The sequence below is a fragment of the Amblyomma maculatum genome, unplaced genomic scaffold, assembly GCF_055883805.1.
Source record: "Amblyomma maculatum isolate TAMU_Amacu unplaced genomic scaffold, ASM5588380v1 scaffold_18, whole genome shotgun sequence".
Taxonomy (NCBI): domain Eukaryota; kingdom Metazoa; phylum Arthropoda; class Arachnida; order Ixodida; family Ixodidae; genus Amblyomma; species Amblyomma maculatum.
Window position 1 is genome coordinate 1276692 of NW_028146743.1, and position 72089 is coordinate 1348780.

At 45.6% G+C, this 72089-nt stretch overlaps 1 protein-coding gene across 1 annotated transcript; it reads right to left on the minus strand.

Annotated features, from left to right (window-relative positions):
- Nucleotides 1-23964: 23964 nt before the first annotated feature.
- LOC146171698 (anaphase-promoting complex subunit 10-like) lies at nucleotides 23965-49150 on the minus strand. The gene is made up of 4 exons (XM_084586366.1): nucleotides 48736-49150; nucleotides 35464-35558; nucleotides 35256-35376; nucleotides 23965-25499 (listed from the first exon to the last, which is right to left on the minus strand). The coding sequence occupies exons 2-4, from the start codon at nucleotides 35552-35554 to the stop codon at nucleotides 25487-25489; spliced, it is 225 nt and encodes a 74-aa protein (XP_084442492.1). The 5' UTR covers nucleotides 35555-35558; nucleotides 48736-49150; the 3' UTR covers nucleotides 23965-25486.
- Between the last annotated feature and the right edge of the window lie 22939 nt (nucleotides 49151-72089).

The window sequence follows — 72089 nt, forward strand, 5'->3', positions numbered from 1 at the left end:
TGCTGCTGCTGCTGCTGCTGCTGCTGCTGCTGCTGCTGCTGCTGCTGCTGCTGCTGCTGCTGCTGCTGCTGCTGCTGCTGCTGCTGCTGCTGCTGCTGCTGCTGCTGCTGCTGCTGCTGCTGCTGCTGCTGCTGCTGCTGCTGCTGCTGCTGCTGCTGCTGCTGCTGCTGCTGCTGCTGCTGCTGCTGCTGCTGCTGCTGCTGCTGCTGCTGCTGCTGCTGCTGCTGCTGCTGCTGCTGCTGCTGCTGCTGCTGCTGCTGCTGCTGCTGCTGCTGCTGCTGCTGCTGCTGCTGCTGCTGCTGCTGCTGCTGCTGCTGCTGCTGCTGCTGCTGCTGCTGCTGCTGCTGCTGCTGCTGCTGCTGCTGCTGCTGCTGCTGCTGCTGCTGCTGCTGCTGCTGCTGCTGCTGCTGCTGCTGCTGCTGCTGCTGCTGCTGCTGCGGCTGTTGCTTTGGTCGAGAGCCCTCCATTATTGTCTTGGACGACGGCGGCTGCAGTCGCGGGAACGAAGAGGAACGGGTTCTTGTACGGCTCTGGGACCGGTTGTGGGACTCACTACGCCCATCGCGACGACTAAAGCGGACCTGTTGCAGCTTCTTGGCCTCCTCCTCGGCGGCTAGCTTCTGTTTGGCTGCCTCCTCGGCGGCTAATTTTGCTTCCCACTTTCTCTTCTTGATAACGTAGGGTGTACGGAAGAGTTCTTTGCAGCGTCTGTCTCCCGTTAGGTGGCCCTTTCCACATAGGCGACATTGGGGAGTGCACTGGTGATCTTCGGGCGGCGATACCACCCCACAACCACGGCACTTAGGTTTTTCACTATCGCACACATCTGAGCGATGACCAAGTTCCCCACATCTGAAGCAAACTTCATATCTTTTTTTGAACAATCGACATGGCATAAGCATGCCTTCAATCCTGACAAATCTTGGGACTTCAGGTTCCAAAAAGGTGATAATAATAGTGGAAGTCTTCCCCATCCGCCGCACCCCAGCGACCGCTGGGTTCTGTGGATCCTTCCTCAATGCTCTGAACAACTGTTCTTCCGTGAATGTATCACAGATCCCATGGACGACTCCTCGGCCGCAATCCTCCGGTGCGATCAGATTGGCCACCACTTCATGCTCCTTGTCATCGAGTTTAAAGCAACGGATTGCGGCTACCTTCACGCCTCGACTAAAGTCCAAGGAATGAAAGAGCACCGTACCTTGCTTTCCGTTGACACACCATGATTCCAGCTCCGACCAGCTGATTCCGGCAGCCATGGCGAGGGCCTGACTAAGCAGCGGGCCCGACGTGCGTTTAATGACGGCTAGACCTTCACGAGGCCTAATAATCACCTTGATACCTTCTTCCGGGAACCTCGGAAGATTCATAGCTATTGACCGTTCAGCCAATTTTCTGCTAGTTGCTTTAGCAGCGCCATGAGCGACTTCCCCGTTTGGAACGCGGTGTTGCACCACCTTGTCCTCCTTGGAATCATTCAGAAGCGTCCGCTTGGTTTTCGATTCAATCTTTTTCCTGAGCGTTTGTACCCATGTGCTGTCGTAGTCTTCTGGATCGAGGTCAGTACCTTCTACGGTCACGTGCATCGTCATTTTTGGTCCACAAACGCGGCGGTAGACCAGCGGTGAAGGGGCCTCCGGGCCGGTCTCCTCGGCCGAAGCTGCGCTAGGCCAAACGGGCGCTAGCGTTTCGCAGGTGGTCCGCACAAGACCGACAATAAAAACCAAACTGCTGCACTCTCAGTCACAAATTCGGTGTCCACAAGCTCACGACGCCTTCCGACGCACAATGGCACCACTGAAACCAAATTCCGGTGAAAATTTCTGGCACATCGAGACAAAAAGTGTGGAGCCGACGCAAAACGCGTCCGCACTCCTCAGCCCCTGGAAAATCTTCTTTGTACCGAGCTGCCTGCATAGTGGCATGTGGGGCTCTCCAGCAGCTCACTCTGAATAATGTGACATCACTAACTCAGCACCACCATTTTCTTTTTCAATCATTTCACTCTGTATAGGGAGTGTGCTCAGTCATGGAGCATTCCATGATGGTTGCATAAGCATGTACAATGAAATTTCACTGCACCTTATCGTGGTGGCTCAGTGTTCAGGGCGCTCGGCTGCTGAACCCAAGGACACTGGATCAAATTCCGGCCATGTGGCTGCTTTTCAATGGAGGCCAGAAGTAATGAGTCCATGCGATGTTCGATGTCAATGCACGTTAATAAACCCCAGGTATTCAAAATTTCCAGCGCCCTCCCACTATGGTCTCTCTCATAGCCTGAATCGCTTTGGAACATTAAGCCCCATAAATGAAACCAAACCAATCAAGTCTCACTGCCCAACTGGGTAGACTGAGGTGTGCCATATATAGCAACGTTTTCACCCAAAGCCTCTAAATATGAAGGGTGAATCTGATAAAATGGAAAATATGGCTAGTCCAAAGGTTGCACAACCGATTAGTGGTCCATGTTCCAGAACAGAGGGCAGGCATACAACTTGTCATTTACAATAAAGGCAACACATTTGTTGCTCACAGCACCAACATTCACCAGTTTGTAATGCTGCTGAGTTTCAAGAAGGTACATGCGAGCAAAGTTACTGGTGAACTTTGACAGCTTTGCTCTTACGTCCTGCAGCAAAAAATACACGTCCTTTTCACACCTGCAGAGCACAGTGCACTTCGCACAAATTGCAAGCACACATTGGTGTCCTTATTAAGTACTTTCTTGCACTTCATGACACATGAAGTAGAAAATCCCATTCTTTTATGGAGTCAGCTTCAGTCATCGTCAGAGTTTTGGAGCAAGCACCAATTGTCATGGCATTTCTTTCCTTGTGAACATTAAAGATTTTCCTGTATCCCCTCGTTAGGTTTTCAAACTGGTGAAAAATTTCAGGTTTTCCATCAAAAGACATATGTGTGCTTGCAAATGTGGGCAAAAATTGAGACAGAAGTAGTTGTCTGCAAATCTGCTGGGGGATATACTCAGTTCCGTGAAAACTTTTTTTGACAATCCCGTTCATGTTTTCAAATGAAAATGCAGAAAAACCCCAAAGTGGGCCCCACTGACGCATACTGTCACACAAGTGTGACAGCAGGTGAATGTTGAACGTCATATGTTGAAACCCATACAGATGCTGATATTCAGACATGAATACAACAATTTCTGCCTCAATTGCTGCCAGGTTGTCGAGGGCAACTGTGTCTGCAAGAAGGACGTGCATGATGTTCGGAAGCCTGCACCAGTTTTTGAAATACTGGAGAGACAACAGGCCATTAAGAACAAATGGTGAATATTATAGCAGCCATGCCCTCCACTCTGTTGCCTTCCAGAATTTGCGCTGGCATAGAGAGCGAGGGAGGCGTGCAAACTCATATGGTGGTGTGAGGCCCTTCAGCCGGTCATTTAGGGCTGAAAGCTTTCTGCCCAAGTAGAAGCCCTTGCCAGAGTGCCCACCTGTCAGCCACAGGTTTGTGGTGGTTCTTACTACACCTAAACACACAGCATGCATGTAGTCTACCACAGTGTTGTTGGTGATGCTAAAGAACCGCATCAGCGACAGCACTGTGGTTCCAAGCACACCGTGCGAGAGTGACCTTGCATCTCTGATGAAGTCATTATCTGTTATGTTTTTTACTTTCATTGCCTCATACACACGTGCATGCCCTCTGCCCTGCTTGACAACACGGCCAGGATGGAAACACCAGGAGCACTCATATTCCCCATTAAATTGCTTCTGATTATGCAGCATGCATCAAGCTACTGTATCCACAGTGCATGGCCCCGAGCACACCTTCGTCAAATGGCTGACATTATTATCAGACCACGACAAATCAGTGCTGCTAAGTTCATTCATTTCCTGAACAAATGGAATCAGGAAGCACTGCATGTCTGGCTTCTTTGGCCCAAACCATAGGCCTGCCAGAAGCACATTGTTCATGCGCTCTTTCAATGGAAGCTCATTCCCCATGAGCTCCAATGGCCATACACTATAGGAATGCCATCTGTATTCCACGTTAGTGTGACATCGTCAGGGCAAAGGGGAAGTTGGCAGTATGCTTGGCTTTCTGTTATATTCCCAACATCGAACTTTAGGCCCGGCTTTTCTACCAGAGGGCAATCTCCGACCTCCAATCCAAAGAAAGAAAGTATGACCCTTCCTTCAGCAATACTTTTGCTGAATGCTTTAAACCGCATGCACAAAGGAGTTCACCACCTTCTGCCACACCAATATACTTATGGAAAGTTGGGCAGTAACAGTGGCTGCTAACTTCCTGTTCTTGGTCTTTGAAATACTTGTCAAACATATACTTGGTTGCAGGTAGATGGCTGCCTTTAGGAAGGTGGCTGTGAAGTAAAGCCAAAAGGCTTTCTGTGGCTTCCTTTGAATTATGGTGCCGCAGACAATGAGCCATAATCAATACAAGGCTCTCATGGTGGTTCAATTGGGCACCAGGAAATAAGGGTTGAGCCTGTAAAGAAAAGTGTATGTTTTTTTTTATAAAAACATGACATGGTGTGACAAACTTGCGGAAATATGTGAATTCCTAGAGCTACAGAGATTAATATAACACAGGATGTTTTTTTTAAAATGCATGGGTTGCATTATTCATTCACATTTGTCATCTCTAACCATTTTCAGCTACCCTGTACTCAAAAATGAGGCATAAAAGTAACTATCTTGTGTAAGTCAAACATATCCAATTTTGTACTGTCGGTTCACAGGTAAATGCACTTTTTGTGTGACAAAATAAATATAAATGTGCACACACCATTGGGTCTTGTTCAATGGATTCCATTTCTGGTGGGTCTAGAACCCCAGCCTGTTGAGGTGGTGTGGCTGAAGGGTTTTCCACGCTTGAAATAGTAGCAGCACCCTTCCCAGCGAAAACTGCCGTATGTTGAATTTCTCCTCTTCGCACTTCTTGAAATTCGTATGAGGGGGAACATACTGCTGATATAAAGTTTCCAGCAGGCATTCCATCAGCCAAACTGCAAAAAGCATCAAGATTTGTGCATATGTCGCTGAAACTGCCACGAGAAGTCAAACTGCAGCATGATTAAAGCTATATTCAATTGCTACATTTTTCTTTTCCAGTACTACATGACCCCTTTTCCATTACAAAATAGAAAACCACAGCAAAAAGTCACACAAGTAGGTATTTCATCCGTATGTGGCAAATGACAAGCTTGTCACACATGTGAAGGTCAACAATAATTCGATATATAAACCTTTAAATCAGCAAATATGGTACAAGTTACCGCAACCTTGCACTACACCATTCATGAACCATGTATTTTACTTACATGGCACTTTAAATTACAAAAACTAAAAGCCATGCTTTCTACATTAACCTTAATATGCATGCCTGTGTCAATTAGAATGCCAATAACTATTTCAGTCAGCTGTCACAGTGTAGTAGCGGAGTCTTCCAATAGCCCTTTATGGTCATGAAACTGCTCTGCAATTATATGGGAAATCTTGGTATGTGCACTGTCAAAAGCAGACATATGATGGTGCTATTGTCAATCATGGAGCATGTTACAGTGAGCAGCATAACCTGACCGAATAAAAAACAAAGTTTGCAGTAACAGTGTTTTGTTCTGGTATCCTATTAAGCACAGTGCCGAAGTTGCAAATGCTTACGTATTTATGAACAAGCAAGCGATGTCATCTTATGTGACAGGCTGCTGCTATAGCTAAAACTGCAACAAAAAGGTGACACATTTTCTCTGCTTAACTGAATACCAAGAAAAGTAGAGTCTGCCGCCTTCTAAAAAGAAATTGGTGGCTTCTTTTCTAGTGTGCCAAATGTGTGTGTGTAAGAAGAATTTATTCCCCAAAACAACATTCTACGTGGTTTTGTTGTGAACATAATTTTTGTGTCACTGTAATCTGTGCTGTACAAGATGAAGCCTTAAAAGGTTGGAAGCTGATCTTGGGAAAAAAAATATAGTGAAGCTACAGCTCCGAAGCCTTCAACAAACACGCATTTTTAAATTCTAGCTTCAAATAAGCCACTTAATTTCATGTAAAGAAGTTCATCTGCACTTATGTAATACACTATGCAAGGTTTTTGTTGAAAGCTTCCAGAAAGTTTTGCTACAAAGAACTAGCGTCTATGAATGCAATAAGGGTAAAACTACCATTGTAAATTATTAAATCACACAGATAGTCAACTCTGACTATTTTAAACTTCAAGAAGACTGAAAATTTATTCAAATTATGCTTAGGTAAAATTAATAGAACCCTTTTAGCATATATTTAGCTGTGCAGAGGTTTCTTCGACGCAGCGAATCCTTGCAAACCTACTGCGACATTTTTTCCACTCGGACTTCAGCCAAATGTTTGTCCCCCCCCCCCTTCCACGCCATGCAGAAGTTTTCTTGACCTTGACCTCAGCAAATTATAACCCACAAGGTAATTAAGGCACATGTTTGTTTTTTCGATTAGTTGGAATTACAATTTCAGCACTGCCAAAGCTGCCTAAGACAGTTTATCACTAGTGCATACCGCGGCCTGCAGCAGCAGAACCTTTTAGTCCATTCAGTGGAACTTTCCTTATCAGGCATCAATGACTTCACTTTGAAAAATTCAAACCTCGTGGCTTTTGGGTGATGCTACTTTGTTCTCGGAATGTATTGTTCTATGTAGAAGTCAGCACATTTTCCATCCTGCTAGCTATCGGTCTTCTTTAGCTCCACAAATGAAAACTGCGAGAATGTAAATGCATTCCGCACCTTTGGCCATTATTCCCCAAACCGTTTAGTACCAACTCCATAAACGAAACTTACTGACTAAACTTTCACACATTATTTTCTGGACATAAATTGAAGCTTACGTCAGGTTCTGTCATGTACATGCGGCAATAAGGTACTGTCTTTGTCAAAAGTGTAGAGCCCAGGGGATCTGCTTTTGAGCCACCTCGTGCGGCTTGTAGTACATTTAGAGTGTTCCGAATCACTTGATGGTAAGATGATTTTTTGTCCTACACTTTCTGATGGGAATGCCCTCCACTAATGCTAAATCAGCGCCACTACACTGCTCAGAAGCAGACCCCCTGGGCTCTACACTTTTGACAAAGGCTGTACATGGCACTAATGAACCATGACAACAGCTTAAATGAACTGCAGCAAACCTAGCAATGAAGCAAGATCAAAGTGTACAATGCTGGCACTCACTGACAACTGGAAAATGATTGAAAAGAATATATAATGTTTAGCTTTTAAAATGCAACAATTCCACTGCAGTAAGAGGGGTCCCACTTGCTCCTCTGGATCTAAACTGATGCTGTTTGCTACAGAGGTAGAGCACAATATAATATCATTTAGAATGTTCAGAAAAGGCAAATGAGTGCAAAGATTTGACCAAGCTTTAAATCTCAACAATATGATAGCGGCTGTCTGTGTTTACTGACATGATGTAGCTACAAACATGACCACAGCAAATAAGTTACCTGGCAGCATGCTGCTTCTTGTAGCGATGTGCTGAGCGTCTGGGAATGCCTGCCGCATCACAGTGGTGATACCGCTTGTATACACCTCCTGGCTTCATCTGAAAAATAAACATTTTTTCATATACTACATGCTATATAGTAGTGACTTCCATGATCTGCTTGCTAAGAGCAAGATTTATGTTGCAGGCAGTGCCAGAGTGCATGTAACAGCAATCAAACATAACTTCAGCCATTTGGCAGCAATCAAAATTCTATCTTGCAATTAAGTGCACTGTTGCTATCACAATATTGCAGGATGTGGGAGTGTGGCAAAGCTGTATTCCATGCCATGCAACGGTGCATGGCCACTTTCTCGTCTACCGCAGGCAGCTCTGCATCTTCACCCCTATTTTACAAATACAGTCTACCGCACTTATAACAATCTTGATGACCACATGGATTCCATTCCTTGTATCCAAAGTTTATAGTAAGAGAACTGGTCCTGTTTCAGCCAAAAATGCAAAGTTCGAAGAAAGTGGCATTCACTTCTTTAAAGATTTGCTTGCAGACATCTGTTTCTTCAAAACTGGCACTATCAAGCTGCTTTCCAAGCTATCCAGCATGATTACTGTATTTTCGTGAATCTAAACACCCTTGTCTAATCCCTCCCCTACTCCCGCAAAAAGCTTTTTGATAAAATGTTTGCATGCAAATCTATGCACGCCCTTTTGTGCGAGAAGGTACTCATATCCAAGCCTACCAAGCGTGCTTGCGAAACCTGTCATCGAGCAGGAACTGTCAGAGTTCCAAGGTGGCGTGATCTCCGGCTTTTTGTGTTGCTGTGTTCAAACAGTAAATGACATATGGAGGCACCAAATGTCAAAAACTGGCAGAAAGCCACCTTGCTATGTCTATCAGCACAGGGATCACAGACTCGCACTGTTTGGTGTGTCAGCTGTTTGAGAGCCATAACGGAAATTGGAACAAGTTTGTAGAGGGCTGCCTGCAGCTTAAGCGAAATGTAATCGCATTTGCCAACTTGTTTGCCAACTTTGTTTGCCAAATAAATTCTATTTCCTGCGCTCGTCTCACTAAGACAGAGCGGGGGGGGGGGGGGGTGGGAAGGGGGGCTTCCTTTTAGATTTTCAAACCTAAGCACCCTCCCTTACTTCGGTCATTGTATTCATGGAAAAAAAGGCAGCTTAGAATCGAGCGATTACGTATACAGTCGTGCCTCGTTAATATGGACACTTTGGTTTCCGACCAAAACTGTCCATAAAGAGAGTCATCCATAATAACGAGTCATGAATAAAACCGAAAAGGATTTTATTGAGAAAAAAGAATTGTAATTAATGACTGCTTTTGTAGATAACGGTGTGCACTGGACTCAAAATTTGACAGAACACCGGCAATTTTGTGTGCATTATCCTATCATTGTTGTCTTCGAAAAATTGTCGTGCAGTCTGAAGCGACTCGCCTACCATGACACCCGTGATGTTGGGCTTTGTGTTGGTCGAACTTTCGAGCACGAACTCCTCACTGGTCGATGAATCAGCGTCCGATTCTCTACTCACCGCCACTTCCAAAATGGCGTCGTCACTGAGTAAATTAGCCTCTAAGTGGCTGCTTGAGATTCTACTGAGGCGAGGAAACAGCCGAGCTGTCGATACTAGTCCCTCACGGCTAAGATTGACTGAGATGGCTTTTGCCGCTTGTATTCAGAGATTGCTTGCTTCGCGTCTACGTTCAGCTCTGTTCTTTTGCGTTTACTCCCGCCATGACAAAATCCAGACTGAAGTTGAGGGCATACAGGCTCCTGATGCTTAGCACTTTCTTGCCTAGTTAACCTTTCTGCCTTTCCATTCTTCTTATTCTCTCTTTTTTGCCTTGTACTGTTTCCGCGGGGAGTCAAGTTGGCAAGCTGCTACACAGAAGGCTATCGAGCATCCCATCTTCTTGGCGCCGTTTCTATGTGCTCCTATAAAACAAACACTGCAAGCTTAATTACAGTTTAGAACAACGGCTAGCTGACTACGAAGAGCTCAGACCTTGTCAAGGTCGCATCGTTGACTTAAAGAGAAGCCGACATGCGGACCGGACCGCCTGAGGTGCAAAATGTGGCAGTTCGGCAGCGCAACAGGGACGAAAACCAGGAGCATGAGAGGGAAGCGCGTCCAGGACGGGACAGCCGGTCTCGGTTGCGTGCTCGTACATCGCCTTTCTTTTGTCGCCCTACTTTGTGAGTGTGTCGTAACTCTCACCGAAAAGCGTTAACGGCTTCATGGAACACATGCTAAAGAAAAGTTCAGTTCCTGCTGCCACTGTAGGCGTTTGTCGTTCTTCCTGTCATTTCTTTCTTACGCTTTTACCGGCCTCTCTGTTCACGTTCAGCAGAATGCGACTGACAAACCTTTTGTCAAGCATTATTTTTGCTGTTCCGTTCACAAAAAAATATAATTTGCACATTCTATTTGTTTCATGTCGCTTAGTACTCCAGCTGTCTTTACGATCTGAGCTGTTTATTGAAATTTGAAGCACCCTTTTCCTTCTGCGAAAATCGCGGCCCCATGAAAGGTGATAAGTGGTCTCCTTCAGAGATTACAACAGCTGACACAGATGATCAATGCTAGCAGTCTTGGTGCACAAGTTATCAAAGTGGCATCTGATGCCGGTTCCTATCTATAAACGGCTGGTGTAAGATACAAGTGAGGATCCAGAGCTGCCTGCAAGTGGCGAGAGAATGGGCATGTGCCATTAGATGACGTGGAATGCAGCTCTGCCAAGCACTCTCCATGTTCCACAATACTGTCATCCCAATAATACACTGTGACAGCTGTACTGCTGCCAAGAGCAGAAGAGGCAACAAACATACTTCTACACTGTACTGAAGTGCTGTCCAATTTATATCAACACTGATGCAAGGGCAATCGTCAATGGTATTCTATAAGTAAGCATGCAATCTCGCAATTCCCATGTCCAGATTCACCTATCTCTATCTGATTCACTGAACACTCGATGTGATACTTAGTGCACCATCACGTACTACTTTCCTTTTTCATTCTATTCCAGGGTTGTGACGAGCACGGGCCGCCCGCTCGATCCTTAGCGAGAGTAGCATCTGCACTTCACAAGTCGGTGCGCAATCAACATAATTGCCGTCCGCACAAATTCTGGTGAAAACGTGCTTAAATTATGCGCAAAATGAGGTGACAGGTTGGACGAGGGCAGAGAGCGAACACGCCTGCCGGCGTACGTCGCGTCGCTAATTAATTCCCACTTGCGTGTAAGACCTGGTACGAGTGACGGTGGTCCCGTCGCGCACAGTCTGCGTGGACTTTTGGAATCTCTCATTATATATGAACGTAATCGCATGCATTTATGATCGCGGGTCTATCGCGCTCGTGGTTATCGTCGCGATGAGCGTACGTCGTCGCTACATCGATTGAACAGCAGCCGGAGATAAAAGAATGGGCGAACTTATATATGCAGCACCTCAAAAGAAGGCGAATGCAAGTGCAAACGCGTCGCACAGAAGATCGCGTAGCACCGGCGCGCCGGCAGCATGACGCGCAAACGTTGAACGCGACTTTAGCCATAACCTAGAGCGACGTCTGCCATACCTTTATGAGCATGAACTGGGTCTGCCTGATGCATCTTCAGACATTTCGTAAATGTTTACGCAGATTACACGTGCATTATCAAACTCGCTCGTAAAACCAAAAATCACTCACCTGTTGGCAGGCGCGATGTCGACAACTGCAGTGAAGCGAACCTTTCCAAACACTGGTAGAGCATACGGAGTGTTTAAGATGCTAAAAGCAGCGGTCGAACCGACGACTCCAATTATATGCGAAAGGTAGATTGAACTGGATTCCAAAAGGATCTCTGGAAAATTACGATAGTCGCAATAGCAGCAATAGCGTGGTCGCAATCGAGCGATCAGCTGGATCCGGATTTGGATTCGTACGTTGTATATGTACAGGGGTGGTCAAAAGTTCCAACACAGAAACAATAAATAGACTGAAGTCAACAATTAACATGACAACCAGGTGAATAATGAGAATAGCCAATAAAAGGCGGGGGGTCAAAGAGAAAGATTTGTGCCGAATTGTTCAAGCTTTTGTGATTAGCAAAATAGTGTACACCATCCCCTATTTCAAACGAAAGGTGGTAGAAAAAAAAATAATAAAAAGAAGACATCATATAAGGCAGGCATAATTCAGCACTGGAGCAAGTCCACAGCACCCCTACAGAAAGACTTCTTAAACTGGGCGTCTACAATAACAGCACGGAACCACCACATCCACCTAGGACTGCCGACCGAAGTGAGGAACGCACTCACTAAAGCCGCTACCAAAAAACATGAACCCTGCCTTTCATGAAGGCAATTAAGAGAACAGCAAAAGGCCCTTGAGGCCAATTTAGAAGGCTATGAATACAATGTTTATAATAAAGAGGCAACTCTTTTGCGGTCGTGAGCGTGAACGACTCGGGTACAACATTACTGGCAGGTTCTATAAAAAGAAGGCTAACTCAGGGACGGCGGAGGATGGTCAGCACCATGTCTGTTGAAGGGCATGCATCTCCAAGGAGACAGAGCGAATTTTAAGACATCTAGACTGGAACCAAAAAGAGTTGGAAACAATATGGGTGCCGGCACACTCGGGAAACAGAGGAAGTTATATGTCAGCGGAACAGCTAGTGAGCCTATGTTGATTCCCCCAATGTCTCGAGATATGAAAGCGGCCAGCTCAGACCCGTTGACGCAGGTTCGGGCTACTTAAGGTCACCGAGAGCAAAGGAGCAGTGTAGTGCCCACATATCGTTGTTTCCCAATGTTTCCCAATCCGAAAAATCCCAGCCCAGTGTTGAATTAAGGCAGCTATGACAGCTCTGAATCTCAAAATATCTGTTTATTGCAAGAACCAGCGACTGAATTCTGGAGGTACATGCATCAGATGAGTAACGTAATTGTTACCAGAAAATTCGATCATGCAACTCCAGTCATGCAGCGGTAAATCGCACATACAAATGGGTACGAAGCGATCTGCGAGGACAGACATATTGCAGTGCGAGTTTGTCATTGTAATACTGGTGCATATATATCGTCACACACGCTTGTTGAATACGCGCCCGTTTATGGAGGCGAAACGCTAAAAACTACTCTGCGATGTAAGTGCAGGTGGTCAGCAAGATTTCAGCTAGATGCATAGGGCTGCCTTTGAAGGGGCCACGGTTTGCTGAACCGCTAGTGTAGTAAAGTTTTAGCATTCATGGAAGTTGTATCCATTTCAGAGGACATGTAGCTCATTCCTGTACTAGCTTCAAAACTGGCATTTATTAGCAAAAACCACTCGGCAAAACCAAGAACCTTCAAATCATCTGTACAGTGTTCTGCAACTTTATCGCAACCGGTCGAGGCGGGAAAATTTTCCAAGACGGTTCCGATAAAGTTGCAGAACGCTGTATATATCATCTATGAGAAGTGCATATGCCATATTAATTAATCCAAGACATTTTCTTTGTTCTCGCCAGACTGTCGCCGTTTTATTTATCGCTCTTTTAAAAGCTTTAATGTTATCGCTCGATCAATTTTCCAATCCAAAAGTGCCGCGGAAGCGACACACAGTTAAGGATGCGTAATATTTATACCGGGAAAACTCATATGAGGCGATTATGGTGGTAACGCAGTGGTAAAGTCGCAGTACAGTATTCTAGCCACTGTAACAGTGACGTAGGAAGGAGTAGTAGTGGTAAACACATTTATCGCACTAATCCGGACTATCAGAACCTAACAAAACCGTTCGCGTGGTGCTGTCATCAACGAGTTAATACGGCTGTCATAGTTATTAGCATTAATAAGCCTATGATAAGCCGTTCAAATCCAACGAATCCAACTCAAGCCAAACACCCAAGAAGGACCCATCCTACCCAAGTCGGCCAAGGCCAAGACAAGACAAGATTTTGGCTACCACGGGCATTTGTATTTGCACGTGTGGAGTCCCTAGAAGTAGCACGTGTTCGGCTTGTCATAGCCTCCTCGTGCTTGTAAGCTCAGCAAAAGCGGCAAGAAAATGCTTTACGCCCTAGTCCAATGGGTGAAAACTGGTGGCGCCGCGGTTTTTGACGTTGTTTCTGTTCGCGATATAGTAGAAACGAAAATCAAGGCGCTGATAATCCAAAATCCGAAAGACTCGGGTGTACTGAACGCGAATGTCAACATCCGCTGGCGCGGGGAAAAACACGCCGCGAAGATAATCGCTGTCGGTAAGTTTGCTTCAATTTTCACAGAACTAGCTAGAGCAGTGCCTTGGATGCTGTAAGTTTGCGTTTTTTTATTTTGTTTTGTTTTGGACAGGCACACACACTCAGATGGAGAAGTGCCGGCAGCAGTTAAAACGTGTTTAAACGTGTGATGGGTTGGCGGAGGCCAGCGACGAGGTAAATATGCCCTTTGTGTGCTCCGAACTTATTATTTTACTACAAGTTCAGAAGCGGCAGTGTGACGGGGATGGTTATGTCGGCCATGTGCACATCTTTATCTCTTTGCTGCTTTTGCGATGCATGTTGTCCATGAAGCTGGAACAAACTCTTCAGCTTACAAAAAAGACGCTCCATCAGCTTTACATTTGGCAATGATGGCGCTAGAACGAAGGCACGTAGGCATACTATTTGCGCTGACAACTGCACTGTACCATTTACAGAGCAGCCCAGCCAATATTTTACTTTGTTTGCTCTGCAGGCAGCGCAGGACGCATTGCCGTGCTCAAGTTCATAAATTTTGACTGCACACTTCCCCTCAGTAATCAATAATTCCATTTGCTGTCACAACTAGGCAGACATTTTATGGACCGCGTGCCCTCGATAGCCACATTTTGATGGAAGTGAAATAAAAACATACGTGTACTGTGCGATATCAGTGCACGTTAGAGGCCCTCATGTGGTCTAAATTAATCCGGTGCACCACAATGGCATTCCTCGTATTCCATGTGTCCCTTTGGAACCTTCTGAACCCTTTATATTTATATATCTCTTAGCTGAAACCTTTCATGTAGTGTGAAATTTCGTACAATTATGTGACCCGCAGCAGTTTGTGGGATCTGCAATGTAAGGCTGACGGCACTTTTGCACAAGGCGCGTTTTGCGCATGTATGTGCTTTCTTCCCTATCAGGCATATCACTTCGTTCACATCAACGGGATGTTTTTCAACAATCGCGGCAGGCGTTGAGAGCCCTGCGTTTTCCGCGCGTCTGGTTCGCCTGCTGCGATGGGTGACGTAGCTGCTGAGCTTTATTATTGCGATGCACAAATGTTGCATGGATAACCGTTGCCTTCCAAGAGCTGTTGCATTTTGAATATGGACATATCAGCTTTTTCTGCATTTCTATTGGGTGCTTCTTGTTCACATTTGCAAATGCCTTGGTACAACTTTGTCTTCAAAATGGGAACTGTGTGCATAATATGAAACATTTAACATCTGGGGCCACAGTACAGGTTCGGGGCTGCATGCATTCTGTAGCTAAGCATTATGATGCAAAATAGAATGGCAGTAGTCGAAATGTTTTTATGTCAGAATGCGGAAAGGAGCCTTGTTTCATGCAGCAAATGAAAATGGCAATAAGTAAATGAGTCATATCACTAGTTCTGATTTTTTTGTTTGTTTCTTTTTTGCGGTGATAAAAAGCTGCACTTGTTGTAAAAAGGCCACATGCTCTTGAGCTGAGTTGAAAAGAAGGGAGAATAAATTTCCTGCTTAGCCAGCTTCTCTCCTGAAAGATAACATATATTCAGAAGGGTGATGGATTGGGCTAGTTGGTGCTGGTGTGACATATTTTAAAGTGTTTAAAGTGCTAAAGCAACACAGACAGAGAAGTGAACATACTTGTTGTTCTGGCACTTCGAAATATGTCATAACATATTCCGGCAACATTGCGCACCATGCAAAAGGCTGAGGAGAGCTTCATCGTTCATCGCACTAGCAAAAGCAGATGCGTGGCAACGGTCACGAGCTGCATCAGCGGCTGCTGCAACTGTCAGCCACGGCGAAGCGAGTGAAAAGACATTGGCATATCTTTTCGCTTGCTTCGCTGTGACTTTGACGCTATCAGGCGATAGCAAAGAAAGGACGGGCATGCGCAAAGGGCACTTGGCGCACAATTCCTGTGAGCCTTGACAGCAGATGGCACAGCAATGCAATTTTTCTTTGCTCTGACGTGCGTTGCAGATCCTGCAAACTGGTAGCAGTGCAAAGATTTTACTAACAGCAATATTAACTTTCTTTGAAGGGTTGCGAGAACTGTGCCTCATTGGGCATAGAGAATTCAGATCTTAAAGAGCAGGTGGCACTCCTTCAAGAGGAGAACAAGAGGCTGAAGACAACGATTGACTTTATTACGACACAAAAAGAAAGTATTGAAGGTGAGTGACTTTAGTAGTGTTATTGCATATAACAAAAAGCCGAGGGCTTGGAGAGTTTCTTAGGTTTAAGGTAGCTGGTTTTATACTTATCAGGTGCGTTACCTTGAACTGCAGGTAACATACTTTACAGAGGCTAGAAATGGATTTGCAGTTCATGTGCACACTGTCAACTAAAGGTTTATTCTTCTGCTGTTATAAAGAAAGGATGTCAAAGGAAGAAAACACTCGAAAAGAGGGGATTGGCATGATACCTCATGGAAAGGTAAAGAGTATTGGTAACCATGCAATACACAGTGAAAGGAGGGGGATTTTTTTGCCAACTTTCCGACTCCGTTAATGCATGTATGTGGTTGCTCTGTGCTGTCCCAGAAGCTGTTGCGAAAGGCAGGGGTGTGACCTGGCCCAATTATGGTGCCACTCACTCCTGTATACTGTAATACATAGTTATGCTCCAGGGGGGGGGGGGGGGGGCAAAAGGCATGCAGGGGCATCATCTTGTATAAAGGCTGTAACCTTTGTAAATTTGACTTATTCGCTATTATGGTTTCTTCAAAGCTGTCCTCTGAACCAGATCGTGTGCAGTAAAGTATAAGGTTGCATGCTCACTTTGCTCCTTGGTCACTTGTTCATGCAGCGCCTACTGCCTGGTGTAGGAATTGCCTCCCAAAAACGGGTTTCAGGCAGTTTCTTTTTTTTTCTTCGATTTGCTGATCATGATTTCGTTTATTTTTTAGGAGCTGGTATGGCTATTATCCCTTACTGAATGTATACAATTTGTGTGCAGTACTATGCATGTAGGGTGAAACTATGGACTGGTTCCTTCTCTGTTGCGGTTGCTTGCCCACCCTTTTGGGACACAAGCTTCAAGCAGCCGAAACCAGAGGGCCTGTTGGGTGCTCATACCTGTACAGCCTTTCTGCAGACCTTTCTTGTATGGGTGAAAGCAGCTTGAAGAGTCTGTATCCAGACATGAGTCAATGGGCATTAAGGGGAAAGAGGAAGGGCTCATCTGTGGTATGACATGCATGCATCTTATTTAAAGCAACTTGAAAAAAAAATAATAATGGTAAGGGATTTGACATAACCATCATGCTGTCAGATTCAAAGCACCTCATGATACTATGAAGGAACATAAACGTGACTAGCAAACATGCTGAGCTTTGTGGAGTGCCCATTGGGGCTTGGCTACAATATTCACATTTTTTGCATGAACTTATGTGTCAGGCAGTTAGGGCATTGCAAAAATGATTGGCTAAAGGAGCAGAGAAATGCACGCCCGGTATTGCATGCTCCAGGTAACCTTCCATTGCCCTCGTCACAGTGTTCCAAGGCCAGCTTCGAATCTGTTGTTCTGGATAAAATATGCTACAGCTTCTATTACAAGATAGAAATGTCTGTAGTTGCTGCACTGAGTCCTTGAAGGTCCATGATATAGGTTGAAAGGATAGGTTGCATGCGACTTTGAAAAAAAAAACTGAGGTGATTAATTGGAGCTCTCAATGTCATACGAAATTTTAGTCCAGAAACCACCTTGAAAGCAGCCTTTGGCAGAATAGTTTAGAAATGGTAGTTTTCCAAACAGTTGTGATCTTGCAAAAAGTACAAACTGAGAAAAATGAGTTCAAAGAGTTCAGAACACACTCTTCAAGTTTAAGGCCTAAATTAATAGATCAGAGTGGCCTGGTACATATATTGGGCTGTCCTTTTGAACAGGACACCACTATGTAGTGATTGCGTTTAGTTGCTTTTTTTTCCTCAGCTTTATAGCTGTTCAGCGTCCTTGTCTGTGCTCGTGAAATTCTTTGCTTGCTTGGTTGCGGGGCGTGCATCTTTATTTAGGCTCCCTATTGTATCATCGGCTTGATGAGCACTTCGGTTAGCCAGGCTCCCATTGGTTTGAGAACAGTTTACGAGGGTTACATGCCTCGTTTTAACTTAAAAAAAGGGAGCTTCTATTTCGGTTTTTCAGCCAATCTGCTATTACCAAAGCCTAAAATATGCCTCCTCTTACTGCTTTTTGTTTTAACTCTCTGCTTCATTCGCGATTACAGGTCAGTTTTGGCCCGAGAGCGCGAAGAATAATTCTAACTTGGCGATACACTCTGCGTTCAGCTCTTTGCCCGCTATGCGGCTGCGTCTTGAAATCAGTGCTCATAGGCCTTTTGGTGGTGAGTGCACCCCACCTCGCAAAAAAAAAATTTAATTTTTTTCACTGCGCAGATGGTACCCAAATTAGGGAGAAGTTTCTTAATCCAAAACATCAAAAATCTAAAAACGTTTTTGTGAAAATTATGATTTTAGCCCAGTGTCCGCCGTTAAGTTGGTGTCACTAACACCGAATATACTGGCGATCGAAAATTCATTCTTGCCTTAGCTGTCACATTGTAGCCTGATGCAGCTAAAGTCTGCAGTGAAGCTCCATTCACATTCAGATCCATTGTACAGAATTCTTCCATTAAGAACCTTAATGCAAAAAGAATGAAATGCTCTAACATTTTAATGCCTTTAGCTAGTTTAATCAAATCAAACATTAAAAAGTTGATTTTGTTTACTATATGTTGCATAGATGAACTAACTTGCTCGAGTGAGTGAAGAAGGTAATGTGAATATAGCTTTTTTGATTATTATATTCTTGCTTTTGACATAATCGGGTGATAAATTTAAGCAATTTCCTTCATTTTGTGGCTCGTATAGATGTCTGCAACAAAACATAAAACAAATGTCACTGCCCACTGAGTTCCACAGAAAACCTAAGTTTTGGAGCTGCAGGCAATAAACAAGGGGCGGTAATACACATGAGCATTCATATCCAGTGTTGCTGTTACCCAGCAAGTGGGCAGGAAGATGAGATTCTTAACACAAATTAGAGTGAACAATTGGAAAGAGATGCACAGTCTGTTAGCCACCGTTTCAAAAAAAGGACTTTTCATATTTGGGTGAAAGGAAATCATCATTGAAATGTTGGCTAGTGGATGGACACTTCGTTCACATCTTTTATTATGTGCTCATTGCTATGTCCTTTAGCAAAACTTATAAATTGGTAAAATTGGTAGTAACTAAGTGCACGAGCCTGCCACGCTGCTTTAATGCAGAATACACTTACTTTTCTTGGGTGTTTTACTTTCATATCCTCTTTTCGTTTCTCAGAATGCACAGAAGCCATCAGAGACATTCGGCTCCTGTATGGAGAGCTGCAGGCAGCTGGAACTCTAAGGTGTGGCGGAGGTGAAACACAGATGCGTAATTGTTGTTGTGCATTTGTAAAGCAATGGGGAGATCTGAAAAGTGTATAAAGAAAAATTTTGCTTTGACTGGAGCAGCTGCAGGTGTGTTATGTAGCATTCATGCCACAAGCTTACTGCAGCAAGATTTTAACTGTTTGGCAGCATTTTGACCAGTGCACGGCAGTGTGTTATCAAATATATGTGGCTTTTCAGAAGTGGTGTAAAGTAAGGGTGGTATGTGTAGTTGCTCCATCCATTTAGTTGTATGGTAGCAGTGCGCCCAAGAGCCTGAACGCATAGTATACTTGATGACATTTTCTGGCAGTGGAGTGTAAGGTGCGTAGCCAAAACATGCCCCTGGTTAATACACAGTGGAATATATACTCCCTTTGCAGTTCTTAATTTTCTCCTATATTATGGTATGTTGACATCTGTTATTCGAGACATATTTTGAATATAACTGTCAACCTTAATTGCTAGAGAGTTGAGGACAGAAGCTTCCTTGATTACAAGGAATTTGCTAGGCGCATCTGGTTGCAAGAGCCTCCTATTGATGGTGCCAGCTACACCGGAGTGAGGCAGCTGTGAGAAGAACAGAATGCCTGGCAGCCAGGTGCACTGTGGTGCAGCCAAACTGTTTGGCTAAATGATAGTTATGGAGTGCCAATATCAGCTTTTGCAGAGTATATTATCGCCAGTGTCATTTTTACTTGACTGCAAAGCGCTTTCTCGTAAAAATTGGAATATGTTGCTGTGTATTGCTGTGATTTACTTGGGTGGGGATCAGGACAAGTCGAGTAAGCCTGGTATGGTGCTACATGTGTTTAACGTTCCAAAGGTTATAAGGGTGCGGGTACAGTGCACTTCACTTATAATGATATTGAGAAAACCGGTAAATCCAATCGCTAACCAGTTATTATTATATCTGGACTGAAAAAAAAGCACACACCCACGTATCTATCTTCCCATGCATGTAGGCTTGCCTACTTACCAGCGATAAGCAAATCGGGTTGAACGACGCTAATCGTAAAGAGCACTGAACACTTTATTACAGGATACATCAATAGCCATAAAATAACTTAGGCATACTCAAAAAAGTAGGAATTGACAGTCACTTGAGCAGCAGCTGAAGCTTGACAATCGCTGTGAGCACTGCTTCCAGTAGCGCATACGCTGGCAGCAGCAGTAGTTTTTGCGTGCATGAAACCGATTAGCGACTGGATGAGTTGCAGGACATCGCCTGCCTTGATGGCAGTTAAAATCGTAGAGTGCGAATGCCCGTATTTTTTGAAGAGGCTTCCAATTTTGAAACCCTGTCAAAAATCGCAATGAATCTGCCGTTTCATGTTGTATCATGCTGTGAATGGGGTTGGCGCCATTTTCCACGGAGGCACAATCGGCGATGGCGATATGGCCACACCCTCTGCGCTGCAACAGACAGCGTCTGCAATGATGATAGTGCCCATTTCCTAACCACACGCAGTTACGCTCGCGGATTTTTTCACGGCAGTCCGATTTCGCCGCATATGTCGAGTTGTCACGTCATTCTCTCCTTAGTCGTTCATTTTTTATTAAACATTCAGACAAATTTGCGTCCTAAACGTCATCTGGGCGGCGACAAAGCTGTCGCTGTATCCAGTGTACTGCCGATGATCGTTATATCTGGTTTATTTCTACATTGGACTAATGGGAAAATTGATAAATCTGAAGAATATTATCGTTATAGGTGATAAAGCGTTACAAGTGGATTGCACTGTATTACAAAGCTCTAAATCAATTTTAATTGCCTGGGTTCCTTATTGTTCTGACATTGCACAGTGCAAAGGTTTCTTTCATTTCGCCTTTATCGAAATGCAGCCACTGTGGCTAAGATTACATCCTGTGTCAGCAGTGTGCCAAGCGCTTTAACCATTGGGCACCTGCCTGCTTTGAGTCTGATTGGCAGTAATCGTGTTTGCTCAGTCTTATGCTGGGTGCAGTGACATGTGCTATCAGCGGTTAAAGTAAATTGAATGCAAAAATTGCTTCAAGGTGTTTTCTGTGAATAACAAAGACCAATTTTAAGGGCAATAACATTAGATGTTTCTTTGTAATTGAGGAATTATTTTTCATTAGCATCCATCAAAGTGCAGCCATGCAGTCATTGAGGAAAGCTAACAGCTTGCACAGAAATTTCATAGTCGGAAGAAAAATTTGTTATAGTCTACCACTTTAGTGAAGAAGTCGCTTTGCCAAATGAGCTAACATATAATAGAGCGAGGCTAAATTAATCGACAACTTGATACTGGGACACTCCCAACAATTTGCCTGATGTCTCTAAATAAGCTGCCTCTGCCCATGCATGAATGGTTTTTGTGAAACCTGCAGCTGCATAATCGCCCGTGTGACCATCACCTGCCACACTAGCACCGTCTGCATCATCGGCTCAAGCCAAAGTAGCTGTGTCTGGTTACATTTGTAGTGCAAAGTGTAAAGTTTAATTCTCATGTCTTTGAAGTCATGGTGCTATCGAAGCCTGAGAGATACTTGCAGTCCTTGCAATCTTATGTCTGAATTTCTGTGCTTTATGACAGCAAGAAAAGGCACACATTTTGCATTTAGCGCAGGATGTGGAGATGCCAACATGTCTCAAGACAGCAAAGGTGATCGCAAATTGAAACTAGAGCTTAATTTTATTCATAAATGTGCAACACAACCCTCCAATAGCTGCTGCTGGAATGAAGGGCTATCAGTTTCGGAACATGTGTTGAGTGGAACTACTCTGACAGATTTTTTGAAACTAGCAGTCTGCTACTGCAACATCTGTGCAAAAGGACTCATTCGACACTGCCTGAAAGTTTAGCGAAGCTTTCCTTCCCCTTATGTTTGCAAGAATAAATTCTAAGGGTGCAAATAATCTTTATAATTCAATGATATATTTTTTGCTTGTATCCTACTTGAGCTGCTTCTTCACACACATTTTCATTGCCTTGTCTTTTGACACTTCTGGTCATGGAGTCCATTTATTGGCTTTTTCTTTTCTACTGTCTTGCCTGCTTGAACAATAATGCCGATCTAAGCTGTAGTTTGAAGTCGTATGTCTCAGTTGCTTTTTTTCATGTATACGGCCTATTTACTCAAACGTATTATGCCCCGCCGGGGTGGTGCAGTCGTTACGACGCCCTACTACTGTTCCCAAGGATGCGGGATCGAATCCCGGCCTCGGCGTCCGCTTTTCAATAGAGACAAAAAGCAAGGCGCCCGTGTGCTGTGCAATGTCAGTGCACGTTAAAGAACCCCAGGTGGTCGAAATTTCCGGAGTTCTCCACTGCGGCGTCTCTCATAGCCTGAGTCGCTTTGGGACGTTATACTCCACGAACCCGTTGCAGGGCCCCTTTAATACTGCTGTCAGCAATAGTTTTCCATTTTTAGCTTTTCCAATAGGGTAAACCATTACTGCTTTGCTAGGTTTCAAGAAGTACAGTCGAACCTTGATATAACGAACCGCACTGTAACGAAATTCGCAATGTGATGCATTTTTTTATTTCCCAATCTCTGCTATATTGAAAACCATGTGTTTTCTTTTTTTTTCGCGATATTATGAAGTAATCTTATGCCGCACTTTTGACTGAACAAAGTCCTCGCGCATTGCATGCATCAGCAGTCAGTTTGACAATCGGATGAGAACGTAAACTTTAGCTGAGATACATCATATTTTGCATTTCCCCGACATCGGCATCAGTTTGAGGGTAGAGTTCAATAGGTGAGAATAAGTAGACATTTTTTTACGACAGTTGTCTATCCTTCCACCCTTCATTGGTCAAAGAAAGCATGCAGTCAGCCACGATAATGATGCGGGCTTTTAGCATCATTCGCTTCAAATGCTTCAATGATTTTATGGCAGTGGACAGTGCCCACCCCAATCGCTGCGTGATAAAGGGAAGGCAAGGCCCATCCTGCATGGCGCAAGAAGGGGATGGACGCACTAACGATTAGCTTTTTTTTTATTTGTTGGCGGCAAAAATTGGAGGCAAGGTCATTACACATGTAAATATGATACACATACGTGAGGCCTGAACAATTGCCATGCAAAAGTTTCTAGCATGGGTGATGCTTTCACTCTTTGCTCACATGAAACAAAAATGTGTTTGCATCAGTTTGCTACCACTCATTATCATCTGGATGTACAAAATATCTGGTTAGCGCTATTATGGCTATAATCTCTTGCTTACTTCCTGAATTCGTAATTTAAAAGTTCCCATCTACTAGCAGTGTTCCACTAACCTGTTACTTTATTTGGGCAGCCAGAGCATGGGAACCTCGACGTAACAAAATTCGCAATTTAACGATATTTTCGGCTGCAAATAGGCCTTCGTTATATCAAGGTTCGACTATACTGGAATTCACTTCTGTAGTCCATAAACTTTTCCAGCTGATGGTGCCTAATGTGCAGTGTTTTAAATGAGTATATTATTCAGCCATGCTTTTATAGTGCTCTTTTTTATGCATTTAAAATTCAATGAAGCGCAATCAGCATACTTCAGAAAAGAAAATATTTGTTAGATATTTAGGAAATTGGCTAAAGAGAAGCAAAATAAATATGAAGCCTGACCTCGTAGTTCAGAATGTTCAGGTGGGAGACTTCAAAGTTATGCACTCAAAACGTTCACGGAATTTTTTTATAAATGGTTTATATACAAAATGCAGGATGAGAGCACCGAAGACCTGGAAGATATTGGGGGATATATGATGTCCAGGTCGGTCCTGAAAATGCTGGACATGGGGCCATTGAAAACTCCCAGCACATATGCCCGCGACCTGCTCAGACAGGTGTTTTCACCAGCAGAACTTGTGGGCAAGTCGATAAGCGGGAGACAGTCAAACGCCCACAGAGATAAAGAGGCGAAGCCGCAACTTGATCCGTTGCGCGCGAATGCTGTATTAAGTATTTGTGCAACTTTCCACAGTATAAAGCTTGAGGTTTAAATGCAAGAGATGTGGTAAGAATCTTGAGCATTGTGACCAGTGTAGATGGGAAGGGTCAGTGGATAGTGCTAGTGGCATGATTTTGTTGAATGAGCCATGCCAGAATGGCCCATCTAGCTGCAAAAGTGTGCAGTCTCGGTCGATTTGGCGAAATATAAGCTGCATTGTCAACCTGCAGTTTTGCCGATGGCTCATCCAGTCACTGATAAGCAACTCCAATCCTATTTCGCAATGCGTTTATACAACCTTTGAGTACTGTCCGACAGCACAGTAGCAAGTGTACTGCAACTGTAGCCTTGTCCCGTTATTGCAGTATCGTGTTTGGTATGTTAAGTGGGGTGCGGAAAAGGCATGGCTCTAGCTGCGTCGTGGCCTCAGACAAGTTCAGATTGCCTGCAACACCAGATGCTGTGAGCTTACTACAACGACCAGTGTAGAAGTGAGGGCAGTAGACGACAGAGCTCTGGCTGAGCGCCACATCCTGGTCATAGCTAGTGATATTTTTTGCATTGAAGCCACTAGCCGATGAAATTGTGGAATTTATCAGCGCTGTAGTAAACGTTCTGCTTTAGAACTGCTTTACTGTCAATCCCATTGTCTCATAATTAGAAAAGATTAATTGTGGTGCCGCCTTAGCAGAGCAACTAACATGTACAAGACCGGGACTCGCCTTGCTTGTATTACATTTATCATTCCTTTTAACTTCTTAGCATGGATCAGCAATCCTCCAAGGGTTCATTGCTTACATTTTGTTTTCTTACAGCTCTCTTCCTTATCTGCTTTCGTAATTTGCCCCCTTTATTTTCGGCTTCATTTATTTTCATTTCTCTCATTTTTTTTGTGTTCGCATTGAAGTTTCTTGCTGCAGACTTGCTAGCTTGTGCGCTGTAACTGAGATGCCTTTAATCCCTTTGGCCTGTAACTCATTTTTTCTCATGTCTGATTTTAAACTTAATGTTTACTTTGCGTTTTGTTTTTGTACTGTGTTTGCTTTTGTGGACAGGTTGATTGGTGTCACTGCTTCGAAATGGGCTTATTTTGAACTGCCCTTCTGCGAAGAAAGCAGTGAAGTTTGCAGGCAATATAAGATTCCTTACGAGTATTGTGTGCAAGATAATGTCCTGTGATTAAGGTTGACAGCCACGCTAAATACAAAAGAAGTGTATATTCTTAGCTTCTATATTCTTTATTTACTGCCCGAGTTTCAAAGTAAGCCACTTTGGTTCTATGGTTCACACTCTTTTTTATTGCAATCACATGACCTGCTGTGTAAAATGGTTATTCACAGTCGAACCCGGATATATCGAACTAGAAGGGGATCACGAAATAGTTCGATATATCGATAATTCGATATACAGAAATTGTCTTGAGACGTCGTTTGCAATCGTGGAAAATGGTACCGTATTTGTCACGTAATCAACCCACTCCCAGTCCTCTACTTTTACCCCGAGAATCTGAAAGAAAAAAAAAAGCGTTAGTCGGTGGCACGTCCCTGCATTTTGGCTGGCAGCGTGCCAAAGTGCTGTTCAGGAATAACGACACAGCCGGTAATCTTTTGACTATACTTTTGGTGCTAGCTCCTGTGGTGGCTGGAAGCGAACTTGGGGAAGTGCCCGTGATGGCTTGATTGCACAAACGTGGTTCCTTTATCACGCTGCGCTTGGGGCGGGGCATAGTCCACTGCCACAAAATCATTGGAAAGTGTGATAGCTGCAAATGCCAACGATGCTGCTGGCCGCGTGCGCTTGTTGATTCATAGCTGCATGAATGGACGACTCGCAAAAAAAGAATGCACTTCTTAACGCCTGCAGCCACCATAGCTTAAGCTACGGCGCTCGTTCAACACGACTACAGAGATGGACGACTCTGGCAAAAAAAAAAAAATACCTGCCGTTTCTTGACGCCCACAGCCGCCACTATGCTGCACTTTCAGAACGACGACACAAGACTTTCATCGCACATCACCCGCCGCATGGAGGGCTAGTCGGGCGCACACTGTAGGCGCCCAATATTCTGTCTACCACGAGCTGAGCTGGCTTGTGGGCGCATGTGTAGTGTGTGCTGCTGCAAATGAAGACCAAGAAAGAGAGAGGAAGGGGAGAAAGTTCGAAAGAAGAATGGGTACACCCTTGCATTTCGTTTTATCGTGTTGTTTCCCTTCTTCCGAACACCACGGCTGCATCTGCTCCGTACCGGCATTTTGCCAAACCGGTTCCCTCTGGTTTCTTCACGCACATGCTGGCGCGCAGCAAACAATAACCACAGATGCGCACGCCTTTGGGGAAAGGGTGAAGCGTTGCTCTAGATAAGCCGTCGCTTTCCTTCCGCGCGTGGCTTGGAAAACGGGCAAGTGTACTGGGATCGTCTCTTAGGGAGGCGCACCATCTGGCGCGGAGTTGGATATACGACGCAACTTTCCTATGCTTTCACATGGGAATTTCAAGGAGATATTCCGTGAGTTCGACATAACCAAAACTCAAATTATCCGGGTTCGATATATCCAGGTTCGACTGTATATGTAGAGGCCAAATTCCCAAAAGAATTCTAGCCAGAGCCGGTGAATGTGACCTTCGCTAGATTTCCTTTGGCCCACATTCATATATATGGTCTGCTATTCACATCTTTGCATTTTTATGCTGAAAGTAATGTTTTTTTGCTGATAAAGTACTCTAGATTTGGATTTGACTTTTCCTGAACTGGAGATTTTCATGATTCAAAAATTTGTGCAATTTCCACTTCAGATGTCTAAGTGGGTGTTTTCTTTGTGATGATTCATAAGGCATTATTATACATGGATTAGCATGTCATATTCCTCTACGACATCTTAATTTTTTTTATGAAACTTCTTCCTCGTGCTGTTTAGATTCCAGCTTCAAAAGCCTATGGCTGATGTCAACGAGTACATACTAAAGCCAGCCCGTTTCCTTTTAAGAGATGGAATGACAACAAATGTAAAAGCAATGATTATATACAGCTTTTTCATGCCTCTCGTAGCCTACAAGTGCACGATGATGTTGTAGTCATCATTGGGCTCTTGAAACAGAAACGGTATAACAGAAGAATTCAATTATAAATGATTTAGCGGTCATGGTGCATATTACTTGGTAATTCATGCATTGTAGTTCCTTCCGCATCCTCACAGAAAAGAAAAGCCTCTGAAATTAGGTGTTTATACTCCTTTAAAGGGCCACTGTCCAAGGAAGAACCTTTTAAGCGAAGGAGCCCAGTGTTTTGATGAGGTACCGGAGATAGTCTGTGCAAAATGCTACAGTGACACGTACGCCGCACAGCAATGAAAATACAAATCAAAGCTCTATACTCTCCTTCGGGAAGCCAGCTTTCCCGTTCCCTGCGCTGGCCCGCCGAGCCGCAGCTATGACGTATTTGTCAAGAACGACGTCTATTGGTCCGTCTCACTGTCTGAGGGTGAAGGATGGGTGTCTACCGCTCGCTGCACGCTTTTCCCTCGCCACGCCCGGACTAAATCCATTGTGCGCGCTCCCTCGCCCGTTTTTCTTTTTTTTCTTTTTTTTTTTTGCGCGCGCGGAGTGCCACGCCACACCTCTCGCCAAACGCAGAGGAGGAAGGGGAATTTGTCTTGCGGAGGCTAGACGACCTCGGGCAGGAGAGTGAAAACCTTTGCGAGGGAACGGAAGGAGAGAAGCACGACAGAATCGGGTGATTGCGGTGGCTGTAACTGTGTTATTAGTTACTCTTTTCAAACACATTTTGCGGCCTTGCGTTCTGGGGGCGAAGTCTCACAGTCACCAGGGAAGAAAATATTTTGGACCGGAGGGTGGACAGTGGGTCTTTAACTAAGCCTTGTACTCTACAAGGAAGGAGTTTTATATGAACATAATGTTACAGGACCAGCTGGATCATTGCAACAGAATATGACAGCGTGGGATTCAGATAATACTGGGGATGAAATCTGTCTACTTGCATAATGAGAAAAGTGCTTCAATACCCCCCCCCCCCTTGTTGTGCTGCAAAGATATGGATTAGTTATGAAATCTTAACATTTTTGTGCAAATTATAAGCATTTTTCTGTTTTCAGAGTACACATGCAAGAAGTATGGGCTAATAAAAGAGGCGCCCATTCGCCAGTCGCTATCATCCATGCTGAACAAGCAGAAGCTCGAGACAGAAGCAGCATTAACTCCTTTGATGAATCGTCTTGATTAAAGTTTTGATTTACATCTTCCAATAGCCATTGTACCTTTAACATCAGCCCTAATACTCTTGTGAAAAAGCAAGCCATCATACCTTAAAACTGCGGTTGTTCGGTCATATAATGTCTATAGCCTGGCTACTAAAGAAATGCATAGGCTCAGCCATAGGAAAGTCTTTAGAAAGCCATACTGTTGCCTGTAGACGGCCAAAAAAAATGAAAAATAAGCTATAGCCTGCAATTGAAACAAATGCAGGCTATCTCTATAGAGAAAAAGGCAGAAAATATTGATTAACTGGCTATAGAAAATGGTTTAGGGGCATATGACGTAACCATACAAAAAGCTAAAGACACCCATCGCTGTGGCTATAGCAAAGGCTAAAGGCAGCCATAAAAAAACTTTTAGCTATTTGGGTGAGTCCTCTATAGCCAACCATAAGGAAAAGTTCATAGCTGACCATAGGAAATGCTAAAGACTGCTGTACATAAAAAACCATAAGTCCATAGAAAAGGTTAAAAACTTCCATAGCAAGGACTATAGAAAAAGCTAAAGACTGGCTTAGAAATGGCTATAAATATTTGGGCAGATTTTCTATAGCCGACCATACAAAGAATATTCTATAGCTGACCTAAAAAAAAGTTGTAGCTGACCATAGAAAATGCTAAATAGTGCAGTACATAAAAAACCATAAGTCCATTGAAAAGGTTAAAGACTTCCATAACAAGAATTATAGAAAAAGCTAAAGATGGCCATAGGAACGGCTATAGGTATTTGGGCCAATTTTCTATAGCCGACCATACAAAGAATATTCTATAGCTGACCATAGAAAATTTTTGTATGGGCCGGGTTAATGGGAGCTCGCAGTCGAAGTGGCGACGGGGCGAAATATTAGCTCAGAAGTGTGAACGAAGGAGCGTGTCGGCGGCAACGGATTTCGCTCGCTCATTCCACCCAATGCACAAGTGTGAACGAGGCATGAGAGTTTACAAGCCGAGGACAAGTCGGAAGCGTTTCTTGTGGGAAGAGAAGACTGCCTGCAAGGACTTGGAAGTACTATGAAAACGGAAGTACGTAGCCTGCTCTCCGCCTTTGAAAAGATGCTCAGAATAAGCAGATCGAGTATTCTGAAACTTTGATTGTGTTGTTTAACATCCCAAAGCGACCGACATTTTGAAAGACGTCGTAGTGGAAAGCTACAGAAATTGTGACCACCTGCGGTTCATTAACGTGCACTGACATCGCACAGCACACGGGCGCCTAGCTTTTCGCCTTTATTCAAAAGCTGCCGCCGAGGCCGGGATGCGATCCCGGTTCCTTGGTCACAGTATTCCAGCTCCCTAACCACTACGCCACCCCGGCGGGGCTTATGAAGTTTAGGAAGAAGTTGCGGAGCCCAGAACTGTATTCACTAGCTACAGCATTCGCTGTGCCATCTACACAAGTCAGCGTCGAGACAGCATCTTCTGACTAAATCAACAGCCCTTGTCAAGCCCGATTCCTCCGGTCTTTCTATGCTGGTGCTGGTAAAACTTTAATCTCCAACAGATACGGGATAGGCGTCAACCGACCTGCCTAGACGGCGGCCTGGAGATTATACCTAGCTGAGTTTCGGGGTGTGATCTGAACAGTAGAGTCTCCCAGAATTCTGTTTTTATGTCGTGATTTATACTTTCGATTTCTGGACACGGCCATTACATATGCACCAGATCCGCCTTATCCTAACATAGTTTGCACCTATCTGAAAACTGTTCTGGGTACCGATGGCTAAGGGTATGGCTTCGGAAAAATCTTTGTTTGCAAGCGCCTGCCGATGCATTACGGGCTGTTATTTAGTGTTCTATCTGCCGAGGGGTATTCTACCCTATTTAGCCCATAGTACTCGGTAATCTCTTCATAGCTGACTTGCTTGTCCCAGCTTACAGGAGGTGCAGAGCCCACCCCGAAGGTGAGACCGCGGGCAAGCTTATGAGCTCCCTCATTTCCTTGAAGCTGGAAGTGGGCAAAACAAAACGTTGGCAGCATTTACTGAGCACATAGTAAAATATTTGCGAGCAGCCATGATGCCATGTCATGGTTGCTGTAAATTATAGGACCAAACATACCAGTCTAGCCTCAGATTGGTTCTAGAAGAAAGTATATAGCGCGCAGGCAACCACGACGTGCAACAAGACGGTGACCGCATCGCGTCGAGGCCACAGGAGCGGGACAATTAATTCAGATTCTTCGGCGAATACGATAATTACTCCGATCCCAATACGTAGCGGAGGGGACATTTGTCAGCGCCTTTCGGCCTACGACATAAGAGGTGCATTTGAATTTCACCTAAACAGACGAGAAATGCAAAGGCATCCGCGTGCTGCGTGGTATACAGTCACAAATATGGTATATACATCTTTGGTCTTGGCATGTGTGCTAGGTTTGACATTGGTATGATTTGAAATTCTTTGAATAGGAGCCGGACGAAGAATTGTTTTACAAGTAGTAGTAGAGGTCTCGCTCTAAATTGACTGAAAAATGACTGTTGGAGTTCCTTGTCCTAAACTTGTCTAGGGCATGCGGTTGTGATCCGGTAGCTGAGTAGTACTAGTGCGTGCTGCGGTGTGCGAGCAAGCGGGGAGAATGAAGAGGAGTGGCCTGCTGAGAACACTGACTTCGACGGAACAAATCAAAATCATCATCATTATCATCAAACGCAGTCAGTACAACGACGTGCACCGCACTCTTCGACACAACAACTATGCGGGAGTGCGAGAGGGCGCACTAAAGCCGCATGCGCTGATAACACTCAGTCACGCATTTAAGACAGCAGAAGAGCAAGTGTACTAGAGCAAATACCATGGTTGGGGCGTGGAGGGTCAAAGATATTACTCGCGAAAAGGTGCTTGGCACTGTTCCGTGTCAAAGTTTCGTAGAACCGTCAATAATTGTGCAAGACAACGGCGTGAAAAACGGTGCAGAGAGGCAAGAAGCGACTAACACAAAACCGAACGAACTGGGTATATTTCGCACACTTTTGCATTAACTGCAGAAGGAATACAGCAAAAGCAAAAAAAGAAAGCAAACAAACTAAAACAGCGAACCAAAACGATCACTCCGAAGTGGTTCATATCTAAGTAGCCAATCTCTTCTTTGATAAGCGAAGCGAAGGCACGCTCAAACATTTAATCAATGTTTTTGGACATCAAATGCTTCGCACAGTTCATGTGGTTGGCTAATACAAGTGCGAAGGATTTATACTTAAAAAAAATAAGGAATGCATTCACAGGTTGCCACATGCATGGTTAGTGCGATTCATCTGTCTGTGACATCGACTGCGTGCTCACTCAACCTGTCGCTTAAGCAGCGGCCGGTCTGGCTGACATACGCAGTTCCACATGGCAGAAGTCAGAAATATGAACCAACGGCATGGCTCAACAATCTTCCGTTTTGTAGGTTATTTAATTTACATCGGCAACTTTTTTCCAATGGTTGTTTTGCACCATTCGCCAACGTACGTCCGATTCCTAATATTGGAGACCTGACGTGCGACGATGCTTGCGTATTAGACCAAGAATGATTTCGTTCCTTTAAAGTTCAGCAGGCTGGCAAGACCTTTCCCTCCGTACCACAGGCAAAACGTCGGTCTCTACAAGATTTTTAGTTCCGAATCCCAGAATAGAGTCCGGCGCTCGTGCGTCTCTTGTCTGCTTTAGAGAACCACCTGAAGGTTGAGGCAGAAGGCGCTTTTACCAAGCCTTACAATCTGCTGCCCATGTCGGTGATTGCACGAGGCGCAAGATCGCAGCCTTCATTCCCAGGGAACCTCGTTGTTCCCAAGCCCAGTAAGCTACCCACATATTGGGCAATCCACAAGTTTCTTATGAACCCAACAAAGCGCTTAGCCAAGGACCAAACTTTTGGCTACACTCTCAGCTTGGCAGAGTGGAGCTGCTTTCGCTTGTGAGAGAGCGCATGGCGAGGAGGGATGCTGAGGAGCTGGATCAGCGAAGGCGTCGACGTCGTAAGGGCAGCTATATACAAAAAAGCCTCAAGGCACAGACGACGATCGCCTTACTCCAAGCCGGTAGTTAATGAAGGCGGTTCCTCTGTGATGGAATGGGACACTTAAAAACAAAAACAGTCGTGAAGCAATTGCAGCTAACTTCCGTGCTTTGTAAAACGTGAAAGTTCTAACTGTCAGGAGATTAAAAGCGGTGCAACGAGTTAAGTGCAGTTAAGCAAGCTGGCTGATTAATTAGTCATATAAAGAACTTCAGCTAGGCGGTATTACACTATATAACCCGTAAAACCTAATTTCCTTTTTTCTAGCAAGCTACCTGACAGCACTCGGTCAGCTCTCTTGCAACGGGCTCTATCAATAGTGACGGTTGACGATCCGTTTCTGGTTAAAGTGCTCAAGAGACCACTGATTTTTTTTTTTCAGTAGCAAGAGTCTGGAGGAAATGAGTGCTCTTTCAGTTCACTTAAATAACACATATTATTCCTTGCCACGAAGTGCGGAGTGCGATGTCGTCACTGAGCACAATGAAAAAAAAAATCAACCACCCGATTTCTAAACTCCTGCGGCGTAGACACTGGAAGTTTTTACGAGTTGCCATCCTATCTGCGCTTTACCTACGCTGAATTTGAAGAGGTGACGTTCAGCATAGAAGACGTGCATAGGATCTTGTATGGCACACTGACCAAAGATGCATGACGTCTATCCTGATCATCGTGAATTCGGGCAGCGGCTACTCAAGAAGTGGCGTAGCCAGGGGGTTGTTTCGGTGTCCGCAAACCCCTAAAAAATTTTTGAGCTCTGCATAGCCCCCCCGCTCGCCCCCAACAATTAGAAGGGTGAATGAAAAGGTGGAAAAGCTGAAGCGTACACGGCAGACGAAAAGTGGAAGAAATAACTACGACATCTTGCCGGTTGATAGGCAACCACACACCTTCGCACGTCGGATACGATGAATAGATGAAGGTTTGGTTCTAATGACAGCCAAGGCGACTACGCCTATGAGGGACGCCGCAGCAGACGACTCGAGATAATTTCTCCACTGACATCGCATAGTACACGGCCGCTTTGCTTTGAGCCTTCGCTGACGGATAAGATTACATCCGCATTCTTGCATTCAGCAGCGGAGCGCACTCACCGCTAAGCCAGTGCGGCGGGGAAAATTTACGATTTTGGGGGCTGATGGCACAGGGCAAAAATAACCACAGATCTTTTATATTAGCGGTTAGCATGGTTTAAAAACAATGCCTGATGAAGTTCACGTATTGTAACCGGATGTTGAGGGGAAAAAGAGAGGCAGCGGAGCTATGTCGTGTATACGTTAGCCTATCAACAACGACCGCACAGCTGCGGAGGCTCTCTTAATTGTTATACTTCTGAGAACATTCGAATGGCCTGACCTAAAAAAAAAAAATCTAAAGAGCGCTTTGAAAGTTGGGCCACTAAAGTGCGATGAGGTGAAAGCCATTATAGCGCGGTGGATCGTAGCCCTCCGCTACGGCATCTCTATCTCCCTCTCTTCTTTCACTTTCACCTTCCTCCCTCCCTTTACGGGTGGTACATCTGTCCGCGGAGAATTGTGACAGATACTGCGCTTTCCTATCCTGTAAATCAATTTAAAATGCCGCTGATGCCTGATGTACTAACGCCTTCTAGACATCTTGGTCTGCTTCTGTTTGCTGTGTGGTGCGGCGTTCGAGGAAGCATCAAATGAAAGGCGCTGCACGGACGCCTGGCGGGGTCAGCTTCATCTATGCATGAATCGCGTGGTGATGTCATGACCAGTCATGACGGTGCATGGCACGCCTCTTGTCGAACACAACCAGCATTCCACTGAACGTATCAAAGTTCACCGGCGTTCTATAATTCGTTTACAGGAAATCAAAGACGCAGTATCTGTCACTCGCGGAATCCCGCTATCCTCACGGTTGACAAGGAGAATTATGATGAACGTTTCACGATCCGGGGCATCGCGCTGTTAGTACAGCGCTCAGCTGGGGATCCAAGGGATTGAGGTACGATTCCAGATGGAGATAAGGTTTATTTATTTTTAACTGAATTTGCATTGAAAGTGTGACACCCTCTTCCGACAAATGCTGACAACGATGAGGTATTAAAGGCTTTTGCCTTACAATAAAAAATCCCCTCTGCTTCGCATTGTTTTATAGAGTGCTCATTCCTTCCATCACAGAAGGCCCCTCACCCATCGTCATCACGCATCATCACCTACTTAAATATCGCATGCAAAACCAGTAGTATTCACACGCTCGTGGCCACCCATGGAGCCCGTATAAACACAACTGCGTCACCGTAAGCGTCATGTGCACGCCTTCACACACGGCTGATACCAAAATGAGACGCGCCGCAGTTTCCTCGGGCAAAGCTACGCCTGAAGGCTTCGCAGAATGCGGAAGTATGATTGTAGCTGAATGCTGGAACCTGCGAGAGAGCGCGCTTGGATGTGGTCGAAAATTTCCGGCCTATGGGAGCTTTGGCCGAAATGCAGAACACTGTACTGCAATGAACACTACCGACGTCCCAGTGGTGGCGCCTCCATTTGTGCCTGCATGAGTTAGCCAGAAAACTAGTACATGACTGCTTTTTCCATTAGTTCTGCAGACGCGAATATGGCAGCAGGACCGCGAGGCACATATAAGCGAAGAAAATGCCGTTCCAATCCGCGCTCCCGCGTGAAACCTTTGTCGAGTAGCGGTGCATTCCGCCGCGCGCTCGGGCCACTTAAACACTCCTGATGGTGCACCAGAGCAGCATCGCGTTTGGATTCGAGCCGATCACCAGGCAAGCTGCACGATTTCCAGGACGAGGACCCTGGGGAGAAGAAAACGAGCCTACGAGATTTGGCATCAAAATGCCGTCAAACCACGCGTCCCACATGTGCTCGGCGTTAGTGTCGTTCACAAGACTTCCTGTCGGGCTGCGTCCTATGCGATAGCATAAAGTGGTCGAGTCTACGAGAGTGACATAAGCCAATTAACTACCTTTTGGGGGTGAAACTTTCGTCCCGTCTGTAGTCAACTTACATACACACCGCGTGAATTGGCATCTTTTGGTGAAACTGAATATTGACTTCATGTGGCAGAATCCCGTCCGATTGCCAGTAGGTGTCAAGGCAGTCGTCAAGCAGCTGTTGGATCCCATACCCTGCGAAAGCGTGCGAAGAAGAGAGGTTACTTCAGATTCGCCTGACGGAATTCGATGTTCACTTGATACTCGGGATCCAGAACTCACCGGGCATGCAGGATGAGAAGCACCATACGGCTTGTTCTCCGACGTCCCGGACACCGCCCTCAATCTCCAAACGTGCGACGACAGCGTTCATGGTTCTAATAGGAAGAGAAGGAAGGATAGGGGACAGAGTCAAACCCGTCAAACAGTTGAGACACATTACAACGCTCGCACGGATCTAAAAAAAAAAAACCTACTCTCCCATCCACCCTATGAGCGGTATGACACTGATGAGTATACATTCAGATGTTGTGAGGATCAAAACGCCTCTCGTGCAAGGCGGATAACGTTACAGTGAAAAGAAAAGAACGAGCTGCGTTTGGCAGCACGCCAATATCCGCAGGTGGTCGTTATTCAACTGTCATTTAGGCGGACACGCGAGAACGAGACCACGACGACATGTGGTTCGGATCTGCTCTAAAATACAGGTGCCTCATCAACTAGCCCACACTTTTTCTAATTCAAGCGATATTCAGCTTCATAAGCAATTAGATAACAGCGGGGTCCGACTGCGCGTCACTCGAGTTCGGGTCACTCGAGTGACCCGAACTCGGGTCACTCGATGCGGGTCAATGCGGGTCACTCGAGTTCGTGCTGCGCACCCGCAACCTGGTCCAAGCGTGGAGGCATTCCTTTTATTCTTTAAGACCTCCGCATAACGAACGCAGTCCACGACTGATAAATTATTCATCGTCTAAAAATATCATAATTACCTATTTATTTCTGAAAGAACAAGCCGAAAAGGAAGAACGTGAGTGTATATATATATATATATATATATATATATATATATATATATATATATATATATATATTGACACATGCCATTCATAGACGACGAAGATTTGAACCGCCGATTCAGAAAAGACGACGAAGCAATACGGTGCTGCGCTTTTGTGCTGTCTTGACTGGCTGTTGGTGTTCTTCGGTGCCAGAGTGCCAGAGTGCCAGAGCGCCTTCTCTGTAACGTTACGTTACAAATCTGGTGGAGGAATAGCCAGGTATCGATCCAGCCCTGCATAATCAACCTGTCAATACGGAGCTTACCCCCGTACGTCAACGCCTCGGCCGCCGCCTACGTGGAGAGCCCCCTGAATTTGGATCCCTTCCGGCCGCTACCAGGACGACGCACCCTCAGACGGCCGTAGAACCTGCTGCAATGACATCTGAGAGCAGGCTTCCCACCCACATTCTGTGTCATCAGCCGCGAACACCCCCCTCTTTTCATGGCGACGTGTTCGAGGACGCCGAGGACTGGCTTGAGAACTACGAGCGAGTTGCTCGTTACAACGGGTGGACTGATGAGCGTAAGCTCCACAACGTGTTCTTCGCTCTTGAAGAGTCTGCACGGACATGGTTTGAAAACCATGAGGCTTCCTTCCCATCCTGGGCAGCCTTCTGTCGTGATTTCAAAGCCACGTTTCCTAGCGCCGACCGCCGGGAGCGAGCAGAAGCTGCGCTACACTCACGCATTCAGCGCCAGAACGTGAGCGTGCGTATGTTCTTTGAGGACATGACACGCCTTTTCAACCGTGCAGACCCACAAATGTCAGAAGATAAGAAGCTGCGTCACCTGATGCGGGGCGTTAAGCAAGAACTTTTCGCGGGACTGGTGCGCAGTCCACCACGCACTGTGGCGGAGTTTCTCAGCGAGGCAGCGACCATGGAGACAACGCTGCAATACCGAGCCCGTCAGTACAACCGTGACGTGAACATAATTAGGTCCGACGCACCCCCTGTACATGTCGGCAGTGACATGGACTCACTACGCAATATCATCCGTTCGGTCGTGCGGGAGGAACTGCAAGCGCTCCGGATGCCTTGCAACACAGCATCTTTTCCTTCATTGGCTGAAGTCGTCCGGGACGAGGTGCGTATGGCAGCTCAGCAAGTTGCTGACGTTGTTCCCCAGCAGCGCGTTCCTCACCAGACGTTTGACGCGAGGCCCACCTACGCGTCCGTCCTGAGTAAGGCTCCCCCGCCAGACCATAGTATCAACGCCGCAGCTCCAGCAGTGGAGCCGCAGGGTCCCCGCATGGAGCACCTCGCATGGAGCCGCATGCAGCCTCGCTACTCCCCTCCGCCTTTCTACCAGCCACCCCGTAGAAGTCAAGTATGGCAGCCCCGGGATCGTCGGCCCCTGTGCTATCATTGCGGTGAAGCCAGTCACCTTTACCGGGCGTGCCCGTACCGCCGCGTCAACATGCGGGGTTTCGCCTCGGAGGGCCTCTACCCTCGGAATGCAGAACGGCCTACTGAGATTGCAAGCGACCTTGCAGCGCGACAGTACCCCGTCACATCCGGTTACCAAGAGCGTCGGTCTACGTCCCCGACGAGCAACCATTCGACAAGTCCCCACTCTTCCCGACGCCACTCTCCCAGCCCTGGCCGGGAAAACTAATACCAGCGGCCTTCGGAGGCAGGGTCGCTGATGTCGGGAAATGTGAAGATCCTCCGTCATCGTCAGGCCGACCCGACGAGATTTCACTTGTGTCAGGTAGCGACAGCATCCGGCATACTACCTCCGATTTGTGTGTAACGATTGATGGAGTGGATGTCACTGCGTTACTCGACACTGGTGCCGATTATTCTGTAATGAGCCGTGGTCTCGCCCGAGAATTGAAGAAAGTTTTGACAAATTGGTCCGGCCCGAAAATTCGTACGAAGGGAAGTCACTTGATTGAACCTGCAGGCAAGTGCACAGCGCGGGTCGGCATCCGTGGTTTTGTGTATGTCGGAGAATTTATCGCGCTTCCTGAGTGTTCGAAAGACTTGATCCTTGGTCTAGACTTCCTGCAGACCAACGGCGCTGTCATTGACCTGAAAGAAGCGCGTGTTTCTTTTTCGACGAAACGAGCCGTGGCGCGCATTGAAAACGAAGATCCGGGTCTGAACGTTTTGCGTATAGTCGACGATGACGTGAGGGTTCCGGCACGTTCTAGTGTGCTGGTTCTTGTAAAGCATGATTTGTTCCACGATTACGAGGGCATCGCCGATGGGCACCTTCCACTACTACTCGAGAAGGAATTAGCCGTTGCTCGAGGACTCGTACAACTCCAGAACAGTTGTGCTACTGTCCTCCTGAAAAATTTTGCTAAGGAGATGCGGCATCTCGCCAAGGACACGGCTGTTGCCGTCCTTCACGATGTTACTGCCTTACCTCATTTATGCACCGCCGGAACGAACCCTAAAGAAGAGGCCGCACCTTGTCATGCTCTGCAAACCGTTAAAATTAGCCCCGCCTTGAGGCCCGATCAAAGGAATCTTCTCTCGGCTCTTCTGAGCGATTTCGCAGACTGCTTCGCCACAGGCTCGAAGGTCGGTCGTACTCCTGTCGCCAAGCACCGCATCATCACCGATGAGACCACGTTACCGGTATGCCAGCGCCCGTACCGGGTTTCTCCTAAGGAACGTGACGCCATTAAAACGCAAGTGGATGAAATGCTTGCGGACGACGTGATCCAGCCTTCGACGAGCCCATGGGCGTCGCCAGTGGTCCTTGTCAAAAAGAAAGATGGCACCTTGAGATTCTGTGTCGATTACCGAAAGTTAAATAACGTGACCAAAAAGGACGTCTATCCGCTGCCCAGGATTGATGACGCCCTCGACCGACTACGCGATGCCAGGTACTTCTCCTCATTAGACCTCAAAAGCGGATACTGGCAAATCGAAGTGGATCAGAGAGACAGAGAGAAGACTGCATTTGTGACGCCCGACGGCCTATACGAGTTTTTAAGGTGCTTCCGTTTGGTCTTTGCTCTGCACCGGCCACGTTCCAACGTATGATGGACACGGTTTTATCAGGTCTCAAGTGGCAATCGTGCTTGGTGTACTTAGATGATGTTATTTTCTCGCCTACTTTCGAGCAACACTTGGACAGGTTGCGCATCGTACTTCAAGCACTCAAAGGCGCGCAACTAACGATCAAGCCTGAGAAATGCCACTTTGCTTTCAAAGAACTACGCTTCCTCGGCCATGTTGTCAGTGCACAGGGCGTTCTCCCTGATCCCGAGAAGACTACCGCAGTGTCAAATTTTCCACGTCCCACCGACAAAAAGGCACTTCGACGATTTCTAGGTCTTTGTTCGTACTATCGACGCTACTTCAAAGATTTTTCTAAGATAGCTGAACCACTGACAGCACTAACCAGAGATGACATACCCTTCCTGTGGGGAGACGATCAAGAGCAAGCCTTCCAGGAGCTTAGAAGCCGCCTACACAAACCCCCAATTCTCGCCCATTTCGGTGAAGACGCCGCAACAGACGTACATACTGATGCCAGCAATGTTGGCCTCGGCGCGGTACTCATTCAGTGGCAAGGCGGAGTAGAACGGGTTATCGCCTACGCGAGCCGAACACTCTCACGATCAGAGGCGAACTATTCGACAACGGAGAAGGAGTGCCTTGCTGTAATCTGGGCCATCAGCAAGTTTCGACAATATTTGTACGGGCGATTCTTCCGTATTGTCAGCGACCATCATTCCTTGTGCTGGCTGGCAAGCCTTAAAGACCCGTCTGGACGCTTAGCTCGTTGGAGCCTCCGTCTTCAAGAGTATGACGTTACTGTTGTCTATAAGTCGGGACATAAACACCAAGATGCGGATTGCTTGTCACGCGCGCCATTGGACTCCACCGCAGTAGAAAACGCCGGACGAGTTTCCCCTTATTGGCGCCATTACTCAATCCCATATGGCTGACCTTCAACGCAAGGACCCGGAGCTGGCGCCGCTCATCGATTATCTGGAAGGACGCTGTGGTAGAGTACCGCTTGTTTTTCGTCGTGGCTTGCAGTCATACGCTCTACGAAGTGGAGTTCTCTACAAGTGCAATTTTGAAAGATCAAGAGAGACATTTCTACTCGCAGTACCTACGCACCTACAGCCTGACATCTTGAGCGCTTGTCACGACGAACCGTCCGCCGGCCACTTGGGAGTTAGTCGTACGCTTGCAAGAATTCGGGAGAAATACTATTGGCCGAAATTATTACCTTCAGTACGATCCTACGTTAAAACCTGCCATGACTGTCAACGCCGAAAAACTCCACCCGTGAAACCAGCTGGATTTCTTCAGCCGATCGCTCCACCGCAAACTCCATTCCAACAAGTGGGAATGGATCTTCTTGGTCCTTTCCCGAAGTCAACTAATGGAAAGCGTTGGATTGTTGTCGTCGGGACAGACTACTTGACCCGATATGCTGAAACCGCGTCGCTCACAAATGGAACTGCCACCGAAGCAGCAGAGTTTTTTGTCCACGACATCGTGTTGCGTCATGGCGCTCCGGCTGTTATCATTACCGACCGCGGGGCAGCTTTTACGGCCCGCCTGACTAAGGCTGTACTGAACCTTACACATACTAGCCATAGACGGGTCACGGCATACCACCCGCAAACTAATGGCTTGGTGGAACGGCTAAACAGAACTCTGGCCGACATGCTGTCTATGTACGTGGATATAGAGCATAAGACCTGGGATCAAATCCTCCCATATGCCACGTTCGCATACAATACGGCACTTCAGGAGACGACGCGGCTCACACCCTTCGAGCTTGTCTTCGGCCGTCGAGTGACCACTCCACTGGATACAATGCTGCCCGTATACACCGACGACGAACATGAGCTTGACCTGGACATTGCTAGTTTTACTCAGCGTGCGGAAGCGCGGCAGCTGGCAAGACAGCGCATATACCTACAACAGCAACTAGACGCTGACCGTTACAGCAAGGGACGGCGCTTCGCTGCGTACGAGCCTGGAGACTATGTCTGGATCTGGACGCCCGTTCGTCATCGTGGGCTCTCTGAAAAATTGCTGCGTCGGTACTTCGGCCCATACCGTGTCCTCCGCCGCCTCAGCGACGTTACTTATGAAGTTGAATCCGCGACCCAAGATCCCTCAAGCCGCAGACGACGCAAGTTCACTGATGTTGTGCACGTCGTCCGGATGAAACCCTACCACGATCGCCCCGCTGACTAATCTTGAGACTGATGGCGCCCCGTTTTGTGCTGTGGTATCCCATACCAACCTAGCATACTATCTGTCAGCTCATCGCATCAAGCAGCATTTGCAGCATCGAGGCGATGCTGCCAAGAAGGGGGCAATGACACATGCCATTCATAGACGACGAAGATTTGAACGGGCGATTCGGAAAAGACGACGAAGCAATACGGTGCTGCGCTTTTGTGCTGTCTTGACTGGCTGTTGGTGTTCTTCGGTGCCAGAGTGCTAGAGTGCCAGAGCGCCTTCTCTGTAACGTTACGTTCCAATATATATATATGTGTGTATTTTTTTTTCAGGGAAAAACTTGTGCACTTGTGAACAAAGAGCAAGCAGTTTTCTACAGATAAATTTCCGAATAGAGACAATAAAAATAAAAGGCCACATATAAACCACAAGAAAGGCCAACTTTGAGCGCCTAGAAATATTTCGTCCTAGCGAGCACAAATAACTAAAAAGAAGTAACCGGTGACTGCAGGGTTATAACGTGGTGGAAATGTGGGATATAGCACACGTATAGCATAGCGGAACGACCGAGAATTGTGAGAACTGGTAGATGTCGCGTCTTGTGGTTCAAGTTCTTTTCCCTAGTTCCGGAAACAAACTCAGCATAAGGAGCATTTAAAAATCTGAACACGCACAAAACAAGTGCACTTGCATGCTCACGAATGACACAGAATAAACAGTCAACCCAAACAATGCTAGACTACGTGATCACGTTCGCAATAGTCAATCCACGCCTTCAATGGCCACCCCGCAAAACTCAAATTAAGCTTGTAAAAGGGACAAGCGCATAATTAAGTCTCCCGCGCGTACGAAATAAGCAGGCCCCTTCTCGATGCATCCATGAAACGATGAAAAAGCGGCAGCTGTAAAAAAGAGGGAACACACTTATCTGAGTTGTTCGAGGCACGTTGTGGGCAGCTCTTGAGGGCGACCTTCTCCAAGTTCTCTGATTGTGGAATCAGAACGACCCGAGGGCCCGATTACCGAATGTCGAATAGCGACGTCCGGTCGGGCGAAAGCCGCAGAGGCTCAAATGCCATCTGTGGCTTGGACAACAGTAACGTTTACTTGGGTATACATAAATCGCATATTTGTAAGCATGAATGATATTTCGCGGGTCGCGTCTATGTATGTAGGAGGACTGATCATCTCCACTGTCGAAATAAGTTTAGGAGGGGGGAGATAAAAAGCAGGTGATTTTAAATGGAGAGAAAAATGAAGAAGAATAAGAAATGGTAGCCAGGAAATGGTTCATCTTAAAACCACCGGAAGACAAAACACAGAAATAAGGAGCACAACACGATGCTGGATTTGGCTCTTGCTGGCGGTAGTAGACGGTCACAGGTCAGAATACACGCGAGCTATAGTATTTATTTACTTATTTACATACACTGCGCTGACTGCAACCGTTCTGTGGCATTTTTTTTTTCCTGCTTGGGCCTTGTTCAGCCTAATGGAGCCAAACGCGAACCATTAATAGGAAACATTCCATAAAAGTGTCATGTTGCCGATATTCAAAACAGCTACAAATTGTGCCGAAATCTGACAAATAAGGTTTTAAAGCAAACGGAAGTACGAAGCTGACAAGTACAGTCGTCAAGACACTTAACCGGAATGCTCGACAGCGTGCCCTTCACGACGCCAGCGCCGCGAAGCGTTGTCCGCTGTTGAAAATTGCCTTGAAATGCTTGCGGCTGCTGTGAATATCTGGAGCGCAAATTTATGACTCGCATTATGCCGATAACCGTCTTGATGGGCTCGGGTCGCTCCTTTCCGCCCGTCGTTGATGTCAATGATAAGAGCGGAAAACAAGTTAGTTTGCTTATTTGGGCAAACTGACACGGCTAGAGACTGCTGGCGTGTCTTTACGTTTGGCCGTGAAGCTCAAGAAGCAAGCATGCAAGCCTCAAGTTGAACAACTCATATGGTCCCGCGTCTGCACTGCGTTTTTTTTTTCTTCTTCTTTCAAGCGGCTCCTCTGAGCACAAATTTGAAAGACGCGCGAGCAGCCGCACGCCACGTCGGGTTGCCGAGATAAGCAAACTGCACCGTGTTTGCTGTGCGCTGCTTGACCTGGGCCACCAGGGAAACGTGGCGACACGGGCGCAACAAGGCCGCGTACAAAGCGGCCGCGAAAGACAGTCATTTCAATCTGCGCTCCCCCTCTGACAGCTGTGCAGCTGCAACGGAAAATAATTAGCACAAGTGTCTCGCAACCGAACCGAAAAAATCGCGATACGAGGCGCTATTGTTTCCGTACGCGCGGCTACTGACAGCATAGTCTCTATGCCGACTATTTTGCAAGGTATTCTTGGGCGGCAGAATTAATTTAAAGCCGTCGATCAAATGAAACTCGAGCTTTGCTGTTCATTTATTTATTATTTATCCACAGCGAAAGTTCGGCATTACTCCGAGGGGAGTGGGATAGATACATGCAGCATAAGACGTTGCAAATATGACAAAATACAATATGAAATCAGACCGATCAGCCAAAGATAACAAAGTAGCAATAAAAGAACGCAGCACACAAGTAAACGTACAGGCAATGAAACAAAATTTCTCATCTGCATTTCGCGCAGGCAAACTGCGCAAAGATGACACCAAAGTGGAGTACACTATGAAAACACATGAAACAGGAAAGATGGCTGATGCGCACAGATAACACTTCCTAAGCTAACGATTATTTCACCCAGCAATTAAAAAAAAACTGCGATAAAGACACCGTTGCTCACAGTGCTAGCTAATAACTTAATAGGTAAAATCATGTGGGCAGCCACATCGGCGCATGACTCCGCCGATAAGCAATGCACAATTGTTCATTCATTATGCGGGCTGTCGCATTGTCCAGTGCTGGTATGGGCTGCTTTCTACCGAACACCCCCGCTTTGGGAAATAGGACGTGCCTGGCACACTCGACGGCAATCGGCGTGTAGGGCACCCATAGCGCTGCCGCGTCTGGCAATTTTTACGCCTTAACAAGTCATTTGTACTAACCTTTTTTTTTTCCGTTGGAGCTGCACATAAGTTCCCTTCATCGTCGTCATTATCATGACTTTTAATTAAGCAGTCCCTAAAGCTGGACAAATGCCCTCCTGTAAAGTCCATGCTAGCCATGCTACTCCGGCTGCGTCCCCTCATTCCGGTAACCTTCCTGATCTTATCTGCCAACCTCACAGTTTCCATGCTTGCCTTCTAATGGAATCACTTCCGCTGAGGTACGGGACCACGGTTACCGTGATTTCGCGAAACGTGCCGTGCCCATGGTATCAACTAAGATATCAATCGCTAGCAATCGCTCCTATCGCATTCTGTCGCTTTAAGTTGCGTCACAAAGCTAACATGGATTACGCATACGCCTTCAAAAGAAAATAGAGAGTTTAGAATAGGGGGCCCCAAGCTTTGGGGCCCCCAAGGAGCTTGGGGCGTCGAAATGCGCATGCGCAGAACGTAAGGCGCGCTTGGGGTCTTGGGTTAACGCTAGGGGCGGCCCCTATTTTTCGGAAATAGCGTTCGCCCCAAGCCGCCGTTGGGTCGCTTGGGTTACGGCAACATGGCGGCGACCGGCCAAGCGGCGGCCGCTCGCCTCGGCACACATTCGTCCTCACCGCTCCATGGTGTCACGCGTTCATGGCAAACGAAAGGCCAACGAAGCTCATGCTATGTCTCATGATGCCCGCACCACCAAATTTTAGCAATAAAACGCCCTATATTTTCTGATTGCTTCCGGATTTACCGAGCTGCTAGGCCTAGCGAGTTCGCCTCGTTCGGTTGCCATGGGGACCAGACGGCGGAAAGCGCGGATATAGTGCTCTAGAATATTGGGCAGTGTGACGACCGGCGCCGGAGAGCGGGCCGCTTTTGCGATGACAGGAACCGACTCCCGCGAGAGGGCGCGACGTGCAACAGGGGTGCCACGTTCGCCGCTCGGCGCGTAGCGGCCGCGGGGATAGCGGGGGTACAGAGGAGGAGCGCGGTTCTCTTTGGAGCTATTTTGACACGCTACGCAAATGGTGCGATATTTAATAAAGGGGCTACTTATTACAAGTGCTTAAACTCATCCCTGCCATTCCATTACGTTAATCTGGAGACTCCGTGCTCGCTTGGGCAGTCCTACGGAGCAGCGCGCGATGTTTGAATCGCTATTTAAAACTCTTTCAACATTTCTTCCTGCGGACAGCTATAACTCATCCAGATGAGCTTGTACTTAATGTTTTCAAGGAAGCGTGGTGTTTTGCATTGGTTCTTCCAGTAAGGGAATAAAGGCTACTGCCGAGGAGCGCTATTAACACGCGGAGAAAAACAGTACACGCGAATCAAAGCTTGTGCTTCGTAAGGTCTCTTAGGAACAGCTTATTTTTTACGAACCTTATTTACGAACACCTGCTTACATTTTGCAGCTTGTGCTTATTAATGCATAACAACGTTTATCTTAAATCGTCAGTAATCTTTAATATATCTCTTTAATAGGTGTTCTTTATGTGCCCTAATCACCGCTTATAGAAATTACAAATACAGTGTGCGAGCAAAACACATTTATTTATTACCGTTCTAACATAAAGCACTGCGGTATTTAGCGGCAAAATAAAAAAAAAAGAGGAACATATACACGACTCAAGCATTTATTCTCTGTTCGTAATTAACAAATACATATATCGCGGACATTTGTTTACGTGCCGCTGACCAAAGGGTGAACCAGCTGTTTAGATTTAAAAAAATGTCAAGTACAGCTAGGGCAATACTTCAGATAAAATATGAAAAATTAAACCTGTCACATATGTATACGAGGGAATACGTTCATAGTGGGCACTTGAGAGCGGACGCTTTGCTGGCATCAAATGGTACAGAGCAAAAAAAAAAAAACACTTTTAATTGCGCGTCGTATTGGCAGATATGATGAAGTTCTTGGCGCGCACCGCAAGAAAACGAAAAATGCGAAAACGGTGACGGGCACCAAATGCACATGCAATAATATAAGGCCAATTCAGATGCAGACACTAATGAGTGTTTATTCGAGTGTGTGGTATGGAAATGTGAGTAGTCGACTGGATATACTTGCCAACTACTGCTTACCGGACTATAATCGGGCTACTTGCCGCGGGTACTCTTTGCAGAACTAATCACGCTATAATTGTTAACAAGTTTGATATTACGCGTGGAATACTTCCAAGGGAATTCAATTATTTTCCCTTTGAGAACTCTTGTCGTGGTTCGCTTACTTCGCAAAGAGCGAAGCCGCAAAAACACATGAAATTTCATTACTTCAAGTGTGAACTTTCTGGTGCTCTAAGTAGGTAAAATTTTTGAACCTCCACATTTTAGATGAAGGTTGCAAAATCTGAAGTGCAAAGGCGTCCAAAAGGATCGTACACCCGAGCCAATTTTTTGGGTAAATTGCGACTATAGCAGCCTATGGCGCAGTTTTTGTTCGTGGCGAAAAACCGTGCCGGCCTCACAACCTCTCTTTCGCTGAAGGCTAATGTAGCGGAAGCGAATTAGGCGTACACTATAGCCTCTGCATCCTCTATTTTTCATCGTTCTTTCTTTTCCAAAGCTATTCTTTTTTTTTTATTTTATATGTGCACCAAAACAGGACTAGAGCGATCTTTGGGGTCAATGACTTACATATTGCCGGTTGCTTGAGCACGCAGAATAAAAACTACCTAGAATTAAAACATTTTCTGGAACAATTAAGTCATTGTCAAACTATAATGCATTGAGATTAAATGCCTTAAGTATAGCGCGCATCTCTGGGTACTTAAAGCTACCCGTCACAACGATGTTTCAACTTACGGAACAAAAATAAATGGTTTGTTCTTATATTAGTGTACAGTTTTACAAAGTTGTTGACTTAAATTTCGACGCTTATATGTACGCGTTCGATTGCAGCCTTTTTGTGCACTGCTTTCTTCTTAATTCCCAGGCCTCCATTTGGTTCTTAAACTCGATTGTTTCCCCTTTTTTTTATTGCCTGTCATATTTCTCAATTTTTCTTCGTCTTTAGCTGTCTGCTTTCTTCTCCGTCGTGCGTTTGCCATGCCGCACGACAATTCCAAACCTTTGTTCACATTTGCGGTTGCTCTTTTCACGGCACTGCGGGCCTCCTTTCTCCCTCCCTTGTAGGCGACACGTTTTTATTTTTTTTTTCTCTGCATCCTTTACTTCCCACTTCTTCCACTTTTCCTGACCCACTGTGTTTAGTTATTTAGTAGCCGTTTACCTGGTGTAGTGTCGTTCGTTCGTAGTGTAGTCTGTACCTCTATGCGGGGTAGTCCATATTTAATTCATTCGAACTGAATGCCAACTTTTCTTGTGGCTTCAGGTGACTTACTGTAGTCGGCATAGTCTGCGCGTGGAATAACGCAATATACCATTTTTGACTGTTTTGATAATGGGGTTACTCTGGCCAGCTTTAGTGAGCGCTCGAACGCACATGTTGCATGTTTGATTTCTTCATACATCCTGTCTCCGCACTGCCTTCTTTTCAAAACGAGCGCATTTCTGGACGTCAATTAGGTGCTTCAGGAATGCTAAAGCAAGCTGTACGGCGAGTGAAGCGTGGTAGTCTGAATTTGTACGCCCTCTCCAAGCTGTTTTCTTCAGAGCCCAGCTCCTGTCATGTTGCTTCCGCGAGGTGTTGCCGACGGCCAAAAGGGAAAATAAACTAGGTGATTGCTAACAGTACTGAGCCCTATTAACCGGCATATTTATAAAATCTTGTCGCGAACAGCTCGAGACGACGCACAAGCAAACAAGAACGTACAGTGCGCGCGCTATCCACCCTGCTGCACAGCGCGCATACGCAGGCGCCCGGACAGCTGACACACCAGTTGCTGGTGGCGCCCTCTGCGCTGCGGCGCCTCCGTCATCGCAAAAGCGGCCCCCCGCTCCCATGTATTTCGCGGCGCGGTCGACACACTGCCCAATCTTCTAGAGCACTATAGCGCGGAAGGTTCAAATGAGTTTTCCCGGCCTCGGCCTGGATTGACAATTGGCCGATTTCGTCTTGTATGACAAAAACAGTTTATATAACTGGTAGTTCTAATATAGTTTTATGCAATAGTAGCACATTTTAATGAACAAAATAGCGTTGTTGGCTCTTATATATTTAAATGCTTTTTCTTGGTTTACCGTCGTGGCGCTGCAATCGACGAACGCAAGCCCGGCTCCGCTGCGTCGGGAAAAACCCCTATTCTAAAACTCGCCGCACGCTATTTCCTTGGGGGACCCAAGCCTTGGGTCCCCCTATTTTAAAACTCCCTAATCACGAGATTCGCTCACCTCTTATTCCAGTCGCAGATAGCGCTGTGCAGCAGGAATGAAAATGAACGTCGTCGACGTCGCCGCAGCACTTCGCTGAGCGAGGCTGGCGAGGCTTACGGCACAGTCAGCGCAGCTTAGACACGAAGCGGGGACACAAAGACGACGAAGCTTCGCCTCCAACCTTGGCGTGGCCTGGTTGCTGCTCGCTCTATTACTGCGTTGGATGGGCGCCGCTCGCCGTCGTTTCAGCACATTCGTCAGTTCAGTACGCGGGCTATCTACTCTCGGATTACCACCAAGCTATTGACGCGCTTCTGAGTGCACTGGTAGCCGCAATCGGTGGCGATGGGGAACGGGAATACAAGCTTCTATCCTGCCTCTGGTTGCACAAACACAGGTACTACATTCACCATGGCGGAAGTAGAATGGTGGCGAAGGCTGGGCTCAAAAGCGGCTCAGCGGTACCGCAGCATAGCCACAGGTCGGGGGGCCAACCACTCAGATGAGGAAATTATACTACTACAAATTAAAAAGTATCAATCAACATAAAAAGATTAAGCATTTGATAACTTCGCTTGTGAATGAGGTAAGGTATTTTTTAAATACATTCTTAATTTTTTTTTAATCTTGCAGCACTCTTATCACCCCACCCCCTTGATGTTGCATCGTTCAGGAGGCGCTGCCAGAGGTAACCAAGGCAACGGAGATAACGAAGCTGACGAAGCACGAAACGGTTTCTTATCGCTGTCTGCTACTCGTCTGCTGTGGTGCGGGCCTTGGTGCGCCCGGAAAAGCGTAATTTAGTTCGCAGGTCCTAAAATGTCCCTTTTGTGAAGATTTTGACGTTCTTCCTGGTCGCTGCTCTGTCGCCGTTTGGTGAGATTTAATATCCCCTGCAGCAGTGTTTTTTTCTTCTTTGGTTTCCTTCGTGGTGCGGGCAGTTCGAAGTCTTTTTGCAGCATTTTATTTCGCTTAGCGTTTTATCGCAAGATGAGCCCGCACAAAGTGAGGAAGCGATGCTCTGTGGCACGTTGCGACAGCGTGGACTCAACCGTCGGTATCCTACCGCTTGCCGGCTGACTTTCACCGGTGAGCAGATCTGGAGGTTGCACACAGACTCAATGTATGCTCTGATGCTCCTGTGTTAAGCATGTTTGTTGATGCTAAAGCTGTCTGGACTAGTGCAACCTTGAAATTGCCTTGAAAACTGCTGTAACTTTCTGCCGAAGCATTTAAATGCGAATAGTGATCCCAGTGCTCTATGCTCCACGTATGTTTTGATGCGCCTACTAATTCATGACATTTTTATTTCAATTGCAGCTGTCATAGCTTTGTTTTCTGTGCATGCATGTTTCGTTCTGTGGCAGGCACTTCAAACCTTTTCCATGCCTCGGCTGTGATCATTGAGATGATTAGCCCACTTAAACAGCGCTACTGTTTGTGCTGTCTGCGACATGCATTTTTATTGCTGTGATTTGTTGCTGTATTTTATTGGTTGATGCAATAATCCATGAACATGAAAACCATAATTGTTCACTTAGTACACTTTGTTGCAAACTAGGCACGACTGCCCCGTTGCACTAGTGTTTCTGGACCGCACCTTACTTTGCTGAGGGACAAAGTAAATGGCCAAAGTACTTGCATGATTTTCAGCAGCATTTGTATTATGAATTTGCATGCGTGGTCTCTATTTGGAAATATTGCTGCCTTTCAATGTCGCTACCTTTGCCAACCACTTTCATTGTGCTGAAGCAACTGCTTATGAAAAAGGGCGTAAACAACAGAAACTCTAGTTCTTTTCTTGCTATTACTTCAGCGCTGAAAGGGGATCTCTAGATCACATAACATGGGAATGTGCAAAGTCACCAGGCAGGGCTAAAAATATAACTAAAGACGCCTGGGAGACCCTTCTGCGAAGCTCAGACCCAAGAGCCCAAAGAGAAATTGTTCGACTGGCCGAAGATGCCGCCGGAGTCCAAGCGGCCTGCAACTAAGGCGACTGTCCCACCTTCCGGGTCTAACCCCCGAAGAGCAGGATAGTCGTTCTGTTGGACGAATAAAAGTTATCTGTCTCTCTCCCTCGAGTTCTTTTAGATGGCAAAGGTTGGCGCGCGCTGAAAGGCAACAACCTTCAAAAGATGCAGGCTCGTCAATGCAACGCGGCGCTTTTTTTTTAAAAATACTTTATAATTCGCCCCAAAGTGAGAGAAAAAGTGATGCGTAACACCTTTGTGCGCCACTATTCGTGCGGTATAAACAATCGTCTTAACATGCGGGGTATTCAGTTATGAGCCTTCTTCGAACAGATAGTTGTGAACTGCCCGTCCCTCTTCTAGTTATTTTATATACTTGCGTAGCTCAGTGCGTGTGTCTGGCGCTACTAATGAGCAAGAAATATACTCCATAACTATCCCGAATACGCACGTGATCCTCGCCCACGGTGTGGATGGCGTCATTAATTAGAAAATTGATTGCGGGAGAGCACATACGTTCCAGTACAGGGAGAAAGAAACTCTCTGATTACGTCTGAGCTCCGTGTTTTGTGGCTGAACTTCGTCTCTGTTATTTACTGAAATTTTTGGTACAAAAACATAGAATGAATATAGCTTCCACTGAAGTGTATCATTTTTTTTTTTTGCTTTTGAAAAACATGCAGAATGCACATAAAAGGCACACTCAGTGCGGCATCTCTGTCGACGAGACAATTGAATGAATTCTTTTGCACGCCTCGTCATTACTTATGTGTATAGAAACATACTTAGCTTAGCTAGCCACAATTTCGTAGGCCAACATTCTTCAACACATTCTCAAGAGAATATCTCGAAGCAAGTAACAAGGGTTGATGAATCCTACAACGCTCCTGACACCACCAATACGAGTACCGTTCTTGCTATCAAGCAGTGCGGAAGAGCTCACTAGTCTCCGCAAAAGGTGCACGAAAGAGCTTGCACAATGTTAAAACCAAACGACCAACGGACTTCAACAATTTCGTGTTCGCCACAGTACTCACTCTAAGGATCCAGTACTCTCAAGGGGTTAGCGTGGGGTTGGTTTAGTTTGGTTTGGTTTGTAGGGTCTAACGTGCCAAAGCGACTCAGACTCTTGACAGAGGCCGTAGTGAGGGACTACCGTAAATTTCGATCGCATGGGGTTGTTTAAAGTGCAATGCCATTGCACACTACACGAGCGCCTTGCTTTTCGCCGAATCGTAAAAGCGGCTGCCGCGGCTGGGATTCGATCCCGCATCCATGGCTGCAGCTATTGAGCGCCCCAACTAGCTATCCGCCGTGCCTTTTTTTTTTTTATTTCTGGCCTTTAGGCCGACATGGACCGCTGAACCAATGTGGCGTGTCAGATGTCAGTATCGTTCACGGCGCCGAGGAAATGCTGATACGTACGCGCACCTCTCAGTACGAACAAGTGCATTATATATTAAAACCATTGGGCTTATAAAGCAATATATGCAGGAACTATCGGCTTAAACCACTATAACGGGCGGACGTTGAGCTCTTCCTACTATATTTTAAGATCTATAACGTTCACGCTTATTAAATTAATAGAAGAAAACGGAGGAAATTAACTAAACAGTTGCACAGATATGCAGCAGGTAAACTGAGTGCACCAATCCCATATAAATATCTGAGTTTCAGAAGAACAGTGACGCACGATGAAAACTGAAATACCTACAACGTTAGTTGCCACTTGGAACGGAACCGTAGGTCGACAAATTGTAAAAAAGAATTGCATAATTTGTGCTACACCTTGGTTCACCCCCTGCACGAATGCGTGTCTGTTGTCCAAACTTCTGATCTCCTTACATACGCGATGTATGCAGCGCTGAGGAGGCTGTCTTTAAGGAAGCAGTTAGTCTGCATTCTCTTCATTGCGCCACTTGTAAGTGTCCACTTAGCAGCAGCGATGACTACCCTGATGAAAATGAAATTTGCCTTTTTACTTCCTTTGTTTTTCCTTTTTGCTTCCTTAACAGACTTCCTTTAGACTTTTCCTTTCTTTTGACTAAAGGAAATTCCATTTCAACTCACCCTTTTAGACTTTCCTTTCTTTTGACTAAAGGAAGTTTCCTTTGAACTCCCCCTTTTGAGACTTTCCTTTCTTTTGACAAAAGGAAACTCATTTTTAAACTGGCTCTCTTTGCCTATATGTGAGCACGAATAATGACCTTCCTTCCTTTGTCTTCGAGTAAAAAGGAAGTAATTTCTTTTTACTTTTTTATGCATCATAACCTTCCTTTCTTTGTCCTCAAGTGAAAACATACAAAGCTCACTTTTCTTTTAAGCTATACTTCTTGTTTTTGTTTCTTTCATAAGTGTTCCTTGCACTTTCTTTGTTCTCACTTCTGAACTTGTCTTTAGAATAAACCAATCATACATTGGAGCAAAATAAACACATAACATTCATTTGTTTGTCACGCAATTGGTAAATATCCTTTCATGTTTTTCATTTTATATTGAATCCATGCGTCCCTTTTTTTTGCGGGTTAGATCTTTTATTTTAGCTTTGAATGTCTTCTTAAAGTCATTACAAAAAGACCAAGAATGTTTGCCTTCTTGTCTTTGCCCTTAAGTGAAAAGATAATTTTCCTTTTACATATTTTGTTTTTGTGTGTGGCATTACTTGGTCTGTTTCTCACCGCTCCAAAGTTTTTTAGATATCACATATTCAAGAATTTCCATGCATGTTAAAAAATGCCAGGTGGTTCAGATTGCCAGAGCAGTCCACTATAGTGCCTTTCATAGCCTGAGTTGGCTTGGGATGTTAAAACCCATGTGACAACATTCAAACCAACAACCATCACTTTCCTTTACTTTTATTAGAAACCTCATACGCTTCATTCAGAATTTATGTATCATTGACTGTCATGCAATAAAACCATAAAACAATCACTACTGCACATAAGGCTTGTATTTACCAAGCATACATAACATCCTCATTAGTCTTCACTGAATGACATTAAGTGTTTCCTTTTATAAAGTTTTTATTCATTAATACCTCGAGCGTATAAATGCACATCTGCCTGATGGCACCCCTAGTCACGGTTGCCCTTACTTGACTGAAACTGAGTCAGTCAAATAAATTCCGTATCATGAGGTTACCAACTGAAAAAAACAAGATGGGCATTTCTGGATCAGCACTAAATTGTAGCATGCTTGAAGACAGCCAGACAAAACAATACAAAGTGGTGTATTCATCTGCACTTTCCAGCCCCTCTCTTTGCAAGCACTGATCAGTAGAAATTTAGGTATAACTTCTGGTATTGACACACAACCTAATTGGAGTTGGAAACTGTTTTGGTGATAATGTTGCACAAGTTTTCAGTCCATAGGTCACAGCTATGATGTGCTGAAAGTATACTCAGCTTTACGGCTGTTATAGCCACATCAATCTATATTAGGTTCTTTCTATAAGTAGCAAGTAAACAGAATAACCCTGGCTTGGGCTAGCCATTAAAAGCCCGACTAATCTTTTATAAGAATTCATCTGCAGGAGCTCAAGAAAATAAACAGAGTGATGAAAAACATGTTTTTGCCGTCTCTATCCAAAGGACAATCCCTCAAATCTGCTTAAAAATCTTAACACAAAAGCTAATTTCATTCTGTGCAAACAGGGTTCATATTGCTTGGATGTTTGCAAGCCAACATGACCTGCAAATTAAATTGAGAAGCCTGTACAAACCTTCATGTACAGAGGCGATTGGGGGATCAAATGATAATTTGTAAATGCCTACGAAAATTTGTTTTAAATTTTAGGCAACCATGAACTCCTGCTCCTCTCTTGAATAAACACCTGACATGGAGCACATTAATAGCAATTTCACTGCATAATGATTGAGTCTAATGAGGCCATCAAAATGGGTATTTTTTTACACTCTCACAATAAATTCACTTCATTCTTTGTGCATTGAAGCTTCAAAATCAAAGTTGGTGCAAGCCAACACCATCTCGTAAAACTTGAGATATCGCGCCGGCATATCCTGGTAGCATAAAACTATGTTGTCAGGAGGCTTTAGAATACTAGAATTTGAAATACATTTGTTGGCACCGAAGGCTGTGCCCTTTATGATGAGGTGCACAAATTGCTTACTGACCAAGTCGGAATGAATGGCAGTTGTATTATCTGAATGGTGTGTTATATTTTAAATCGAAATTAAGCATGATACACAAAGGGACAAGGATAAGCAGGGAACATAACAAGCACCGACTCGTGACTGATTTTCATTTGAAAAAAAAAATGCACCCTTTATAGTTTCAAGCCATCACGTCAAAGACAGTTGAGCCCAAAAACCTGCCTTCATTCAGCCAATTTTATTGAAGGGCGTTTACACAATCTTCACCCTTGTTCCTTTATAACAATATGCCTCAGCCAGCTCACGTGCCATGTGGTTACAGCTCCTCAAAACTTTTGTTTCTGCCAACAAAGGCAGGCATGGCTTATCACGTGTATCATCCATGCAGGCATGCACCGCAGCAATGCAGGGGTAAATTCGACCCAGTTCCTGTTTTTAATGAGAGCTGGTATTCTTTAAGCAATCGCTCAAGCATCAGCCTCTCTGACAAATGTATACCCTCTTACAGGCGTGGGGAACTTCATACCCAACACCAGCCGCACACCTGACGAAGAGAGTGGCATGAAGCTTCACGCTCTCAATCATACTCTTCCCTTCATGCATGATCCAAGGGCATAATGAGGCTAACTTGCACAGTGCGGAAAGAACAACTAGCGTAGCGTGGCGCCTCGCCACATTTTTCAGATTCTGGGAAACCCTGGGGGCACAGGGTAGAACTTCTGGCCTCATTTCCTTGCAACTGTCACTATCTTAGCACATCCCAGCCTTCAGTTCGTGCAAAAGCTTCCCTGCCACGCCAACAGTGATTGATACAGGAAACTTGCCCAACAATGCACTCTTTCAAAATTAGGCTAGTCCAGATAACACATTGCCGGTGCTAGGCCATTTTAGACTGATCTTCATAACTTCTAATGTAAAATAAAAATAATTTCCGAAATTTTTCCATGCAATGAATGCAGTCACCTATGCTTTGTTGTTTATTTCTAAAAAACAAAAAAACAGTATGCAAGTTAACATGGTACATTGTTATCACACTTATATCTCCATATTCAAACACAAGGTATAGACTTCTTTTGTGGGACCACATGAGTAATGACACAAAAGAGATTTCTTTGTCCGAGAAAGAAGACAATATATTTGCCTCTAAGCACAAAGAGAAGGGCAGATAGTGTTTTCAACAAGGAGTATTTTTATCATGACGAAAATGTATTGTCGCATCAGCCACACAGTGCTGTCAACATCCTCCATGCACACATACAATACACAACACCTATTAACATATACAAGCTCAAAAGCACCCTGGACACCCCTGAATATTAAAACAATTGAAAATTTGTCAGGTATCTGAGAAACTGTAAAAACATTCCACTGCATCAGCAAACACAATCTTTGTACAGCTCTATGTCAAATATACTGCCATTCCAAAAAGATGTTTCCATTGTCATGATAAATAATATGGTTTGAAACCGTACATTTCCTCTTTCTTCACGGCAGAGATTATTACAACTGGTCACAAATATCTTCTGCAGAACTGATCACTTATACATTTTTCCTGCACTAATATGTTCGTCACAAATGGAAAAAGTGAAAACAAAACCTGAATGAAATAGCCGCGGCAGAACAAGTCATGACACATGGTTTATCACAGTGATTATATGGAAAGCCAGTACATTGTAAACTTGAGACCTGCAAAAGCAATCTCACTGAACAATTCACTTCAACCTCAGCAAGGTCTCAGTATTATGTTGAATACTGCACAAATACACTTATGCTCAGCAATATGTCACACAAACACATGATAGTATACCATCTCATTTTTTTATCTGACAGCCCCTTATAAACAGTTTACAAGCACTAACAGAAAATCAAGAGAAGTTTCCGCACAACACATTTAATAATAACAATCCCAGCCACAGAAGGCCTCTTTTCGATGGAGGCAAAAAACAAGGCACCCTCATGATGTGCAATGCCAGTGCATGTTAAAGGAGCCCAGGTGGTCGAAATACTTGTGTCTCTCATAGCTTGAGTCGATTTGGGAAGTTGAATCCCATGAACCAAACCAAATCATTTTATACTAGAGATAGTGCCAAAACATGTCAATGTTGCACGAAAAAGCAGGAAAGAATGGGGGAAGTTGGGCAGGCATGATTCCGGTGCTCACTGGTCTAATGAAAATTAAAAAAATAGTAGTGAAATATCTGCATAGCATACAGTCTCAGTTGGGTACTAGCGGAAATCTCTGACATAGAACATGTGCTGCTGCGGTGGCTTTGTGGTTTGGCTACCATGCTCGGCTAGACGTAGGTGCAATCCTGGTTGTGTCGGTCATAGTTCCATAGCAGCAAAATGCTAGAAGCCTGTGTGCTGTGCCATGTCAGTGCACGTTAAAGAACCCCAGCTGGTCGAAATTTCTGGGGCCCTCCGTTATGACATCTCTTTACCCCGAGTCACTTTGGAATGTAAATGCCACAGAGGATAAATTTTCTTTCATATCCAACTCATTCCACTCGGTAACTATGTATTACATTTGGAAGCTGGGACGAGACACGAGCTCCATACCAGCAGTGGTGGCTGTATTTATACGAAAGTAAAAATGCAGAACTGCTTATCTAGTGCACATAGTCAGTGTGAGACAGACCCAATACTAACCTTGGGTCCTCCATTAGAGTACATCTCGCATGCTATTGCCAACCTGACTAGTGGAAATTGTTTTTTACTGAAAAGGCATCTGTGGCGAGAATGTCCACGCTTGCAAGAACATCAGATTAAGCTCACTGTGTGCATAAATTTGAAAGGACAAGAAAATAACTGGTAATAATAAATGACTAGAATGAGTTATGATAATGCAATGGAGAACACAACACTTATAACACCTTAAAAATATGAAAATACACAGCTCAGTGCTTGCTAATCAATGTGTGAAAATGCCTTAAATGCACGGCAGCTGCATGCTGACAGTGCCCTGACACATTTAAGACACCTCAATGTAGAATTTCGTAGTCAGCGTGGTACTGCTATTTCTCTTAGCACTGCTGCTGCTACTGATTAAGGAGCTGCACCTTTTACCTTGCAGCACTGCTAAACTCCAACTGGGAAGAAGCAAAAAGTTTGCCAGAAATGTTTTATCTTTGCTATAACAGCTCAGAGCAAAACTAGTATTATCAAGAAAAACAGCTTCACTCAAGCAAGCAGCGTGAAATGCTGATCCGACGTTTAACAGAGCAAAAACCACTTGTTTTGCGCTGAATCATATATTGATTCAAAACCACATGAAAGAATTGTTTCAGAACATATGGCTAGAGGGATCCAACTTTACATAGAGGAATCCAACTTTAAGTTAATGCCTTAGGCACTGACACTTTGATGCAAGGTACCATATTTACGTTACAAAATAAAAATGTAATTAGTCCACTGTGGAGCTAAGTGGCTAAAACACTCAGGTACTGACCTCAAGTAAACGGGTCTGTTCCTGGTCATGGTGGCTGAAATTTTACTGAGCAGAAATGCACAATGTGCCTGTTTGTTATGCAATGTCACTGAACATTAGAGAACACCAGGTGGTTAAAATTATTCCAAAGATCTCCAGCAGAGTGCCTCTCTCTCATTTTTTTTCATCCTTTCCTCCTCTGTGCAATTTTAGGCTACAGCTAAAAATGCAACTGATACACTTTTCCTCTCTGAGAACTAATTATTATTACTACACTGCATCAGGACATCCTGTGCTCAAAATAAACTGAAATTGCCCATACTGAGTGCTTTGTAGTGCCAAAGAAATTTTGAATAGCAGTGTTTTCTAAGTAAAAGGCACAAAACCTATGCAATATGATTGCGTAGTACTAAGCTAAAACTGTATTACTGTGTCACAGGCACACAGCTATACAGAAAACCGTGCAATATGGCATGGGTACAAAGCTGAAAAAGAAATATCTAAAGAAAGGCGCGTCTTGATTTGAACTACACCGTGCTAAATTAGGTTGGTTTGTGGGGTTTAACGTCCCAAAGCGACTCAGGCTATGAGAGACGCCGTAGTGGAGGACTCCGGAAATTTCAACCACCTGGGGTTCTTTAACGTGCACTGACATTGCACAGCACATGGACGCCACTCCGTTTCGCCTGCATCGAAACGCAGCCACCGAGGCCGAGATTCGACCCCACTTCCTTGGGCACAGTATTCGAGCGCCGTAACCACTGCGCCACCCCAGCGGGGCCCGTGCTAAATTAAAGTTGCTGCGGGCCACATAGCTTGTAATGGACACGACCATAAACTGAAATATGCAATGGAGTTCTGCCCATAACCAGCCTTGCCACACACATATGTTGCAGCTTCTGGTTTGTCCGATATACTTCAATCAACTGCTGCCTAAACAGCACAAAAAAGGACAGTGCACATGTAAGGAGCACCTTAATTTTCTCTGTTGTCTCAATGCCAGTTTCTTAACACATGTCGAGCCAACTCACCCAACTGCACGTTCTATACAATTTTGTCAGATATAGCCAAACATTAAAAAGCTGATCGCGTTCACCACTGACATGGGCCAGCAGACCAATACTTCTATTATGGTGAGGCTACCCAAAAAAAACATAAAAATAATGTGCCTCTGCCGGTGCCACTAGGTATTACAGGCTAATACAGGAAGCTGCAAACCACGGAGATGCTGCTGTGGTTAAGTAGTTATAGCACTCAGCTGCTCACCCAAAAGACATGTATTCGATCCTGGCCGTATTGGTCGCCATTTAGCAACGGTGAAATGCTAGGACCCATTAGGGCCCTTTTAATGTGCAAAATCAGTGCACGATAAAGAACAACAGTTGGTTGAAATTATCCGAAGCTCTACAAATACATTGTCTCTCACAGCCTGAGTTGCTTTAGGGACGTTAAACCCCCTAAATCAAACAAAACCAAACAATGGCCCCTTGCTAAGCTGTGTGCAAATTAGTGGATCAGACCACAGGTGTTCTGAACGACCCAGCTACCAAGTAACACAAATGTGACTCGTTCAAGTGACTTGCACAGAGACCAGCTACTGAACATGGCTTCAAGTAGTGCCATTAGTGTCATGTGGCAGCTGATCCTCTAGACTACCCGTGATCAGGTCCCTTTGTCTCAATGCTAGTCCCATTTGCTTTTCTTTTAAGTTACAGTCTCTTACTATTTTAACAGCATGAATCTACCAGTGTTCTATCAGACTGCTTCAATGGCATAGCTACTCTGAAGCGGAGAAAGAAAAAGCTTGTCTCAAGCTTCAGAGCAACTTGTAATGCCATTAAGGCTATGCGCAAAAAAGACAAAACAAAAAACAGAGGCAACTACAGGACGATTGCGCTCGTCCTGTCGTTGCCTCTGTTTTTTGTGTTGTCTTTTTTGCGCATAGCCTTAATGGCATTACATGATTCGAGCCAACTAGCCCGACAACAACTCTCGTTGAGGTTCATTTCATAGCAACACACTTGCAGATCTTAGCTGCATCAACCCTCAGCATACGATTGGTTGCCTCAACACGAAATATACAATTTATAGGACAATTTGTTTTTCTGACAGACACAGTTTATTTCTTACTCAGCCCTTTGAGCATTAAAAACACCTGTGGTATACACTTGCAAGGCTCAGTATGTAGCTGGCATACTGTACGGACAATTGAGGTGATTCGGCCTAATTTTGGAGAACTTGTGCCCACCTGAACGTATGAATTGGCCCGACGAGACTTGTCCAGTTTCTCAGCACGCAGTGTGTATGCCTCTATAGCTAGTTTAGAGAAATGACAGCCTTCATCAGACTGTACACCTTTGCCAAAAAATGTGTGTCTGTCTAATGTGCTACAGTGCACCCTTAGCTTGTAGCCTTTCAACATAGTTGACAAAATATATTGCACAGGGGGTGAAAGGTTGTACTGGGCACAAAGCCTAGGCATTGCAGAAGAAATAAGGAATTTTTCAACTATTTGCAAATGTGCATGTCTTGTTCCATTCACAAACTTCAAAAGGCGCCCGTTCATGTCTTCATAAGGGTACGCTGAAAAATTCCACAACGGACCCCACTCCTGAACGCAGTCTACAAGATGAAGGAGAGAATGAGCATTGAATGACAGATGTTCTTTTCCGTAAAGTTCTTGATATTCTTTTAAGAACTGGGTCATTTCCTTCCGCACTGACCTCAACTGATCCGATGGTGCCGAGTCACCAAGGAGAAAGTGCATGAGGCGCACGAACTTGACCCAGTTCTTTAGTAAACACCCGAAAGAATTCCGCGAAGAACAACTGGTGGGAAATATAGAAGCAAGTTGCGCCACTCGGAAGACTTCCAGTATTTTCCAACAGTGAGTGACCTGGGAAAGCGCGACATTTCACAGACAGGCTTCAACTTTTTCAAGCGCGTGTCGAGCTCTTGTATGCAGCGCCCCAAGCTGTACGGAAAAGTTGCTTTGTGGTCAAGCCACATGCATGCAGTGGCCCTTACAAAGCCAGAGCACACTGCATGCATGTAGTCAACCACGAAACTGAAGGGAAATTTAAAGGAAGACAGCTCCAATAGGATGCTGCTCCCCTTGATTCCATTTACGTGAAAGCCCTTGCTGTCTGCCTCATGTGCATGCCTTCTCATTGCACTGTCAGTCCTCATTTTGTTTTTCAGTAACATGACCGGGTACACTCGAACATGCCCTTCTCCTTTGCGAACAACTTCTTTTTGTGTGCACCAAGCACACCCATGTTTCCTATTGAACTGGTTCATGTTCAACAACATGGCCCTCGCAACTGTGTCAACTACACATGGCCCAGGAAAAACACGGGTGCACTTCGTGACCCCTTCCTGATTTTGCCAAGAAAACCCTATGTCTGACAAGATATTTAATTCTTCAACAAATGGTTTCAGAAAGCACTCTATATCTGGCTTGCTCTCGCCAAACCACAAACCAGCCACAAGAATATGCTTAAGCCGTTCTTTAAAAGCAGCTCATTAATTTATAGTTGGATAGGCCAAATTGAATATTTCGATGATTTGAAAAGTGGTACTCCATCTGTGTTAAATGACAGAGAGACGTCGCCTTCCCCAAGACCAAGCTCATGATATGCTTTGCTTTGAGTGATGTCACAGACATCAATGATTCGGTTTCTCTTTTTGAGTTTAGGATGGAGAGTTGGATCCAGTAACAGGTTCCGCAGTTGCGACTCTATGCCGAGATAAAAGAAGTAGGAGCCCTCCTCAATCAAATCATGAATGCTATGCATTACTTTGTACGCGGGTCACTGAATTTCTTTGTCATTTTCGTGCACTTCCCCCAAAAAACATTTCTCTGTCTTACAATAGAAGACTTTCTGTGGTTGTTCAGCTACAAACTGCTTGAAAAACAAGTACTTTGTTTTGGCAAAAGTTGTGCCAGGAGGAAGGTGCTGGTCCACAACTTGAAGCAAGCTTTCCGTTGCCTCCCGGCTGGTATGATGCCGCAGAATGTGGCCCATCAGCAGAAGGCTTTCTTGTTAGGTTATTTTGCTGCCTGGGTACAGCTGTTCCCCTGCATTTAGCAGTACAATATGTTTTTGTATCACTCAACATATTGACAATACCAGCCACATGCTCCTGACCTTAATACTTTGCAAGATAATGATAATGAAAGCTACATAATGCATGAGTATTGAATGTCACAAGAATTAGCTCTCCAAAGAATTGAATCCTACAAAGTCAGCCCTTTGTGGTGCGGTGTCCGTGACTGTACATGCAACTTTAAAACATCTTTTCACTGCACAGAATTACAGGGTCATTTCTTGCTACGAAAAAAAAAGCTTCTCACAAACAAAAAGGTACTCGTTTTCAATGTCGTTAAACCGAGTGGACATGTAAAAGCGTGTGTTTAACCTGGTCAGCAGTGCTTTTGCACTATAAGTACTGATGGCATAGTGGTGCAATGCAGTAGTTAGGGAAGTGAAAAGGTGCAAGTGCATTCAAAACCCATTTGCATCTTTTCTCGATTCGAGCAAAGTCAATGTTCGAAACTGGACCACCAAATTTTGCAGGTGTCAACCCAGCTTTTCCTATAAAACCAATCGATTTGGATCTCGCAAGTGGTGCTTGCACATTAAAATAGAAGTAGACATCGCGAAAGCTTTTGCGTCTGAGGGGTGCTGTCTGATGCTATAACTTTTTTTATTCTGTCACGGTGGAACTTTTTACTTGTTACTTGAGTACATTGCAGCTGATTTTATGCTGCGGTAACAGCTTTAGATGACAAAGAAAATAATTATTTGCCTTTCTTTTTCCTATGAGGAGGGCAGAAATTTCACGTGCGTGGCACGTGGAAGTCTCCGACAGGCGTGAATACCTTAAGTTGTTGATCCATTCATGTTATTTTTTTGAAATATAAGTAAGCAAATGTATGGCTATAAATTTTGAAACTTTTCGAAAGACAACAGAGCATATCTGCATTGCATGAACATTCGCAAAACACGAGATAGCAGCGTTACGGTAAGGATTACTAGCAATAAAATTTACGTTTTTTTTTCTTACATCTGGTCAATATGAACATCAATGTAATGCTACCACAAATCGAGAATGCGCTACTAATGCCTCGCTCATTTTTTTATTTTTTATTACGCCTCAAATATCAAAAGTGGGAAGAATAAAAGCAACAGTAAATCGTGTCACACCGACTGTCAGCAGAATTTTCTTTATAACACCTGGAAAACATGCCTTACGTACCGTTTCTGCTGGCCGTGAATTGAAAAGCTCTTCGCTGCTGTACTCATCGCTTCCGCTGCCGGTCGCTTCGATGGCGGTGCTGTCATAGCAGACGGTATCTTCGTCCATAGTCCGAGCATCGGCACAGTGCTCATGCGGCTCAATAGCCGACTCTTGGCTGGCAGCGATGCTGCAAACCTGCGCGGCTTGCCTTCGGCGATATTTGGTCCGTTGTGGTATGCCGACGCTAGCGTCTCGCAAGTACGCTTTGTATTGCCTCCGAGGCGGCATTCTGATGTCGTTACCACGTGCACCGCACGTGCACCGGTCCGAAGGCAAAGCGTCGTAGCACACAAGTGACGTTGTTTGTGGGTGAAGCAGTGGAAGAAGGGAGCAGAGCGAGTAGCGACTCGCATCAAGCAATTCGCATGAAATGCAAGTGTGGTAGCGCTTCCTCCTGTAGCGATTATCACAATTTTACATTGCGGCAAATGTCACATATTAAGTAACAAGAAAACAATAACAAAATATTTTTATTGTTTATATATTAATTTAAACAGTATACTAAGCTTACAAGAGGTATATATTTTTGAAACGTTGTTTACCAACAAATGGCGTTTGCTACCTTAGCGCCAATTCTTTCGTATTGTAAGAATGGGGGGTTTATTCAGCAGATCAACAGGATTTGATCAGCAGGACTGAGCAGATGAGCGGCGAACACAGCGGCAGCGAACACAGTCAGATCCAGCACCCGCAGCGATCACGATGCCACTGACTGGCATGTTCCTTGTGCACTTCTTCCTCTTCACAATTACCCGCGGGACGAAAAGGAGACATCCTGGCGACTTACGGCGTGAGCAAGACGGCAGGGTCGTAATAGGGTTTGAGGCGCTGGACGTGAACAATCTCGCGTCCGCGCCGGCGTAGATCATGGGACGGCGTAACAGGTTCCACCACATAATTAACCGGAGAGGTGCGCTCCAGAACTCGGTATGGGCCATGGTATTTAGCAAGAAATTTTGAAGACAGTCGAAGAACAAATCGCTGCAAAATGAAGGAAGCTACGCTGTGGCAGATGGAAGTGCGGCGGTTTCTGCATACCTCGTCAGATGATCAACGGCTACGATAGCCCAGCGGTTGCCGGCCTCAGTGTAGAGAAGCGGCCCGTACAAATCAATGCCGACGCGGTCGAAAGGGCGTGGTGGGCTGGGTAATGGCAGCAACTCTCCAGCAGAACGTTGAGGAGATGGCTTGCGACGTTGACAGGTGAGGCATGAGCGAACGTACTTGAGTACAAAGGTGTACATACCCCGCAAGTAGTAACGCAGCCGGAGACGAGTGTATGTCTTGAAGACGCCCGCGTGACCGGATTGTGGGTCAGCGTGGAAATAGTCACAAATTTGCGAACGTAGCTGCCGGGGAATAACTAGCAACCACTTGCGGCCATCTGCGCAGTAGTTGCGGCGGTAGAGGAGGTTATCACGAATGGCGAAGTGGGAAGCATGGCGGCGGAGAGCACGCGATGGAGAAGCAGCTGTAGGATTGGAGATAAAATCGAGGATAGAGTTTATCCAAGGATCTTGCCGCTGCGCTGACGGCATGTCATTAATGTGAAGCGATGGCGGGGAATCGTCGGAAGGGGAAAGGCTCGCGACCTCAGCTGTAAGGGGGCAGCGGGAAAGTGCATCGGCGTCGTGATGTTTGCGGTCAGAGCGGTAAACAACACGGACATCATATTCCTGAAGGCGAAGAGCCCATCTTGCCAGTCTGCCGGACGGGTCTTCCAGTGAGGAAAGGCAGCAAAACGCATGGTGGTCCGTCACTACGTCAAAAGGGCGACCATAGAGGTAAGGGCGGAATTTAGTAAGAGCCCAAATAATCGCTAAGCATTCTTTTTCAGTGACAGAGTAATTGGATTCAGCCTTCGTGAGTGTACGGCTAGCATAGGCGACCACGTATTCAGTATAACCTGCTTTGCGCTGAGCGAGCACAGCGCTGAGACCAATACCACTGGCGTCTGTGTGGACCTGAGTAGGCGCTGTGGGGTCGAAGTGACATAGGACAGGTGGTGCCGTGAGGATGTGTCGTAAAGCATTGAAGGCATCGTCGCACGCTGGTGACCACGACGAAAGGTCGGAACTGCCTGACAGAAGTTCTGTCAAGGGAGCAGCAAAGGAAGCAAAATCCCTAATAAAGCGGCGAAAGTAAGAGCACAGCCCGAGGAAGCTACGTAGATCTTTGATGAAAGTCGGTTTGGGAAAGGCAGTTACGGCACGAAGTTTGGAAGGGTCTGGAGATACACCTTCTTTGGAAACAACGTGGCCGAGAATGGTGAGCTGGCGGGCGGCAAAACGACATTTTTTCAAATTCAGCTGCTGTCCGGCATCAGATAGGCAGGTCAAAACGTGCTTCAGACGGTAGAGGTGTGTCTCAAAGTCACGAGAAAAGACGACAATGTCATCTAGGTAGCAGAGGCACGTCTTCCACTTTAAGCCACGCAAAATGGTGTCCATCATCCGCTTAAATGTTGCCGGAGCATTATAAAGGCCAAACGGCATAACTGTGAATTCGTACAAGCCGTCGGGAGTTACAAAAGCAGCTTTGGGACGATCCGCCGCTTCCAAGGGGACTTGCCAGTACCCGGAACGTAAATATAGGAAAAAAAAAAGAGTTCGGCGCCTTGCAAACAATCGAGAGCGTCGTCGATGCGTGGGAGAGGATAGACGTCCTTTTGCGTAATCTTATTAAGGCGGCGATAACCGACACAGAAGCGAATAGAACCATCTTTCTTTTTTACAAGGACAACAGGTGAGGCCCAAGGGCTGCTTGAGGGCTGAATCACGCCATTCTGGATCATTAGGTCGACTTGTTCTTCAACAGCCTGGCGTTCGGTTGCAGACACATGATAGGGGCGCTGTCGTAGTGGTGCGTGGGTGCCGGTGTCAATGCGATGAGTGACTGTAGATGTTTGACCCAAAGAACTTTGATGAGAGTCGAAGGAGGAGCGAAAGTGATTTAGTAGGTTCAAAAGCTGAGTGCGCTGCTCTGGAGGAAGATCGGCATCGATGGAACGGAGGAACAAGTCTGTAGAGGGGGGAGCGGGCGCAGGTGAAGGGGGGCTGAGCGCAGTCACGGCACAGTGCGGCGTGTCGTCAGGTTCCTCAGAGATCAGAAGAGATGCGGTTGGCTGGATACTTCTGAGGTATTCGCCATGGCGCAAAGCAGTAGGGGAGTTAAATGGGTTAGAGACCCATAACATGGAAAGGCCAGCGGAAACAGCGAGCACTGCGTAGGGCAATGGAAGGCACTTGCGGCGCAGGAAAGTATGAGCTGGTGTGAAGAGAACGGTGTCATCGCTAATAGAGGCACAAGCGACACGAACAAGCACTGAAGAGCAGGGAGGAAGGTCGATATCTTCGGCGACGAGGGCTTTAGCACAAGGTTTTGATTGATCAGCGTCTGGTAAGGGATCGGGCACAGTCGAGAACCCCACTTCAGCTCGAGCACAATCGATAATAGCAGCATGACGCGACAGGAAATCCCAGCCTAAAATTACAACGTGCGAGCAACTTGGCAGCACGACGAACTCAATCGTATAAAGGGAATTCTGGATAACTACTCGAGCGGTGCACGCTGCTAAAGGCTTGATATGCTGAGCGCTGACCGTTCGCAACGAAAGTCCCGCAATGGGCGTCTTCACTTTCTTTAAAGTGCGACATAGTTTTGCGTCCATTACCGAAATCGCAGCACCAGTGTCAATTAGAGCCATGACAGCAACACCCTCCACGAAAACTTCAATTAGGTTTGTCGGCGACAGATGAGGACTTGGGAAGTTCGACTGGGTCGCAGTTCTCGCCTCAGGAACTGCGGCCTCTGGTTTTTCTCATGTGAAGCGTTCTGTCGACGTCGCATCGGAGAGATAGAGCGGCGTCGCGGCGACGGTGAACGGCGGTTGGACATGGCTGAGCGGTCTGGGGAGAAATGAGGGCGGGCTGAAGGCTCAGTAGGCGCTGAATACTGAGGCGTCGGAGACCAGTATGCAGAACCATCAGTAGGTGGTGCCGACACCGGGAGATGGTTGCGGCAATAACGAGAAATGTGTCCAGCAAGCCCGCAAGTGTAACAAATTGGCCGATTATCCGTCGTGCGCCAGGGATTACGTGGTCCTGGAGCCGGTCGCATAAACTGCGCAGGTTCTCGCGCAGGCGCAGGAGGCGGCTGAACGTAGGCAGGTGGCGGTGGAGCACATGTAGGTGGCGGTCTGGCCGCAACAGCCACATATGTTAACGGCGCTGTAACAGGCATGGATTGAGGGGCTGGAGGAAGAGATTCAGCTACCTGTTCTTGAATAATGTGGCGCAAACTGGGAGCCAGGTGTGAGGAAGGTTCTTGATGGCAGGATATAAGGGAGAGCTGTCGAGCAACTTCTTCCCGAATGAAGCTCTTAATTTGTGACAGGAGCGCAGAATCCTCGCCTGCATCTGTCAAGCCAGCAAGGGACTCAGAGTGCATGGTATTCGCGCGAGTTATGGCCCTTTGTTTCCGCAGTTCATCATAACTTTGACACAGTGTGACCACTTCCGCGACGGTGCGGATATCTCGAGCCGACAGCTTCTGAAAGGCATCGCCATCGATGCCTTGCAGAATGTGCTTGATCTTCTCGGCCTCTGACATGTGTGGGTTAACGCGCTTGCACAAGTCGACGACGTCCTCGATATAGCTCGTGAAATTTTCGCCAACTTGCTGAGAGCGCGTACACAAGCGCTGTTCAGCGCGGAGTTTCCTCACAGCTGGTCGGCCGAAAACTTCAGAGAAGCTGGCTTTAAACGCGGACCATGATGGAATGTCCGCTTCATGGTTTCGAAACCATAGGTTTGCTACGCCGGTGAGATAGAAAATGACGTTGCTTAACTTTGTTTCCGCGTCCCATTTGTTGTAAACGCTCACTCGTTCATAGGATGTGAGCCAGTCCTCGACATCGTGGTCGTCAGTGCCGCTGAAGATGGCGGGGTCTCGCTGGCGGAGGGAGCCGGGACAGATGATGGCAGAGCCAACTTGTACGGCTTGGGGGTTAACGTCCTCAGGCATCGCAGGAGGTGGTAATGGGTTGGGTTGGGTTGGTTTTTTTGGCACATAGGCAACTATGGCCATCATGCGCCAAACACTAGGTTGCTGAGCTTATTTATGAGTGAAAATGAAAAGTTTAGAAAATTACAGCTGATTTAGAATCCCTAACTCTTTAAGAAAACTAAAAACAGATGAAATTTCAACAAGCGGGTTGTCTCCTAATAGTAAATAGGGGTGGAATGGGATGCGTTCATTATAGAATGGAGTAAAATATTTTTTCCTTAACTGTTCAAGTTCTGTGGACGAGATCAAAATGTGGTTCACGGTGAACTCACCTCCACATTCTTCGCATAATGGTTTTTGCTCTTTTCTGAGTAAGAAATTGTGTGTCAAGTGTGTATGTCCGATTCGAAGACGGCACAAAATCACCTCACTGAAGCGTTTGTTCTGGGTGCATGATTTCCATTCTGCTGCTATGGGTTTTACTGTGTGTAGTTTATTTTGCTCTTCGTTATTCCATTTTTTCCGCCATTTATCTATCAGGCTTCTTTTTACTAACTTAATACAATCCTTGTAGGGAATTGGTATTTTCTTTATTTCCTTAGTTCGAGCTTGTGCAGCACATGAGTCGGCTACTTCGTTACCGTCTATCCCAACATGGCTAGGAACCCAGCAAAAGATTATGGTTTGGCCTTGCGTTGTGATTTTTTCTATGCCGTGAGTGATGTTCCCTACTATAAGCTCAACTGCATTTTTGGAATGTAATGCCGTAAGCACACTTAAAGAATCGGTATAGATTATGCTCTTTTCACAGTTCTGTTGCATAATTTTATTTACAGCTACATGTACAGCGTAACATTCTGCAGTAAATATTGAGGCACTGTTAGGTAGCCTTACAACGTTTTCTCTGTTGCCTTGCACGACAGCACATCCAACATAATTTGCTGTTTTTGATCCATCTGTGAAAAATTCGGTGAAGTTCATATACTTCTCTCGTAGTGCTAGGTATTCCTGTAATATGTGTTCGTGTGCTGTTTGATTTTTTCGGAAGGCTGTCAGTGTGAGGTCACATGTAGAGGGAAGGCTGTACCAGGGCGGAAATGGATACTGTCTCTGGGCTACAGTTGGAAGTGCATCCAGTATTCCTAAATCTTGGCATATTTCTTCGAAGCGGAGTAGTAAAGGCCTGATAGAATGGGGTTTGTTTATGAACAGTGTTCTGGAAGGGCACTTTGTAACTAAGGGGAAACAGAGATGTTTTGGTAAAGATCTTATCCTGAGTATGTGTTCACATGTAAGCATGCTCCTCCTGTCAGCAAGGGATGGTTCATTTGTTTCTACATAGATGCTTTTAATGGGGGATGTTCTGTATGCACCACTAGAAAGATGTAAGCCGAGGTTCTGTATTGGGTCTAATCGTTTTAGTTATGATGACCTCGCAGAGCCATACACAATACAGCCGTAATCTAAACTGGAGCGTAGAACAGAGCGGCAAATGTGTAAAAGGCATGTTCACTGCGCCAAAAAGATGAATGGGCATTAAAATCACCAACTACCAGATAAGGCTCTGGTAGCTGGTCTAAAAGCTCCTCTAAGTCATGGAGGTTTACTGGTAAATGAGGTTGAAGATATATGCAGCATATCGTTATCGTTTTAAAAAGCAAAGTGGTAACAGCTACGGCTTCGTATTTAGTCTTGATAATGATTTGTCTGGTTGCAACACCACTCTAGATAACAATAGCGACACCTCCTGATAATCTACCAGACTGCTCCCGGTCACACCGAAAGACTTTATAATTTTTTAGAATGTTTTTATGTTCAGGTCCTAGGTTTGTTTCTTGTAAACAGATGACAAATGCAGAGAACGTGTTTAAGAGATCTTTTACATCACTATAGTTGTTAATTAGACCTCGACAGTTCCAGTGAATGAGGAACGCCATATTGGGTGGGTTTTGTTAAGAGTTAAAAGTTTAGGTTTCGGGTCTCTCAGGGCCAGTTATTCGGGGTTTCTCCCTTTTTTTCTTTTCAAGGGAGTTGTGCCGGCGCAGAAGCGGCGGCGAACTAAGACTAGTGTCCATCACTTCCTCGGAGGCGCAGGACGTCCGCTGGTCAGCTGCGGGTGCTTGTGTTTCAGGCTTCTTCTGGAAGGAAGCCTTTTGGGCTGGCGGTTGAGAGACCGGTAGGCCCTGTTTTGCAGATGGCAAGGAAGCTTTCGCTGTCCCTGCCTGGGGCGGCGGTGGTCCTGTCTGAGGCATTGCCTGGACAGGAGCCAGATTCAAGCGTGGCGTGTCGCCCCCACGCGCCACCTTGGAGTAGTCTGCCTTCGCTGTAAAAACAAATGGGTTTTTCTTTTTCAGTTTTTCGCGCGCTTCTTTGAAGCTGATGTTTTCTGTTGTTTTTATGGCTATGATTTCCTTTTCATTTTTCCAAGTTGGGCATGATCTGGAGTAGGCAGGGTGCTCCCCATCGCAGTTGGCGCAACGTGGCACAGCTGCACAGTTTTCAGAGGTGTGGTCATTTCCAGCACATCTTGCACATTTTGGACGGCCACGGCAGCTCTGTGAGCCATGACCGAAGCGTTGACAGTTGAAACAGCGTCTGGGGTTGGGGATATAATGTCGCACAGTCACTTTGATATATCCTACTTCAATAGATTCGGGGAGTGTGGAGGTGGCAAAAGTTAGGACAAGGTGCTTAGTAGGTATTTCTTTGTCATCTTTTCTTATTTTTATTCTGTGGACATTGGTTACATGCTGTTCTTTAAGACCCTCAAACATTTCTTCTTCTGTGAGGTTCAAGAAGTCGCTCTCAGATATTACGCCACGGACAGTATTTAATGATGTGTGCATAGACACTACAATTGGGATGTCCCCAAACGATTCAAGCTTTGGAATGTTGTCATATTGAGTTTGGTCTTTGACTTCAAGCAGGAGGTCCCCACTGCCCAGCTTGGATACTTTGTATCCTGGACCCAGGGCTTGTTTGAGAGACTTAGACACTAGGAAGGGAGACACCATGCGGGCTGGCTTTTCTGGTTTTTCACTGTGGATAACGTGGAACTTGGGGAATATTTCTAGTTTTTCATTAAAAATTGAGAGGTTACTTTGGTCCGCCTTTTCTTTGTTTGGCGATCATTTTGTCTTGAAGAAGCCATAAAGTAAGTATGCTGTTCGGTCACAGTGCCAGCCACCCACCATCGAGCCCAACAAGGGGACGGGGCAGGAGTTAAATAAATAAGTCCTACTCTCGCCAGCTGTACACAATAACTATAACCTAATATGGGTAACTTAGGGTAGTTACACCACACACGGTTAACCCTAGCAGCCTGGAAGAAGGAAGATTCCAAGAAGAGAGAAGAAGACAGGACAGCTGTAGGATAGAAGATAGTAAAGTGAAAGATGGAGGGGAGGACAGAAAAGGCGACTGCCGATTTCCCCCGGTCGGGTCAGGCCGGAGGTGCCGTCTGTGGGAAGCGTGGGCCAAAGTGGTGTGTTACCTCCGCCGAGGGGTCTTTAAGGTCCAAACACTCGGCATCGGCTCAACCACCAGGAT

Excerpts from the sequence above, each read along its gene's own strand:
- LOC146171698 (XM_084586366.1), bottom strand. The coding sequence starts at position 35,554 with ATGAACGCTGTCGTCGCACGTTTGGAGATTGAGGGCGGTGTCCGGGAC. Across the intron at positions 35,377-35,463 it reads CTTCTCATCCTGCATGCCCG|GGTATGGGATCCAACAGCTG; the intron begins GTGAGTTCTGGA and ends ACGCTTTCGCAG.